Below are 72,089 nucleotides of genomic sequence, written 5' to 3'. Positions count from 1 at the left end.
ATTCAAATATATTACATCAACTGGTTCCCTACATCCTTCCCGCTTGCTATCTCCTCAAAGAATTCTGGCAGGTTTGTCAAACATGTCTTTCCCTTCATGAAGATCTACTTTATCATACAACGTATTTCTTAATTCTCTGCTTTTCCAATTTTCATATTTTCTGAATGACTGATGCTAACTGGTAATAAGTATTTGCTTTTTCTTTAATCTCCCTCATTTTTTCAGTAAAAAATGTGACATTGGCAGTTTCCCCATCTGATAGCAATCAGGTCCTATGTGCAAATTTTGTTACATACCCTCATTATCTCCTGATTTATTCTTTGCCCTACAGTAAGGTTACAGTTCGGGAATCCATAGACTTCTACCACCAATATCTTCTTATCCCTGTTATGTCTTACTTTTACCCAAATAATCTACCTCTTCTCATCCAAGCCCATTTCCTGATATTGTGCTTATTCCCTCACTGACTAACAAACCTACCCTACTTGCCCGTTTTTCCCCCCGTCTGCTTTTCCAAAATGTCACATGCCCTGAATATTTATTTATTAGCTTTGACCTCTTTGTAACCATTTTTTTCCATAATAGCTTTGAGACTTTACACAACGACATCTGTGTGTGCCATTAAATAATGTAGTTTGTTCTGAATGCTGCATGCATTTGTGTAAAGGGCCATTCATTTTGCACTTGCCACTTCCCTCCCTTTGACCATGTTTGCTTCTGCTGGGTTATGCTTGTGCATTGTGTTCCTTACTGTCCCATTATGTAAATTACTGCCCTGCAATGCCACCGTGTCCTTTTGCTTTCCTGCCTTACATTTCCCCTCACTCTATAGCACTCTTTATATACTTTACACGTATTGCATTGAAAGCACCATGTCATAACAAGGCTAAAACCATCAGCAGAAAAGAGTTTGATTCCATCAAAGTCCAAGTCATATGTCATTATTGGTACCATATCCTAGAAATCTTCACCGGGAAGTTGCCATGATGCCTATATATCATTGAAATCTCTTATGCTTCTGGTTTGTTTTAAGGGCTGGATCCCTTCCAATGGAAGGCTACTGGGAGACAAGGGCCACACTTTATCATAGCTACTGGTGACACCACTACACAACCTCCTGACTGACGTAGAGAATCGATACAATGCAGCCCATTCCTAACCATCATAGGGCTCCCGAAGATGTGGTTCTGAAGCTTAGATTAGTCTGGGAGGTGCCTTACAGTTCCCCCCAGTCTGAGTATACCGCATAATCCTGGCATCCTGTGCTCTGCACAACGACAGCTGGCAAACTGGCCATGTGAGGGACTTTGAGGAGCTGAGAAAAGGGGAGCAGTTTTCTGAGGAGACAGATAAGGACGTACAGCAGGAAGAACATCATCTTGAGCGTGACAAAGCGCTACAGTGTCAGGTCCACAAAGTCAGACGAGAATTAGTTGACACTGGGTTCCAGGAGATGAGAGCTGAGTGCAGTGATCACTTGTGGACCGTAAATTTATTGCTGCTTAAAAGAGAAAATGTCCCTGCCACTTGTTCCAAAACAAATGCGGCTCCTTTTGCTCCAGGTAGTTTTTTTGCTGTTATTCAATGAAAGTGACCATTTACATTGTTTGAAGGCTCTCTGGCATGCGATGTTCACATATGAACAATAAGCTGTTAAACTCCATTGGGCTTGTTAAAGCTAATACACTCGAGCCAAGGCAACATCCTGATAACCTGAGATAACAAGGTGTAGAGCTGGATGAACACAGCAGGCCAAGCAGCTTCTTAGGAGCACAAAAGCTGATGTTTTTCTAAAGAAGGGTCCAGACCCAAGGGTCCAGGCCTGAAACGTCAGCTTTTGTGCTCCTGAGATGCCAGCTTTCCTGCTCTTTTAATGCTGCCTGGCTGCAGTGTTCATCTATCTCTATACCTTGTTATCTCAGATTCTCCAGCATCAGTAGCTCCTACTGTCCTGATAACCTTCTTCTGCACCGTCTCCAAAGCTGCCACATCCTATTGAGAGTATGGTGACAAGAACCTCACACAGTACCCAAAATATAGCCTAACTTTATCTTGTATTAACAGCTTATACAGCTGCAACACAACTTGCTGACATTTATACTCAATACCCTGACTAATGAGGGTGAGCATGCTATACATGTTCTTTACCACCTTATTCACTTGTGTCGCCCCCTTTCATGGCACAATGGACTTGCACCCCAAGACCCCTCTGAATATCAATGCTCCTCAGGACCCTGCCATTTACAGCATACTTTCCTCTTGCATTTGACTTCCCAAAATGCATCACTTCACACTTGGTCAGATTAAACTCCATCTGTCATTTCACTGCCCAACTTTCCAACTGATCTATATCCCTCTGTATTCTTTGATATCTTTCCTCGCTGTCCATTGATTTTCATCTCATCTGCAAACTTACTAGCCAGACCACTTACATTTTCATCCAAATCCTCTGGAGGCCTGTGACCAGTTGTATCTGCAAGGATTAGTGCTGGGACCTCTGTTGTTTGTTCTATTTGTGTATGGTATATATACTATTTATATAAGACTAGTCCTCAGGTGAAAGTGCTAAGCTGGGGTAAAGCTAATTACAGCAGTATTAGACAAGAATGAGAGAAAGTAGATTGGGGACAGCTGTTTGAGGGTAAAGCAACGTGGAGTAGTAGGAACTGCTGATGCTGGAGCCTGAGATAACACAGTGTAGAGTTGGAGGAATATAGCAGGCCAGGCAGCATCAGAGGAGCAGGAAAGCTGATGTTTCAGGTCTGGACCCTTCTTCTGCGATGTGGGAATCTTTTAAAATCTGGTTGACAAGAGTTTAGGACCAGTATTACCCACAAGCTATCTTAAAACTTACTGAATTATGTTCACTTTCCCCAAAACGCTCCCCCACTGAAACTTTGATCACCTGGCCTAGCTCATTCCCCAGTACAAGGTCTTATATAGCTACTTCCCTAGTTGGACTATCTGCATATTGTTTAAAGAAACCCCCTAGGTGCACCTAAGATCTCCTGCCCCATCTAAGCTGCTGGAACTAAGGGACATCCAGTCTATACTGGGGAATTTTAAATTACCCACTACAACTCTGTTGTTTTTACATCTTTCCATGATCTGCTTATGTATCTATTCCACTATCTCCTACTAGCTTTTGGGAGGCCTAAGCTATAACCCTATCTTCCTTATTCCTGATTTCTACTCATATAGCCTCACTGGATGAACCCTCCAAGTGCTGCTGTGACAATCTTCTTAATCAATCATGCAACTCCCCAACTCCTTTTACATCCCTCTGTATCTCACCTGAAACATCTAAACGCTGGAACACCGAGCCACCAGTCCTGCCTTTCTGTCAACTAAGCTTCTGTAATGGCTATATTATTACTGAATCCCACCTCATTATGCAGCAGGTTGCCATTATCCCTCCTCCTGCATAGAAACTAGACGCTGAAAATTTCCAGCATGAAAGTCAGAGATGAGTACATGTTGACCCCAGCTCACCGCTTTCTCCTCCAGATCTCCATCTTGGATGCGTGGTACCAACCTCTCAGGGCACAGTCCTTGGGCAGTGGCTACACATGCTGTACATTCACTGATGCTGGCATCTGACACATGCCAACCTCTCTGCATCATTATGGCACATCTCCAATCCACTGGCAACTCACATCTACCCCATCGTGCTGTCCTTTGGAGCAGAGCAGCACCTTCCATTGGAATGCTGTAGTGAGGACACTGTGTGCACAGGGATGGGGCTCCCAGCTTACGTACTGCACCAGGCTGTGTCCCCACACCGTTTGCTCAATCTCCTGTTGCTCACTCACTTAGTTACTGTCTGGATACTCGCAGCATCTCTGCTTGACATTCCCCTGCCTCACTCATTCATGCTTTGTCCCCTCAGACAAAACTATCGGGCACAACAGGTCCTGCCTTGCCTTGTAGCGCAGACACAAAGTATGAAAGCGTATCATTGTTGTCTCACTCAGAGGAGTGGATAGGGGACATCACTATGATTTGTTGATCTCACATCTACTTCATTTCTGAAGCTGTGCTTCAAACAAACAGTATCATCTTGAACTCAATGGAAACTATTTCTGAGTCAGGTGGCCCTGGCACCTTAAGTTAAGGGGCAGCCTCTGTTATCAATTCAGGAGACCCTTGACATCATCCCATTCAGCAGGACTTCCAATACCCTCTGGCCTCCAATCTCCTCTTCTCTGCCATGTCCAGGGCAAATGTGCTGAACTTTGTTGGGGTGCTCCTGATGCCCAGCACTTTTCTGAGTGAGCAACGGCCTTTAAAATCTGGTGTGGCACCAGCGATGATGGTCTGGAATATCTGGCAGTGTGAGTTCTTCCTGCTACAGTGTGGTGTTACATTGTCTGACATCAGAGAAGCATGGTACCATAGGGGCACAGTAGATAATTAATGAGATAATGGGAACTGCAGATGCTGGAGAATCCAAGATAACAAAGTGTGCAGCTGGATGAACACAGCAGGCCAAGCAGCATCTCAGGAGCACAAAAGCTGACATTTCGGGCCTAGACCCTTCATCAGAGAGGGGGTTGGTGAGAGGGCTCTGGAATAAATAAGGAGAGAGGGGGAAGCGGACTGAAGATGGAAAGAAAAGAAGACAGGTGGAGAGGGGAGTATAGGTGGGGAGGTAGGGAGGGGATAGGTCAGTCCAGGGAAGACGGACAGCTCAAGGAGGTGGGATGAGGTTAGTAAATAGGAAATGGAGGTGCGGCTTGAGGTGGGAGGAAGGGATGGGTGAGAGGAAGAACAGGATAGGGAGGCAGAGACAGGCTGGGCTGGTTTTGGGTTGCAGTGGGAGGAGGGGATGAGCTGGGCTGGTTGTGCGAAGCAGTGGGGGGAGGGGATGAACTGGGCTGGTTTTGGGATGCGGCGGGGGAAGGGGAGGTTTTGAAGCTGGTGAAGTCTACATTGATACCATTGGGCTTCAGGGTTCCCACGCGGAATGTGAGTTGCTATTCCTGCAACCTAGTGGCATCACTGTGGCACTGCTGGAGGCCCATGATGGACATGTCGTCTGGAGATTGGGAGGGGGAGTTAAAATGGTTCGCGACTGGGAGGTGCGGTTGTTTATTGCGAACCGAGAGGAGGTGTTCTGCAAAGCGGTCCCCAAGCCTCCGCTTGGTTTCCCCAATGTAGAGGAAGCCACACCGGGCACAATGGATACAGTATACCACATTGGCAGATGTGCAGGTGAACCTCTGTTTGATATGGAAAGTCATCTTGGTGCCTGGAATGGGGGTGAGGGAGGAGGTGTGGGGGCGAGTGTAGCACTTCCTGCGGTTGCAGGGGAAGGTACCAGGTGTGGTGGGGTTGGAGGGGAGTGTAAGGTGCATTTGTGATGATAGTACGAGAAAACTCATTCAGATAGAGAACTCTTCCATGAAACTGAATAGAAATTCCACTTTGACAAAATATCACACGATACATCCATGTTGCTTCTGCTGCAATATTTATTTCTTTTCCCATTTGATTTCAGTAGTTCATGTCAACTGTCTGCTACATTTTGTGTTGGTGTCTCTATGTTGTAATGTGACACATTACTCTGTACTGAATTCCACAAATCTACTCCATTATCAATGTTACACATATTTTTATTCTGGCAAGGTTAGGGGTCATCACATATGCTTTCAGTAAACTCATGTATCTACCACCCCTAAAATGATTAATGATTTCACAAACGACAGGATAATGAAACAAAGCTAAAAACTACGTTTTAATTGCCTGAGCTGTCAACAGCTGCTTTGTGCCCACATGTCCAAAAATAGGTAAAACTGGGTTGAGACTAGACATTGGATTCTTCAACGGATGAACATGCACTTAATATCTGACACAATTGCAAATTGGAGAGAGGATGTTTGATGAGAATTGGTAAGGAGATGTCTCGTGTGAAGCAAGGAACTGTTACAGAACACATGCGTCAGAAGATAACAAAAGTGTGGAGCTGGATGAACAAAGCAGGCCAAGCAGCATCTTAGAAGGGTCTAGGCCCGAAACGTCAGCTTTTGTGCTCCTGAGATGCTGCTTGGCTTGCTGTGTTCACCCAGCTTCACGCTTTGTTATCTCAGATTCTCCAGCATCTGCAGCTCCCATTATCTCTCTCACATGCATCTGAAGAATTGTTTATTTATTTCTCTTCTTTATAATGTTGCCTTTGGGAGGTGCCTTTTGGCAAGCCTGCAATTGGGAGGTTTGCACAATGTACCCCAATTAACACAGGAGTTATTGCTAATGTTAGCTCGAAAGCAAATCAGTTTCTACTTTTGTGCTACAGATTCATTTTCACCTCCATCTTCTTTGCTCACTGCGAAGCCTAAGTCAGAACTTCATTACTGTTATCATGCTTTTCCCACATTCCAACAGTGAACACAGTTACAAAGTGCTTCACTGGCTACGTATTGTATAAGGGTCTATAAAAATGCAAATTCTTTATTTAGCAACCTGATAGCACCTCTCAATAGAATCACCTGACAGAATCTTGCTATCAAATAATTTGTTTCAACCCTGCCTTATTTGCAACCACTAACCTTTCTCTTGTTCACAGCTCTCTCTTTTTTCTGCATTCTTTAATTGTTTTGATCAGTTCACCTCTGAAGTTTTTTCTCTTTGCTACATTCAACCGTGCTGTCCTACACATTCCCCATTCTCCCTTGATTTTTATCATGTTAAGACAACCCTCATTACACTGTGATAACAAGGTGTAGAGCTGGATGAACACAGCAGGTCCGGCAACATCAGAAGAGCAGGAAAGCTGACGTTTCAGGTCTGGACCCTTCTGAACATTTCTGAAGAAGGGTCCAGACCCAAAACATCAGCATTCCTGCTCCTCTCACCCAGCTCTACACATTGTTATCTCAAACTCCTGCATCAACAGTTCCTACTACCCCTCATTACATTGTACTTTTACACTTTTGGGCTACTACAATTGCTTATTTCCTTTATTCACTCTTCATCTCAGAAAAAGTTTCAGATGTTTAAAGCTCAGCCTTTGGGTAAACTAATCATTACTTCATAATTTAGCATCATCGACAAGATCACATAACTCCCTATTGTATCAGAGATAATGGGAACTGCAGATGCTGGAGAATCCAAGATAATAAAGTGTGAAGCTAGATGAACACAGCAGGCCAAGCAGCACCTCAAGAGCACAAAAGCTGACGTTTCGGGCCTAGACCCTTCATCAGAAGGTCTAGGCCTGAAACGTCAGCTTTTGTGCTCCTGAGATGCTGCTTGGTCTGCTGTGTTCATCCAGCTTCACACTTTATTAACTCCCTTTTGTGCTGCGTACAGATTATTTTAGTATGATGACTGTAAAGTTTGTCATGCTTTCATGTGTTTCCTCTAAATGTTATCTTTAAATGCAACAATGAATAAGAGCTTACTTTACTGCCTCCAAACTCAATCTTACTTCTCAAATTCAAAGCTGATTGGTCCATTTGAATTGATTATCACATCCCAGGTCACCTTCATTCGTGGCAAATCATGACCAATGTCAATGCCAACTCAATAGAAAGCATTTACTAAGGGAAAGGGCTGTCTTTGCAAAGTGAAATAACTGGACAGAAGCCAGTATCCCATCACCAAGTCACGCTTTATTTACTTATGCACAGTACACAGGCTGTGGCCGGCCAGCTTGGAGTCAGCCAAACTGAGGAGAGATTCTGAATCAGTGATAATGGGAACTGCAGATGCTGGAGCACAATTTTAACCTCACTGCGAAGCCTCTTCCAGGGATAGCTTTTGTGCTCCTAAGGTGCTGCTTGGCCTGCTGTGTTCATCCAGCTTCACACTTTGTTATCAGAGATTCTGAATCCCCTGTTTATATCTGTCAGCCAGGGCTCCCTGACTGGCCCAGGTTAACGACCCCAATCAAGGGTCTCATAGTCAATAAGATCCACTGGCTCCAATCACTATGCAATGTTAATTCCTTCTCAAATTTGGGATTGACAAATTGGTCCTTCCACATGTAGAAATTTAAGAATAATTTTTTTTGTGTACATCTTAAGGATGTATGATGAATTTTGAACACCTCTTCACTTTGCTCAAAGACTTTCCGTTAATAGTACTGCTAATTTCTTGTTAACTCAAAATGCAAATTCTAATTCCTAGAGCTCCTACTGTGCAGAAAAACACAGCCTTTTCAGCTCCATTCTTGATGCAAAACTATATTTCAATGCAAATTTCTTAGAACTCACATTGTTTGATCACATGCAAGCTTTGATTATAAGCCATATTTGACAGTAGCAACGTAGTTTGTGCTAGTTCCTTCTCATAGATCGTTAATCCCAAATAAATATTTTCTCCAAAATATATACTTTTTCATAAGATAAAGATATATTGATTGACATTCCCACATTATCCTTGACGAATTGTTGAGAAGTGTGTACTTGAATACATCTGAGTATAGGTGGACAGTTTAGTGCTGCTATGGATGTAGAGTCACATATCAGATAAACTGTGTAAGAATGCTAGATTCACTTCCCTAGTAGAGCTTGGTGAACCAGGTGAGTTTTTCTGACAATTCAAAAAGTCACGTCCACCATGAATGATAATGGCCTTTACTCCTGGTTGCATTTAACCTAATGCAAAATTTCGGATTTGGTTTGATTTATGATTGTCACGTACTGAGATACAGTGAAAAGTATTGTTTTGCGTGCCAACCAGACATGTCAGACCATCCATAAGTATGTCTGGGTAATAGAACAGAATGCAGAATCTAAAGTTATGTCACTAGCTTATTAGCCCCGTCTTCTGGAATACTTGGCCAGCAACATAACCAGAATGCCGCCAACATGGCTTAACAATAATTGCCATTTACCATTGTGAAAAAGATGAAAGATTTTAACAGTGAGAGCTTTTTATATTGCTATTAAAAAATGTAATCCCATTTCACCCTGTGGTTTTGAAAGGTTCTTTAGGTGAATCACATTGTATATTTTGCAAATATTTATACTCCTGTTCATTTGATGTATTTCAGCATTGTTTGTTCATTTGAATAACTGTTGCTTCCAAGGGTAGAAAAAGTTTAACTCAGTTCATAAGTTCTCTTTGTTTTTACCATCTGTACTGTTGTAAATTTCCCTTTCAAAGAAGTGGTATTTCCATCTAGTTATCAACTGGTGAAACAGGAAGGATATGAGATTGAAATTATAAAAGAAACACTATGTCACATTAACACACTTTTCATCACCTTTGCCTCAGTCAGGCGAATATTTCACTCTGACTAAATGACAACACAACAACAGCAACTTGCAATAACAAGGTGTAGAGCTGAAGGTGGAAAGCTGACGTTTCGGGCCTAGACCCTTCTTCAGAAATTGTGGGGGGGGGGGGGGGGGCGCGGAAAGGGGATTCTGAAATAAACGGGGAGAGAGGGGGAGGCGAATAGAAGATGGATAGAGGAGATGATAGGTGGAGAGGAGACAGACCGGTCAAAGAGGCGGCGATGGAGCCAGTAAAGGTGAGCGTAGGTGGGGAATTAGGGAGGGGATAGGTCAGTCCGGGGAGGACGGACAGGTCAAGGGGACGGGATGAGGTTAGTAGGTAGGAAATGGGGGTGGGGCTTGAGGTGAGAGGAGGGGATAGGTGGGAAGAAGGACAGGTTAGGGATACGGGGACAAGCTGGGCTTTCCTGCTCCTCTGATGCTGCTTGGCCTGCTGTGTTCATCCAGCTCTACACTTTGTTATCTCAGATTCTCCAATATCTGCAGAGCCTGATCTCTCTCAACAACAACTTGCATTTCTGTCTCGCCTTCAATGTGATAACACTTGAAGGTGCTTCACAAGAATAGTATCTCATAAAACTTGAGAGTGAAGAGGAAAAAGCCAAGAAGAGGGAATTCATATGAACACAAAAAAAGGAGTAAATGTAGACCATTCAGCCCCTCAAGTCTGCTATGCCATTCAATAAAATCATGTGATATTTTGAATTATGCACTTCCAACTTACCTCAAAAGCAACAACACACTATCTCTGCCTGGAAAATATTAACAACCCACTACCACTCTTTTATGAGGCAGAGTTCTAAAGCTGCACATCTCTCTGTGAGAAAATGTTTCTCCTCATCACTGTCCTGACAGAGTGATCCCTGACTTTAAAACACTGTCCCCTCGTCCTGAGCTGACCTACATAAAGTTATGCACTTTCCACATTTAACTCATCAAGACCATTCAGGATCTTATACAGATCAATCATGTCACTCCTCATGCTTCTGAACTCCAGTGGAAGTAAACCCAATTGGAATCAAAGAGAGTACAACATGGAAACAAACCCTCCAATCCAACTTGCCCATGCCTATCACATATCCTAAATTAAACTAGTCCCATTTACCAGCATTTTCCCATACCCCTCTAAACCCTTCGTATTCATATAGCTATCCAAATATCTTTTAAGTGTTGTAATTGTATCAGCCTCCACCACTTCCTCTGGCAGCTCATTTCATACACGCACCACCCTCTGTGTGAAAAAGTTGCCCCTTAGGACCCTTTTCAATCTTACTCCTCTTACCAGAAACCTATGTTCCCTAGTTTTGGATCCTCTACTTTGGCGGGAAAAGACTTTGGCTATTCATCCTAACCATGACCCTCCTGATTTTAAAATTCCTATGAGGTCACCCCTCAGACTCTGATTCTCCAGGGAAAATAGCCCCAACCTATTCAGCTTCTTCCTGTAGCACAAACCCTTCAATCCTGGCAACATTCTTGTTAATCATTCCTGAACCCTTTCAAGTTTCATAACATCTTGAGCTTTCTGAAGCAGAATCCTACTGAACTCAAAATATTAAATCTGTTCACTTCTCCACGAATGCTGCCAGATCTGCTGAGTTTCTCCAACGGTTTCTATGATTGTTTCTGAGGCTTCTGCCCAGGCAGCTATAGGTGTTGTCGGCAACGAAGTGGTGATGAAAATCGGAGATGCTGGAAAAGCTAGTTTTGAAGAAACACACTGGCCTTAGAGGGTGATATGGGTGGAAAAGTTTAACGAGATAGGGAGGTGTGAAACTGAACGGATTTTGGAATGAGAATGGTTAAATCAAGGTAACTCCACGTTGTAGAAAAAAGACACAGAATGTTACTACATTGAAGTTTTTTTTAGTATTTGAGAATCACTGCATGTTATGTAAGTGACAAAAGAAAACCAAGCAATATACCTTTTGCCATTGGTTAATTTTTATTTCTATCATTCTGTTAATTATGAACAATAATCTGTGTGTTTGAAAAGCAACACAATGAAACAATATAAATGAAACAACAATGGCCAAGAATTTGTGAGGGATTTACTGATGTACTATCAGCAGTTGGTGTCATTACCTCGCTGAAGCTGACCACACCTCAAGAGTGAATACATGGGCAGACAAAATCAGCAATCTCTGGTTGTAGGTTGTCACTCATAATTATTTGACAGGTTAAATTGTGGACCACTTTCTCCACATCCCTAAGGGAGCAATCAACAGCATCAGTTGTTGCTGTGAGAACATCCCTTTTTCAACTTGCTGTTAGAATTCGGATAAAAAGTTACAGCTTACAACGTTAATGCTCAGGTATAGCCTATTGCTAAACAACATGCCGGGAAGTGGAAAAAAAATCACCTTCACGAAAGCCTTGAATAATAATGTATTGATTATAATTAATTGCTAGATCTTTGAATTTTTCTTTAAAGTAATTATTTTTAGAGATTGTTTTTATGACATTTCAAATGTTCAACTGTCACTATTTGTATATTCTAATAATTAATTTTCCCTTATTTATTTATCTGTCTAACTATCTATCTATACATCTTCAATCTCTTTAACCATGCACAAAAACATATTAATTTTGTGTAATGTTTTCAAAAGTGATTTGATTTTGGTTTTATTTACTTTCCTGCATTGACTGTCTGTGAAAATTCTTCGATAACAAGGTGTAGAGCTGGATGAACACAACAGGCCAAGCAGCATCAGAGGAGTAGGAAAGCTGACATTTTGGGCCCAGGCTCTTCTTCAGAAATGGGCATTTCTGGAAGTCCATTCAGCTCTACACTTTGTTATCGAAGAATTTTCACAGCCAGTCAATGCAGGAAAGTAAATAAAAACAAAATCAAATCACTTTTTAAAACATTACACAAAATTAATATGTTTTTGTGCATGGTTAAAGAGATTGAGAGATGTATAGATAGATAGTTAGACAGATAAATAAATAAGGGCATTTCTGAAGAAGGGTCTAGGTCTGAAACATCAACTTTTCTGCTCCTCTGATGCTGCTTGGCCTGCTGTGTTCATCCAGCTCTACGCCTTGTTATCTCAGATTCTCCAACATCAGCAGTTCCTATTATCTGTGAAAGTTCTTTCATGGGATTGGCTGCTTGATAACATTGCCCATGGTTACGCATTGGGAATCCTCATTAAGGACCATTGGAATTCATTTCTTCATTGGGAGGTGGTAAAGATCTCCCTGCAGGGATCACTGGAACCCTCAGTGAAAACTTAATTATTCAAGGGCAACAATGAGTGTCCCTGCTATGTCAACTGACTGGAAAATCCAGGCCTATTATTCTGGGTGGCAGAACTTGGAAGGCTGTGCTATTTAGGAAAATACAAAGTAAGTTTCTCAAACTCAAGTATACTCGTTTAAACAGAACTTTTGGTAGCAGTTACAGGACCATTTGGCAAATTATTCTAATCTTTTAAGTTTTATATTTCTTGGCCTGACTATAAAAATCTATATCCCAAACAGATGGGATGCAGCCATCATTTGATATCCTTGTAAAAAGTAGTTTCCTCCCAAGAAACATTCTCAGACTTATTTGCTTCTCTAACTGTAGCATGTCTACAGAGCAAATTTCTTTACATATTTCAGCAACAACAAATTGAATTTATGTAGCACCTCCAACGTACTAAAATACTCCAAGGCTGTTTCACAGGAGCAATGTCAAACCTAGTTTGATACCCAGTCACAGAGGGAGATAAATGTGTCTGAGGTGACCAGAACCCGTAATGTGGAGGTGTTAGTGCTTGACTGGGATGGACAAGGCCAGAAATCACATGACACCAGATTATAATCCAACAGGTTTATTTGGAATCACAAGGTATCAGAGCATAGCTCACTCCAAAAGCTTGTGATTTCAAATAAACCAGTTGGACTATAACCTGATGCCATGTGATTTCTGACTGTGACCAGAATCATATCAGAACAGGTGACCAAAAACTTGGTCAGGTATATCACCAGTCGTGGAGTTATAGAGTAGCATAGCATGGAAACGGGCCCTTCAGCCCACACTAGTCCATGCTGACCAAGGTGCTCACTCAGCTCATTCCAATTGCTTGCATTTGGCCCATATCTCTCTAAACCTTTCCCATCCATGTACCTATCCAAATTTTTTTAAATGTTTCTTCACTGCTATAAGGTCAACATTACAGAATTCCCTTTGGATTTATCTCCATCACATGGACAACAACAATTGAAGCAGGCAGCTCACCATCACCTTCTCAAGGACAATTTGAGATGGGAAATAAACAATTTTGAAGAAAAGTCATATCAGTCTTGGAACATTAACTGTGTTTCTCTCACCACAGACGCTGTGAGACCTGCTGAGTTTCTGCAATATGCTCTATGTTGTAGCCAAACCGCCACAGTTCCCATCAATACTTAAGGAGAAGATGACAACCTTCCAAAAGCCAACAAGAAAGCAGTTATCCTCTTGAAAGACAAACTTTCAAATTGTTCCAGTGGAGGTGCAGATCATTCCCCATTCCCGACTTATTCCAATGGATTCAACCTGTGTAATGTTATTGGCTGATCTCCTCAGACACATTTATCTGTTGTTGGCCAGTTTGACTTCAGAATTCACATTTCATAAAGCCCAAGCATGAAAAAGAAGATAGCAAGACAATAATTTCTTGCTGCATTTTGGGACTGCATCTGAGATACAGTCTAACTAAGCTGTGTATAGCTCTTAAGTTCAAGGAGCATCTGGTGAAATGTAGAGACAATTAGGAAATATTTCCATGCGTAAAGTTGAGTCGTATCTGAGGAGTCTCCGCTGCAAGCTGCAGTTGCTGTTAGCTCAAGCATTAATTTGAAGTTTGAGATTGACAAATTTTTGAAGGTAGGCATAGGGCAAAGTCAGGGACAGGGGTGGTGGATAGTTTAAGGAGGTAGTTCATAGATCATCCATGATTCTTCTGAAAAGTAGAACAGGCTTGTGAGGGCAAATGATCTCCTGTTTCTAAGTGCCAGTGCATCTATCTCAGTGGCAGATCATTCACTGCGCCGTACTTGCTAGACTGCTCATGTCCTTATGAAACAATGTGTTCTCCAACCTATTATTGAACCACATATGGAATCCATTTACGCATTAAATATCAAATGATTGCCTTTAAGGGTCAAGACATGTGAAGTTGGGATAATCTCCTGTGGAATTCTGGATGTATTGTGAAATTCAAAAGCATTGACGAAGCATATGCTCCCTTTGTGTGCAGAAGGTAAGTAGTGATCTAATTGAGATTTTTAAGATGCTTCATTGATTGGATAATGCTGACAGGAACTATTGCTTTGGCTCGAGGGAAGTCAAGAGACAGCAGCATTACCTGAAATTGGAGTCAGTCCATTCACAGCTTATGGCAGAGAGTATTTCTTCAATAAGTTACCAGAAAGCAATCAGATATAGGAGCCGAATTAGGCCATTCAGCCCAACGAGTCTGTTCTACCCTTCGACCATGGCTGATGTGTTCCTTAACCCCATTCACCTGCTTTCTCCCTGTAATTTTTGATCCCCTTATAATCAAGAATCCCTATCCCAAAGTCAGTCAATGACTTGGCCTCCAGAGCGTTTTGCAGCAATGAGTTCCACAGATTCATTACCCTCCAGGGTCAGAGTCATACAGCACAGAAACAAACCGTTTGGTCCAACTTGTGCATTTGACCAGGCTTCCTAAACCAGAAGTGTCCCGACCTGTGAAACGTCAGCTTTCCTGCTCCTCTGATGCTGCTTGGCCTGCTGTGTTCATCCAGCTCCAGTGTTATCTCTCGTCCCACTTGACTGTGTTTAGCCCATATCTTTCAAAATTTTTTCTATCTATGTATGTGTACAAATGTCTTTTAAAATTGTAACTGTACCTGCCTCTACCACTTTAAAAAACCCAAAAGAGCTGCGGATGCTGGAAATCCGAAATGGAAACAGAACTTGCCAGAAAAGCTCAGCAGGTCTGGCAGCATCTGTAGAGGGAAATCAGAGTTAATGTTTCAGGTTCAGTGACCCTTCCTGAGAACTGATGGTAACGAGAAAGGTGTTGGTTGATGTGTAGAAGATAGGGAGGGGGAGGGGGTAAGGAGTAAACGATAGGTGAGGATAGAGGCCAAAGAGCAAGAAGAACAGTTGAACAAACAAAGGAGTGGATAGTGGTCAGCACAGGAGAATGAATAAAACAGAGAACATGGAACATAGAACAGTACAGCAGAGTACAGGCCCTTTGGCCCACGATGTTGTGCTGAAATTTTACCCTAAACCTAAGGTCTAACTAACCTCCACTCCTACCTTATACTATCATCCATATGCCTATCTAATAGCCGCTTAAATGCCCCCAATGAGGCCGACTCCACTACCCTCTCCAGAAATGCATTCCACACCCCTATCACTCTCTGAGTAAAGAACCTACCTCTGATGTCTCCCCTGAATCTACCTCCACTCACTTTAAAACTATGTCCCCTCATAATAGCTACCTCCACACTAGGAAAAAACCTCTGAATGTCCACTCTATCTATACCTCTGATCATTTTAAACACCTCTATCAAGTCACCTCTCATCCTTTATCGTTCTAAAGAGAAAAGCCCTAGCTCTCTCAACCTTTCCTCATAAGACCTTCCCTCCATTCCAGGCAACATCCTGGTAAATCTCCTCTGCACCTTTTCCAACGTTTCCACATCTTTCCTGTAATGAGGCGACCAGAGCTGGACACAATACTCCAGATGTGGCTAAACCAGGCTTTTGTACAGCTGGAGCATAACTTCACGGCTCTTGAACTCAATCCCTCTATTAATGAAAGCTAACACACCAAAAACCTTCTTAACAACTTTATTCACGGGATTGGCAGCTTTCAGGGAACTGTGGACATGAACCCCAAGATCCCTCTGCTCCTCCATCTAGCCAAGAATCTTTCCATTAACCCTGTATTCTGCTTTCAAGTTTGTCCTTCCAAAATAAATCACCTCGCACTTTTCAGGGTTAAATTCCATCTGCCACTTCTCAAGCCAGCTCTGCATCCTATCAATGTCTCTTTGTAACCTAGAACAGCCCTCTGCACTGTCCACATCGTGACCCACCTTCGTATCATCCGCGAACTTACTAATCCACCCTTCCACTCCTTCATCCAAATCATTTACAAAAATCACAAATAGAAGAGGACCCAGAACAGATCCTTGCGGTACACCACTCGTAACTGAGCACCATGTTGAATGTTTTCCATCCACTCCCACCCTTTGTCTTCTAAGGGTCAGCCAATTCTGAATCCAATCTGCCACATTTCCTCCTATCCCATGCCTCCTTACCTTCTGCATGAACGTACCATGGGGAGCCATATCAAATGCCTTACCTAAATGCATGTCTACCTTATCCACTGCTCTACCTTCATCCATGTGTTTGGTCACCTCTTCAAAGAATTCAATAAGGTTTCTGAGGCATGATCTACCCCTCACAAATCCATGCTGACTGTCACAAATCTAACTGTGCCTTTCCAAGTGATCATAAATCCTGTCACTCAGAGCCCTTTCCAATAATTTTCCCACCACTGACATAAAACTACCTGGCCTATAATTTCTGGGGTTATCCCTGTTCCCTTTTTTGAACAAGGGAATGACATTTGCCTCTCTCCAATCTCCTGGCACTGTAGACGGTGTGGATGAAAAGATCATTGCCAATGGCCCAGTGATCTCTTTCCTCACTTCCCATAGAATCCTTGGATAAATCCCATCAGGCCCGGAGTCTTAGCAATTGCAAAGTTCCTCAAAATTCCTAGTACATCTTCCTTACTAACATCCACCTCCTCTAGCCTACCACGCTGTTTCACACTGTCCTTCTCTACAACTAGGTCCCTCTCAGTTGTGAATACTGAAGAAAAGTATTCATTTAGGACCTCTCCTATCTCTTTAGGCTCCATACACAAATTCCCTTTACAATCTTTGTTCGGCCCTACCCTTTCTCTGGTCATTCCCTTATTCCTCACGGACGTGTAAAAAGCCTTGGGGTTTTCCTTGATCCTATCTGCCAAGGTTTTCTCATGTCTCCTTATAGCTCTCCGAAGCCCTTTCTTCAGCTCCTTCCTGGCTAACTTATGTCCCTGTCGAGCCTTTTCCAATCCTTGTTTCCTGAACCTTATATAAGCTTCCTTCTTCCTCTTAACCAATCGTTCGACCCCTCTTGAGAACCAAGTCTCCCTCAGTCAATCGCATCTTTCCTGCCTGCGAGGGACAAACATATTGGGCACACGCAGTATGCATTCCTTAAACAATCTCCACATTTCAATAGTGCTATTCCCTGACAACATTTGTTCCCATTTCATGTTACTCAGTTCTTACCTAACATAATTAAAGGATTATTAGTGTATAGTAATGGGTTAAATAACAGGCCACGTGATAACAAGGCCTGGATGTGAGTTTGCTCGCTGAGCTGGAAGGTAAGTTTTCAGACGTTTCGTCACCATTCTAGGTAACATCATCAGTGAGCCTCCAACAAAGCGCAGGTGCTATGTCCCTCTTTCTATTTATCTGGTTAGGTTTCCTTGGGTTGGTGATATCATTTCCTGCATTGGTAATGTCATTTCCTGTTTTTTTTTCAGGGGATGGTAGATTGGCTCCAAATCAATGTGGTTGTTGATGGAATTCCACCAACACACTAAAACAGCAGCTAATGAACTTAAAAGACCCTATACAGACAACAAATAAAACAAACGTCATCTACAAAATACCTTGCAAGAACTGTGACAAACACTACATTGGACAAACTGGCAGAAAGCTAGCCACCAGGATACATGAACATCAACTAGCCACAAAACGACATGACCCACTATCACTCGTATCCTTACATACAGATGAGGAAGGACACCACTTTGATTGGGACAACACATCCATCCTAGGACAAGCCAAACAGAGACACGCACGAGAATTCCTAGAAGCATGGCATTCCAACCGGAACTCCATCAACAAACACATTGCTTTGGAGCCAATCTACCATCCCCTGAGAAAAAGAACAGGAAATGACATCACCAATACAGGAAATGACATCACCAACCCAAGGAAACCTAACCAGATGAACAGAAAGCAGGACAAAACACCAGCGCTTCATCGGAGGCTCACTGATGATGTTACCTAGAATGGTGACTGATTATCTGGGAACAAACCTTCCAGCTCAGTGAACCAGCTTACATCTGGAACAAAATAAAGACCCACTCTCTTGTAGACCGAGAGGAGGAGAGTGCTGTGTTGGAGGTGAAAGGAAGACGTCGGGTTGGCTGTGCACCCTTGCAACTGATGGATCTTAATGCTGGCTTCGGCCTAACGCTGGTTCAGGGGAGCAGCCAACCTGCAACGATGGCTGCGGCAAGTGCTCGTGCCCCGGGTCAGCTGGTCCGGAACACCATCCGCGTTTCCATGAAGAAGGTGGATGAAGGTGCACCTGTGGACCGCAACTTCTTCGTGAAGAGGGTCCTGTGGGACTGTTGTGGGTTCGCTGCTGCGGACATTTACTGCCTGCAGGATTTCCCCGGAGGAGGTTTTTACGATGTGACCTTCAGGAGTGCCAAGCTTTGTGAGCGCTTCCTGGAGGTTTTCAAGGAGAAAGGAGGTGAGATCCCCCTCTCTGTACTGACTGCTGTCCCGCTGTTTGTGATGCCAGCGCAGAGGAGCCGTATGGTGACTGTACGTATGTACAACCCGCATGTGCCAGCAGTTGATGTCCTGACCTTCCTTGGAAGGTACGTGAAGGTGGAAGGGGACCTAACTGACATCATGGACCCCTTTGGCATCTGGACCAGTCAGAGGCAGGTCAAGGTGACGCTGAGGATGGGTGTGGATGGGAACATTGTACACCCACCGTCCAGCTTCGCGATCGGCGGGAGCAAGGGCTACTTGACCTACGCAGGGCAACCTAAAGTCTGCCATGCCTGTGGTAGGTCAGGTCACGTGGCAGCTGACTGCAAAGCCACCATCTGCAGGAACTGCAGGGAGGAGGGACACCTTGCAAAGGATTGCCCACAAGAGAAAAGCTGCAACCTTTGCGGGGAGGCGGGCCACCTCGATAGGGCATGCCCGCAGCGGGGGACCACCTATGCCCAGGTCGCTGGCAGGGGCAATGCGGGGCGAGCACCCCCGGAGGAGAGGATGGCACCAGGGCCCCCCTAATGTGCAGGAGGGCCAGGCCGTGCGGGAGGGCCCAGCCCCGCAGGATGGGCCCGAGGTCAGCAAAGCACCCCTGCAGGCTCCGCTCTCCCCCGACAACCCGGAGTCGATGGAGGCGGCGACAGGCGACCCAGGGGAGTGGACGACGGTCCGGAAAGCGAGGAGGAAGGTGCGTCGACGGGCCCAGGAACCTCAACCATCAGGCGGGAAGAGGCAGTTACAGGGGGGCTATAAGACCTCCTCTGACGAGGGAGATTCGGAGAGGGCCCGCCCAAAGCAGAAGCTAAAGATCTCAAGGGAGAAGGAAAGCAGCACCCCGCTTCCAGGTGACAGGAGGCGTCCTGAGGCTCCCTCCGACACCCAGCCACGTGACGCTGGGGCACTGGAGGGACCCCCAGAACTTCCAGGCAGGAGGGGGGAAACAGCGCGTCTCCAGCCTGACCCGGAGCCAGACTCTCCTGCCTCTGCACCCCTGACGGGGGATGCCACCCGGAAGGCAGCACGGACGGTTTCCTGAGCCCGGAGAGTGTCCAGCAGTTAGCCCGGGGCAATGGGCATGAAGGGACAGATGGAGGGGCTGGACCTTGGACTTGGGGAGGGTACTGCAGTCACTGCCCACAATGGGGGTATGAGTTGCGAGCATTAATGTGCACAGTGTCAAGTCAACCGCGAGATGTGTGTCCCCGTTGGCCTACCTGACCACCGTCAAGGCAGACCTCCTGTTTCTGCAGGAGTGCGGGATACCGCACCTCGGCAGGTACGGGAAATGGTCGGGCGCCTGGACCTGTGGGCCTTCAATCTGGTCGGGGGGCAACGACTGTCGCTCCTCGGGCCTGGCTATTCTGCTGCGGGGCGCAACTTCACCATCTCTCAAGTTCAGGAGGTGGTGGGGGGGGCGCCTCCTAGTGGCTGACGTCACCTACAAGAACGCTCCCCTGAGGCTGATCAACGTGTACGCCCCAGCAGTACGGAGTGAGCGGTTGGCCGTCCTGCAGCGGCTTCCACCTCTGCTGGCTACGTCCAGGCCAGTCACCCTAGGCGGAGACTTCAACTGCATCATTGATGCAGATGGAAGATCCGGCGTGGGGACAGCGGGTGGGGGGAGTCAACTGAATGTCACGTCCAGATTCCTGACGGGCACGGTGAAGGACGCCAAGCTGCTCGACGTCTTCAGCACCCCTGCAGATGGAGTGCAGCAGTGGTACACCTGGTTGCGGTCAGACGGGTCTATTCGCTCAAGGATAGACTTCCTGTTTGTGTCACGGGCGTTCTCGGTCAGGTCCACCGGCGTCGAGCCGGTGTTCTTCTCTGACCACTGCCTCCTGCTGGCCGACTGTCACTTACAGGACGACCAGCTGGCCGGCAAGGGGACGTGGAAGCTCAACATGACTCTGTTGACCCCAGAGAACATCGAGGAGCTTAAGAGAGAGCACGCCGGTTGGAGAACCGTGAAACCCCTCTTTGAGTCTCCAGGCGACTGGTGGGAGACGGTGAAGGAGAAAATCAAGAGGTTCTTCATCCTCAAGGGTGTTCGGAAGACGAGAGAGGGGCGGGGAAATCTGTCGCGACTCCAGAAAAGGGTGCAGAACCTGCTCCTTCTGCAGTTGATGGGGGTCGATGTCACGGAGAACCTCCGCGAGGTGAGGGGCCAGCAAGCCTCGCTCTTTGCCGCGGAGGCCTCCAGGATAATCTTCCGGTCCAGGGTCTGCTCTGTGGAGCAGGACGAGATGTGCTCGCGTTTCTTCTTTCAGAAGGTGCACAAAGAGAGCTCTGTGCTTAGCCGGCTGAAGGAGGACGACGGCTCAGTGACGTCGTCTCGGCCCGACATTTTGAGGATCAGCAGATCCTTCTATGCCAGACTGTACGACACGAAGCCCACGGACGGCACAGCCTTCGAGTCGTTCCTGTCGTCTATCACGGAGGTCTTAGACGATGACACGAGGAAGTGGCTGGACCGGCCGATATCCCTGGATGAGCTGACCAGAGCCCTCAAGTCCTTGGAGAGGAATAAGACTCCCGGGAGCGATGGCTTACCGGTCGAGCTGTGTTCCGCTCTTTGGGACCTGGTCGGCCTGTACCTGCTGGAGGTGTACGATAGTGCTTCGGGCAGGGGAAATGTGCAAGTCCATGAGGATGGGTATCATCACCCTCATTTACAAGAGGAAAGGGGAGAGGGAAGAAATTAAGAATTGGCGTCCCATTTCACTATTGAACGTGGACGACAAAATCCTGGCCAAGGTCATAGCCAACCGTGTCAGGTCTGTCCTGGAGTCGGCAATTCACCCTGACCAAACCTGTGCTGTGCCGGGCAGGAAGATCGCTGGGAGCCTCGCGCTCATCAGGGATACGATTGCCTATGTGCAGGACAGGCGAGTGGACACCTGCCTCGTCAGCCTGGACCAGGAGAAGGCCTTCGACAGGGTCTCTCATGCTTAAATGAGGGATGTCCTCTCCAAACTGGGGTTTGGGGAGGGCATCCACAATTGGATCCGGCTGCTCTACACCAACATCGTTAGCGCAGTCTCGATCAACGGGTGGGAATCGGACAGTTTTCCCGTGAGATCTGGAGTCAGGCAGGGCTGCCCACTCTCTCCTGCCTTGTTCGTGTGCTGTGTGGAGCCCTTCACCGCATCCATCAGGAAGGACATGAGCCTGAAGGACGTGACTATCCCAGGCCGTGGAGGCGTTCAGGTCAAGACCTCCCTGTACATGGACGGCGTCGCCGTGTTCTGCACCAATCGTCGGTCGGTGAGTAGGCTGTTGGACATCTGGGGCCAGGTTGAACTGGCCTCGGGTGCCAAAATCAATAGGGGTAAGAGCGAGGTCATGTTCTTCAGGAACTGGGACGACCGCTCCTTCATCCCCTTCACTGTCAGGACAGACTACCTGAAGGTGCTGGGTGTTTGGTTCGGTGGAGCTGGGGCGTGCACTAAGACTTGGGAGGAGTGTATCACCAAACTGAAGCAGAAGCTGGACAGGTGGACGCTCCGGTCCCTCTCCATCGCGGGCAAGAACCTGGTTGTCAGGTGCAAGGGGCTTTCGGTACTGTTGTATGTGACGCAGGCCTGGCCTATTCCCTGGACCTGAGCCGCTGCGGTCACCCGGGCCATCTCCCACTTCATTTGGGGGTTGAGGATGGACCGGGTCCGCAGAGACACCATGTACAAAGACCTGGAAAATGGGGGAAAGGGTGTACCGAACGCCACCCTCGCCCTGAAGGCTACCTTTGTGTGCGGCTGCATCAAGCTGTGCGTAGATCCTCAGTACGCAAACACCAAGTGTCACTACTTACTGAGGTTCTACCTGTCCCCGGTGTTGCGAAGGATGGGCCTGGCCTCGTTGCCGCGGAACGCTCCGAGTAGTTGGACCGTTCCGTATCACCTGTCCTTCGTGGAGAAATTTTTGAAGGGAAACACCTTTGACCACCAGGCCATCAGGCAGTGGTCAGCACGTAGTATCCTCGAGACCCTTCGGGAAAAGGAGAGGGTCAATCCCGTCGTGTGGTTCCCCACGGAGACTGCCAAAGTTGTTTGGCAGAATGCCTCATCGCCAGAACTTTCAAACAAGCACAAGGACATTGCTTGGCTGGCAGTGAGAGGGGGTCTGCCAGTGAGATCCTTTATGCATGCCCGGAATCTCTGCACCACCGCACGCTGCCCTCGAGGTGGCTGCGGGGGGGGACGAGACTGTCGATCACCTCCTTCTGGAGTGTGCCTCTGCGCAGGAGGTCTGGAGGGGGATGCAGTGGTGTTTGTCGAGGTTCGTCCCGAGCAGCTCCGTGACGCGGGACTCCGTGCTCTACGGGCTGTTTCCGGGGACGCACACCGAGACCAACATCAACTGCGCGTGGAGGATCATCAATGCGGTGAAAGACGCTCTTTGGTCTGCCTGCAACTTGCTGGTCTGCCAGCTGAAAGAACTGACCCCGACCGAGTGTTGCAGACTGGCGCACTCCAAGGTCCAGGATTACATGCAGAGGGATGCGCTAAAGCTTGGGGCAGCCGCTGCCAAGGCGCGGTGGGGAAAGACCACGGTACGGAAGCCCCTCGTCCAGAATAGAAAAAAGGGCCCTATATGGTAACTGGGCCCAGCTGGCGCCTTCCCCAACTGGTCAGGGGGCCAACGGGGACTGTGCGGGGTGATGACTGCCGGGGTATTATCTTTGCTTTTGTTTTTCTTCTTTTTTTTCCCTTTAGTTGGTGTACGTACCCCCTGGGTAACCCGGAGCGGCTTGCATGACTGGGTAGGTGTATAAATATGTTTTATTTTTTGTACATCTTATGAATAAAGTGTATTTTTTCAAATAAAAAAATGTGATGAAACATCTGAAAGCTAACCTTCCAGCTCAGCGAGCAAACTCACATCCAGAACCTCAACCTGAGCTTCAAATCTTCTCAAAACTCAATAACAAGGCCTGGTGTGTGTGGTTGGGTAAGGCCATGGAACAAGGTGTCTCAAGCTATAAAATTATTGAACCCGATATTGCGTCCGTAGGGCTGTAGGGTCCCCAAGCAGAGAATGAGTTGTTGTTCTTCCAGCTTGCGCTGAGGTTCATTGGAACACTGGCAGCAAGCCAGAGACAGAGATGTTGGTGTAGGAACACGGCAGTGTTTTGAAGTGGCAGGCAACTGGAAACTCAGATTTTTTTGCAGACGGAACATAGATGTTCTGCGAAGTGGTCACCCAGTTTATGCTTTGCTTCTCCAATGCAGAGGGCACCACATTGTGAGCAGCAAAGTGCAGGTATGGTGCTGCTTCACGTGGAAAGTATGTTTGGGCCCTTGGACAGTTGGGAGGGGGGAGGTAAATGGGCAGGTGTTGCACCTTTGGCAGCAGCGGGGGAAGGTGCCATGGGGCTGGGGGCTGAGATAGAGGTGACTGTTGGAAGGTGAAGGAGGTTTAGACCAGGGTGCCCTGGAGGGAATTGTTCCTGTGGGAGGCTGACAGAGAGGGGGATGGGAATATCTGGGTGTTTGCATCTCTCTGGAAGTAGCAGAAATAGCTTCTAATGATCTTCTGATGTGGATGCTGGTGGGATGGCAGGTGAGGACAAAGGGGACACTGTCACTGTTGCAGAATGGAACGGGGTTTGAGGGCAGAAGTGCAAGAGATGTGTCAGACCCGGTTGAAGGCCCTGTCAACTTGGTGCTTTGGAATCCTCGGGTGAGGAAGGAGCTAGATATTTTGTTGAAGTTGACATCATTAGAACAGATGCAATAGAGATGGAGAAACTGGGAGAATGGAATAAAGACTTTACAGGAAGCAGGGTGTGAGGATGTATAGCCCAGGTAGCCGTGGGAGTCAGCAGGTTTGTAGTGGATATTAACAGCCAGTCTATCACCAAAAATGGAAACAGAGATGTCCAGGAAGGGAAGGGAGGGGCCAGAGATAGACCAGGTGAGAGTGAGGTCAGGGTGAAAATTGGAAACGAAATTGATGAACTTTTCCAATTCTGGATGAAAGAGGGAAGCAACATCGGTGATGCCATCAATATCTCAGAGAAAGAGTGTACAAGGAGGTAGATGCAGTCTGTGCAGGGTTGGGGGACTATCACCTGGGAGGCAGAAAGGGGAAGATCACCGAATGAAATGAGGTCAGTTACCATAGTGGATACAATGACCCGATGTGCCATGGTGGGGCCATGGTTCAGGGGAAGGTAGGAGGAGGCATCTGAGAGCTGGCGCTCAGCCTCTGCAGTGTTGATGTCAGTAGGAGGGTGAAGGAGGTTTAGACCAGGGTGCCCTGGAGAGAATTGTTCCTGTGGGAAGCTGACAGAGAAGGGGATGGGAATATCTGGGTGTTTGCATCTCTGTGGAAGTAAGTTGGTGTAGGAACATGGCAGCGTTTTGAAGTGGCAGACAACTGGAAACTCAGATTTTTTTGCCGACAGAACATAGATGTTCTGCGAAGTGGTCACCCAGTTTATGCTTTGCTTTTCCAATGCAGAGGGCACCACATTGTGAGCAGCAAAGTGCAGATATGGTGCTGCTTCACTGTAGACTGTCACAACGCCACCCTGATCGGCAGGCTTAGTGACAAAGCCAGGGTTGGATCTGAGAGCATGGAGTGCAGTCTGTTCAAAGGGAGATGGGTTGGAATAAGTAAGTGGGGGACAGCATGGAGAAATTGACGTGACCAACGTCACATTGTCAGCTCTTGATGAACAGGCCGAGTGCAGGTAGAAGGCCAGAGGGAGGGGTTCAGCTGGAGGGAGAACGTTGGAGGTGGGTGAAGGAGTCCGTGAGATGGGGAGTGGATTTTTGTCCAAGAAGTGCGTACAGATGTGAAGGTGACAGAAGATGTGAAGTTGGAGGCCACTACATTTCTTGATATCAAGAACATCAGAAGATAAGGGGATAGTGCAGAAAAAGGTTGTTGTTGTAAAACATCAGCCAAGATTTCATTGAAAGATAGAAGTTTGAAAATTTGAAAGACCTGCCCCTGCAACTCTTTCTGAAATTAACAGTTGTGAGAACTTTGTGCAGAATTTAAATTTTGACACAATTTGTATCACAAGTGTCTCACAGCTGAGTATTGTCTGACTGGCATGCCTTTCCTGTTACTTACAACAAAAGCTAATGTGAATGCCCAAAACCATGAACTATCTGTATTGGAAAAGAAAGTGATCACATTGTATCACTTAAGATAAAAGTGTGATGTTGCACATCCTAGAAGTCTAAAATAAAAAGAGCATTTTCTGTTATCATTTTATATGATGTAGTTGTGAAAGATTAATTTCTACCAGCTGATTTGCAAGTCTGTGATATTATTCAGTGTTCCTGATGAATTCAATAACCATAATTGCCTTACTGCTTTGTTCACTCTTCATCATTTCACTGTGGTTTCCAAAATCAGTGCTTGTATGAAATTTTCACAAAACCTGGATTTTCATTCAATGCACTGTGTGTTATATTCAGGAGCAGGTCTCTAAGACTTTGAAGAAAGAGATGGCCTCTTTATTGATTAAATTATAGTCTACTGATAATAATAGTTGTTGGAGCAGGAAGTGCCTAGGTTCAACTGTCACAGAGTCATGCACATAATCTCAGCTGCCAGCGTAGTACTGTACTGAAGGGGTGCCACACTATCGGAGGTGACGTATTTGGATGCGATATTTAACCAACGGCACATTTGTCCTGTCAGATAATTCTAAAAGATTCCATGATACTTCACAAAGAAGATCAGAGGGATTGTCAACTTGTCCTGGCAATGATTTATTCCCCAACTGACAGTGAACACATGAAATTCCCAAAATGAACTGACTAACTGTTTGCCATCAAATTAAATGTGTATAATAGCATCGTATTTATAATATTAATAACTCTGAGATCTGAGTTAGTGATCTGGAGTGATAAATTCAACATTGCAACACAACAGCTAGGAAATTTAAAATCAGTTAATTAAATAAATCCAGAATTTTTTAATAAAAGGTATCAGTACTGATGATGATGTAATTGTTGGAGTGTTGTAAAAACATCAGCTCACAGATGTCTTACTCTGTCTAGCCTCTATGTCACTCCAGTACCATAATAATGTCTTTGAGGACCATATGGCCCAAGCTTAGGAGCAGGAGTAGGCCATTCAGCCCATTGACATAGTTCCACTATTCAATGAAAACATGGCTGATCTGTTATTCCTCAATGACAAGGCATGGGACTATTCAAACTGTTCACAAAATGGATAGGATAAGGCAGGAGGAAATGGAAGCCTGACATCTTTCACCATCAAAAACTGAAAGTGTTGGAGAAACTCAGCAGGTTTGGCAGCATCTGAGGAGAAAATTGCCAGTTAACAGCTCAGATCTAGTGACCTTTCTTCAGCACTGAAAGCAGCTGGGAAGTGTTTGCTTCTGTGTGTGTGTGTGTGTGTGTGTGTGTGTGTGTGTGTGTGTGTGTGTGTGTGTGTGTGTGTGTGTGTATGTGTGTGGACTGAAATACCACCCTAGAAAATGGGAACAAGCATCGACCATTCAGTCCTTCATAATCATGTTGAATGTTGGAGCAGATTTGACTAACTCACTACCCAGTTCCTGCTTTCTCCCCATACTCTTTAGTCCCTCTTGCAGCAATAATGACATTGAATGTTTTGGTTTCAACCATTTTCTGTGGCAGTGAATTCTGCAGCACCGCCCCACCCGCCCCCCACCCCGCCACTCCCAGTCTCTATAGGAAGAACTTTTTCCTTATCTAATTTCTCCTCCTGATTTAGTTGAAGAACATGATGTGGAGGTGCCGGTATCAGACTGGGGTGGTCAAGGTCGGAAATCACATGGTACCATGTTGCAGCCCAACAGATTTATTTGAAATCACAAGCTTTCGCAGTGCTGCTCCTTCGTCAAATTGGACTATAACCTGCTATCATGTGACCAGTTGAAGAGCAGGCTGAAGGAACTGAATGGCCAACCTTGTTCCTGATGTTTTTCAATTAATTATTCGGAGAGCACTATTTTGGAAAGGCATAGCCTGTGTCTTGCTCTCAGTAGACAATACCTTCATCCTTACTTTTACTATGTGTCGAGATCCATTTAGCCATAATCATTGTTATTGACATTCTATTATGTGACATATTCAGGCGAAGCACTTTTGCACAAATACGGCATTTTCTTTCAGGCCATATCTTAATGATTTTAAAAAGAGGCTTTGCAATATGTTACAAGAGCAGCTGCTCACTGCCTTGTCTCATTATCAGATCACAGTGAAATAAATCAGACTAAAGTTGACAAGGCGAAAAACGTACCACTTAATGATGATCTTTGTGGGACAAAAGTGACATACACAGCTGTTGTTGTTCTCTGAGTTGCCTGCACTTTTCGTACAATGTTACCTTTTACTTGAAGAGTGTACATATTGTGTCCTTTTGGCTCTGAGGAATCACCCACGAATTATATCGATAATAAAGAGATTCCTCTAGAATATAAACTTTCGCAGCTCTCAAATGATGAGAACATGCTCCTGAATAGTGAACCCTACAGCCCAGAAACTCAGGAGAGGTCAGCTTCGGGGCAGACTTGTTAGGAGGTTGGAGAAGTCAAGGAAAACACTTATTCATGGGATGTGAGTGTCAATGGCTGGGCCAATATTTGTTGCCCATCTCTAGTTGCTGTTGAATGGACTGCATTGCGAAGCAATTTCTTTGGGCATTTGAAAGATAACTACAGCACTGTGGGCCTGGAGCCATGTGTAGGCCAGGCTAGGTAAGGATGGCAGATTTCTTTCCATAAAAGAACATTAATGAACCAGAGGAGGTTTTTTCTCCAACAATGGTTTATGGTGACAGTTAGATTTTCTTTTCCCAATTTTTATTGAATGTAAATTCCTCCATCCGTGTGGTTGGATCCACGCCTGTGTCCCCAGCACATTCGTTGGCCAGCAACAATTCTCTTGAGTGAATAAAAAAAAGTCTCCCAAATCTAAACATGAGTGCATTGCTCCAACCACCAGGCACCTATCCATTGTAAATGTTTCTCACATATGATAACCACCTCTAGCTTATGGCCTTACTCTTGAGGTGATTCCCATGCCCGACCAGGGTTTGGTGCTTCCTGTTGCAGGTATCTGCTGCACTTCCTGGAGAGCAGGGGCTTTGAAATTTCAGGGTCATGATTGTTTAATCTTTTTGAAAAGGAAATAAAAAGATTGAAAAATAGATTCCAAAGAATGGTATTTTAATATAAAAAAACTTATCTCCACATCAAATGTTTTCTCCTATGTAATTATGTTCCTGAGATGCTCTGATTTTGTAGTTTGTTGTAATTTATGTTATTTTCTGCTTCTGGAGCCCCATTTGGGCTGAATTGGGACTTCAGTGAGGAAGATCTTAAATCTGTGAGCTATACAGCCTCGAAGGACAACGCCCATCATGGAAATATGACTGACCAACAAAATATTGGTGATGGATGTTGTATGAGCCAATTCAAACCTCAAAGAGTTAACTTACATCAGGCATTCAGCTCCATCTATTAGAATATTATGGACTGCTTCTGGGAGGAGGAACCAGTTGGTAATCCTAAGTTCAGAGTTGCTAAACGTGAATGTATGCTTACTCTTAATTCTGACCTGAGCTCTCACATGATATAGTCATTTAGCTCAGACATAATGTAAGGTAAAGTCACTATAGTCCTACCAGACCATCGCACTGCCCTCTCATTAGAGGCCAGTGATGGTTTAACCTAAGGGTCGCCATGCCTCAGGCAAAGGGGGAGATTGAGAAGGAGAGTACTTCATTGTAACCACAGCTGAGGCAGAAGTGAACTGTCCAGCCAACTGAGCTAACTGGCCATGAAAGTGTTTCGCTCTTAACTGCAATGAAATAAACCTATTCTGTTTATCCAAACTGGGACTCCCTTCTGCTGTAGACATTGTGTGGTCATCCTTCCCTATTTGTATCAGTAACTTAGATTAATACAAATAGAAGGCATTAGAGCTGTTTAATTGACAATAGCATGGGTACTACCAAATACCTAGCATAACTTTAGCAGGAGATCACTTCTGTGGCTGATGTGTTTTATCAAGAATCAACATCATTTCTTTAGAGATTTAATTATCTCCCTCAACAGTTATAGCAGTAGGAGCTCAGAAAAGGATTCACTGTAGCGTTGACAGCAAAGAACTCTTCGCAAGTTCCCCAGCAGACCTTAATTTAACATTTCTTATAACTATTCTCTTTATTCATTCACAGGATGATGGTGTCGTGGCTAAGCAGCATTTATTGCCCATTCCTATTTATCCAGAGGGCATTTGAGAGTCAACCACATTGCTGTGGGGGTGGAGTCAAATGTAGGCCAGCCCAGGTAAGGATAACAGTTTCCTTCCCTCAAGGAACTTAGTGAACTAGATGGGTTTTTCCAACAATTGACAGTGGATTCATGGTCATCATTAGATTGTTAATTCCAGATTTTTTATTGAATCTGTGGCAGGATTCAAACCTGGGTCACCAGAATGTTATCCAGGCCTCTGGATTAACAGTCCAGCGTTAATACCACTAGGCCATCACCTCCCTGCACTTTTAAACCTAATTTCTAAATGTGAGTTTGCTCGCTGAGCTGGAAGGTTAGTTTTCAGACGTTTCGTCACCATTCTAGGTAACATCATCAGTGAGCCTCCGATGAAGCGCTGGTGTTATGTCCTGCTTTCTATTTATCTGTTTGTCACAGTTCTTGCAAGGTATTTTGTAGATGACGTTTGTTCAGCTAATGAACTTAAAAGACCCTATACAGACAGCAAGCAAAACGAACGTCATTTACAAAATACCTTGCAAGAACTGTGACAAACACTACATTGGACAAACTGGCAGAAAACTAGCCACCAGGATACGTGAACATCAACTAGCCACAAAACGACATGACCCACTATCACTCGTATCCTTACATACAGATGAGGAAGGACACCACATTGATTGGGACAACACATCCATCCTAGGACAAGCCAAACAGAGACACGCACGAGAATTCCTAGAAGCACGCCATTCCAACTGGAACTCCATCAACAAACACATTGATTTGGAGCCAATCTACCATCCTCTGAGGAAAAGAACAGGAAATGACATCACCAACCCAAGGAAACCTAAACAGATAAATAGAAAGCGGGACATAACACCAGCGCTTCATCGGAGGCTCACTGATGATGTTACCTAGAATGGTGACGAAACGTCTGAAAACTAACCTTCCAGCTCAGCGAGCAAACTCACATCCAGAACCTCAACCTGAGCTACAAATCTTCTCAAAACTCACTACCTAAATTCTAAGTCTGTAAAATTACTAGTAATGTTCTTTTACCTTGCCAATGTTGAGCTTGCTTTGTGCACCTCCTGTGCATTGTAATCTTGAATGCCTCGCTCTGTCTAAACACCCTATGATCTGTATGTCCTTGTTTGCTATGATCTGCCTGTACCACTTGCAAAACAAAGCTTTTCACTTTACTTAGGTACATGTGATTACAATATATCAAATCAAACCAAATTGGTATTACAAAATTTCAAGGCCAACTTTTTTGGTCCTTGCTCATCAGTAAAGCCGTTGATTATTAATATAGTAAATGCTCATTGTGTGAAAAATCTCAAGACTGAGTTAGACCGAGCCACAGAGAAGCTCAGTGTTTTTATCACTGTCAATGCTCACTGGATCGCTTTTTGCCTGGGACATTGAACAGTCTGAGGATTTTCACTCGTGGCCGAAACATTGATTTTTAAAAATTATGCGATAAGTGTTGGCCATTAAGTGAATCCAGGCTGCCTTTGCAGATATGTCTTGTTCATTGATTGGCGTTTCGCATCATTTCAAACAGAGATTATTCAATTCCATCATACAATGTCATACAATGTCACTAAATTCTGCTACTACATCAAATACTCAAATTCTTCTCGTAACTTAAATTACCGTGGACGTTAATAAAGTAAGAGGTGATTCGGCTTGCAGGCCTAAATTTCAATAAAGTTGCACTCAACAGCTGTTTGTGCATTTTCTTTAAGAGCATATAAAATTTGACATTGAGCCACATATCGTCAGCAGTTGAATAAAAGTTTGATCAAAAAAGTTGATTTTAAGAATGAATTTGTAGGAGAAGTGAGGCACAAAGAATTACAGAAGTTTCAGGAGATAATTAGAGATCTGTTAGAGCTTTGGAAACAGAAGGCATGCCAGCTAGTGGTGAAGTGATTAAATGAGAAGATGCCCAGTAGGCCACAGTAAGAGGGCTCCAGATAAAGAGAGAATTGTGAATTGGAGGGGTTTGTATGGATAGGAAGGAATGTGGGATCTAGAGCAAGTGACAGAGATAGGGACGAGAGTAAAGGATGGAGACGTTTGCAGGAATAGGAATAATTTTGGGGATTGAGGAGGTTACAGATATAGGGAAGGGGGTCGAGGATGGAGGAGTTTACAGAGATATGGAGGCCTGTAGATGCTGGAGGAGGCTAACAGTAGGTAACGGAAGTTGTAGAAAAGATGAGCTGGATGTCATCAGAGTACATGTGGAATTGAAAGCGAAAATGGAAATATTAGAAGCTTTTCTATTTGATGTGAACACTTACTTTCTATAAAGTATTCCTGATTGTGTATTGCTTAAGTCAGTGCCCAGCACTTCTAAAACCATCTTCATGGCCTCCAACCCAGAGGAAAATGAACAGAATCATGAGCCTTTACTTTTAATTCCTCATGAATATTTAATGATGTGCAAAATTTTACAATCTATAGATGAGATGAACACACATAGTTAGAGATTACAACATGTTTTCTCTTGTCTAGTCTTTTATCTTTCTGTAGAGACCCCAACATTTAGAAACAGTTCGTCCTCACACGCTGGCCTTTATCACAATAGTCTTTGGTACCTTTCTTTTCTTTTCAAATACTCTCCACCAATTTCCTCTGTTTTACACTTTTTAATATTCCAAAGTATGCAAATCAAAGGGAAGCAAAATACTACAGATGCTGGAAATCTGAATCTAACACAGTGAATGCTGGAGAAACTCGGTAAATGTGACAGTATCTGAGGGAAGAGACCAGAGTTAACACTTTGAGACCAGTCACTCTTCATCAGAATGTTAGCATCTTGGGAAACCTGGCATTTTGTCATAGACTCATAGATTCATAGAGATGTACAGCAGGGAAACAGACCCTTCGGTCCAAGTGGTCCATGTTGACCACATATTATAAATTAATCTGGTCTCATTTGCCATCATTTGGCCTATGTTCCTTAAACTCTTCCTACTCATGCATCCATCCAGATGACTTTTAAACGTTGCCTCCACCAGTTCCTCTGGCAGCCCGACATTAAAAAATTGCCCGTGCTGAAGCCAATGTTGGGGTCTGTGATAATGGGAACTGCCGATGCTGGAGAATCCGAGATAACAAAGTGTAGAGCTGGATGAACACAGCAGGCCAGGGTCTAGGCCCGAAATGCCAGATTTGTGCTCCTAAGATGGTGCTCGGCCTGCTGTGTTCATCCAGCCCCACATTCAATGTTGGGGTCGGTGGGTGTGGAGGGGAGAGGTAAGCCGAAGTGTTGAGATGGAGTCCAGACAGAGAGGTATTAAAGGGTGAGGAAGGCACCGTACAGTGGGCAGCAAATAGAGGAAATGAGATTGAGATAAATCGTTGCTTCACCTGGAAAGTGTATTTGAGGCCTTGAATAGTTAGCAGGGAGGAGGTAAACAGGTAGGTCTTCCACCTTCTGTCATTGCATGGGAAGCCGTGCTGGGAATGGGCCGGAGTTTCCCAGAGGGAACGGTGCCTGCAGCAGGATCTGTGGATAGGAATAAAGATAATGTACAAGTCCAATTTGATGTTTCTTCATTCATGCACCATAAAGATGCTCCCCAATTGTTATTGACATGGGAAAATTTCTATGCATTCACAAGATGTGGGTATTGCTGACCACACCATAGTGTGTTGCCTACACTTAATTGGCCTTGAGAAAGTGGCGGTCTTCTTGTACTACTGCAGTTCATGTGCTTCAGGTGCAGAGGCTGCAGAGGTATCGGAGTCAGCTGACGCTAGCCCAGAAATGAGGCACACGAGTAAAAGGGCTGCAAACCTGCCAATCACCCATCTTGCAGAGAAACTTCCCACTCACATTGATGGTCTGAAGAGTTGTTGACCATCCTGAATTTTAACATTTACTCAGGCACCTCAGAGCATCTCAATTTGGAGGTCCCCTGCACTCTCCTAGTGCACGTGCCTATTCAATACTGAGGTCTGTCTCATTGGAGGGGCCCTATCCATCTTCATCAAATACCATCCTCCTACATTCACAAATATAATGCACACAATTAGCTGCACACTCACACAAACACATACAAATGCAATTCCTTCACACAAATACACACGGTGCACACCACCACACACAAATACACACGGTGCACACTGCCACACACAAATACAAACAGTGCACCCTGTCACACATAAATACACACAGGGCACACCACCACACACAAATACACACAGTGCACACTGCCACACACAAATACACACAGTGAAAACCGCCACACACAAATACACACGGTGCACACTGCCACACACAAGTACACACGGTGCACACCACCACACACAAATACACACGGTGCACACCGCCACACACAAATACACACAGTGCACACTGCCACACACAAATACACAAAGTGCACACCGCCACACACAAATACACACGGTGCACACTGCCACACACAAATACACACAGTGCACACCACCACACACAAATATACACGGTGCACACCGCCACACACAGATACACACAGTGCACACCACCACACACAAATACACACAGTGCACACCGCCACACACAAATACACACGGTGCACACCACCACACACAAATACACACAGTGCACACCGCCACACACAAATACACACGGTGCACACCACCACACACAAATACACACAGTGCACACCACCACACACAAATACACACGGTGCACACCGCCACACACAAATACACACAGTGCACACCACCACACACAAATACACACAGTGCACACCGCCACACACAAATACACACGGTGCACACCGCCACACATAAATACACATGGTGCACACCGCCACACACAGATACACACAGTGCACACTGCCACACACAAATATACTCCGTGCACACTGCCACACACAACAGACACAAAAACGCATATTCCAGCATCCCCTATGTATGAAAAATTAGATCATCCCATCCTGACTCATTCTTCAGCCCCATTTTGTCATATTGTCTTCAAAAATACATCCAAATATTTATTGAATTTTTTTTGCCAATTTCAGATGTCTGCCTGGGGTTTCCTCATACCTCTGTTTTTTGAGCGGGGGAGGTTGAGTGAATATACCTGACTTTATTGTTTTTCTGCAAAGTTCCTGAAGCTTGTGTTCTTTGGAATTTGAACTCTTCACCAGTGTCAACAATTTATCAATTCCATTTCTATCCCTTGCAAGGTTTTGATTAGGTCACCTTGGTCGCATGTTGAAAACAAGCCTGGCTTCCTTAATCTTTCCTCATAACTGAAATTCCAGATACCAGCGCAGTGAAATATTCAATGTTGGTGGATGAATGAAATTCCACAGTCCAAGCACTTTAATCAAGTTATTAATGTGATTAAAATAAAGTAGATAATATCTTCACAAAGATATTGAACAAAGGGTGCATTTTGACACATTATCACGAATATCACTGAAAGCAATGTTACATTATCAATATAACCAATTGTTCATAATTGGATATCTTAAATAATTGTAACTGATTTCTAAATATAACGTTTGTTTGCTCCTTCCAACTAACAAATCAGCTGATTCTTGGGATATAAATGCCTGAATAGATCCATCCTGATTAGCTGTAAGAGAGAAGGCTACACTAAATATGTCTTAAGTAAATCATTGTTTAGTCACCTGTGTGGTCAAAACAAACAGAAGTAACCTGGTAAATACCTTGAAACTGCTAGAATGTTCTTTAACCTTATCAATGATTCAGCAAAGAGACAAAAAAAATTTTTCAATGGGCAAAGGTGACCTTATGGACTGCCACAAAATCCCAATGGATAACCATTTCACAATTTATGGAACAATCTGATAGAATACATCACCTGCAGAGGTTTTGGAAGTGAGGACACTCTAGCCACTTTCTGATGAACAGTCTGTAGCCCATCAATAGAAGTGAATTCATCAAAAAAAAGCGTATTTTTATTTATGCATTTCACCACCAAATTTGCTCCCCTCCCCTCGGGCCATTGTCTCCTTTCCAGGTGCTGTCCTTCAGCCAAACAGTCAGTGTCCTTGTATCAGCAGGATACTGCACCACCAGGTCTCCCAGTGCCAAGGCCTGCTGCCATTCAGACACAGATACTGACCAGAATATAGAGCATAGAACATTACAGGACAGTACAGGCCCTTCAGCCCTCCATGTTGTGCCGACCTGTCATACCAATCTGAAGCCCATCTAACCTACACTATTCCATGTACGTCTATATGCTTATCCAATGACGACTTAAATGTACCTAAAGTTGGCGAATCTACCACCGTTGCAGGCAAAGCGTTCCATTCCCTTACTACTTTCAGAGTAAAGAAACTACCTCTGACATCTGTCCTATATCTTTCACCCCTCAATTTAAAGCTATGCCCCCTCGTGCTCGCCGTCACCATCCTAGGAAAAAGGCTCTCCCTATCCACCCTATCTAACCCTCTGATTATTTTAGATGTCTCAATTAAGTCACCTCTCAACCTTCTTCTCTCTAATGAAAACAGCCTCAATTCCCTCAGACTTTCCTCATAAGACCTTCCCTCCATACCAGGCAACATCCTAGTAAATCTTCCCTTTCCAAAGCTTCCACATCCTTCTTATAATGCGGTGGCCAGAACTGCACACAATACCCCAAGTGCGGCCGCACCAGAGTTTTGTACAGCTGCAGCATAACCTCTTGGTTCTGGAACTCGATCCCTTTATTAATAAAAGCTAATACACTGTATGCCTTCTTAACAGCCCTGTCAACCTGGGTGGCAACTTTAAAGGATCTGTGTACATGGACACCGAGATCTCTCTGCTCATCTACATGACCAAGAATCTTACCATGAGCCCAGTACTTTGCATTCTGGTTACTCCTACCAAAGTGCATCATCTCAGGGTTGTTAAGAAAGCATATGGTGTTTTGGCTTTCATTAACACGGGGATTGAGTTTAAGAGTCGTGAGATCTTGTTGCAGCTCTATAAAACTTTGGTTAGACCGCACTTGGAATACTGCGTCCAGTTCTGGGCGCCCTATTATAGGAAAGATGTGGATGCTTTGGAGAGGGTTCAGAGGAGGTTTACCAGGATGCTGCCTGGACTGGAGGGCTTATCTTATGAAGAGAGGTTGACTGAGCTCGGTCTCTTTTCATTGGAGAAAAGGAGGAGGAGAGGGGACCTAATTGAGGTATACAAGATAATGAGAGGCATAGATAGAGTTGATAGCCAGAGACTATTTCCCAGGGCAGAAATGGCTAGCACGAGGGGTCATAGTTTTAAGCTGGTTGGTGGAAAGTATAGAGGGGATGTCAGAGGCAGGTTCTTTACGCAGAGAGTTGTGAGAGCATGGAATGCGTTGCCAGCAGCAGTTGTGGAAGCAAGGTCATTGGGGTCATTTAAGAGACTGCTGGACATGTATATGGTCACAGAAATTTGAGGGTGCATACATGAGGATCAATGGTCGGCACAACATTGTGGGCTGAAGGGCCTGTTCTGTGCTGTACTGTTCTATGTTCTATGTACTGTTCTATGTTCTATCTCACACTTGTCTGCATTAAACTCCATTTGCCACCTCTCAGCCCAGCTCTGCAGCTTATCTATGTCTCTCTGCAACCTACAGCATCCTTCGTCACTATCCACAACTCCACCGACCTTAGTGTCGTCTGCAAATTTACTAAACCATCCTTCTACGCCCTCATCCAGGTCATTTATAAAAATGACAAACAGCAGTGGACCCAACACCGACCCTTGTGGTACACCACTAGTAACTGGTCTTCAGGATGAACATTTTCCATCAACTACCACCCTCTGTCTTCTTCCAGCAAGCCAATTTCCAATCCAAACTGCTACATCTCCTGTAATCCCATTCCTCCGCATTTTGTACAAGAGCCTATTGTGGGGAACCTTATCGAACGCCTTGCTGAAATCCATATACACCACATCAACCAATTTACTCTCATCTACCTGTTTGGTCACCTTCTCAAAGAACTCAATAAGGTTTGTGAGGCACGACCTTCCCTTCACAAAACCGTGCTGACTATCCCTAATCAATTTATTCTTTTCTAGATGATTATAAATCCTATCTCTTATAACCTTTTCCAACATTTTTCCAACAACTGAGGTAAGGTTCACTGGTCTATAATTACCAGGGTTGTCTCTACTCCCCTTCTTGAACAGGGGAACCACATTTGCTGTCCTCCAGTCATCTGGCACTATTCCTGTAGACAATGATGAGTTAAGATCAATGCCAAAGGCTCGGCAATCTCCTCCCTGGTTTCCCAGAGGATCCTAGGATAAATCCCATCCGGCCCCGGGGACTTATCTATCTTCACACTCTGTAGGATTTCTAATACCTCTTCCTTGTGAACCTCTACCCCACCTAGTCTAGTAGCCTGTATCTCAGTGTTCTCCCCGACAATATTTGTTGTTTTCTAGAGTGAATACTGTCGAAAAATATTCATTTAGTGCTTCCCCATCTCCTCTGACTCCACACACAGCTTCCCACTACTATCCTTGACTGGCCCTAATCTTACTCTCGTCATTCTTTTATTCCTTATATACCTATAGAACCCGAGGCTGAATTCCCCCTCATAGACCCAGTGGTATCAAAGAGATGTATTTGACCCTGGGATAAACTTCCATCCTCATGCCCAAAGCTGTCACAAAGACACCACCTACTCTCACTTCCACAGCTTTGCCTCAGTTCATCCTGAAACACTCACCTGTTCCTCCTTTACCTGTAAACATAACTCTTTCAAACACTCCTGGCATATCTTCCAGCCTCCACAATATTGAGCTCATCCAAAATTCCAAAGGCTGATCACAACTTGCACCAAGTTCCATTCACTCACCATAGACATAAAAAAATCAGGAGCACACATAAAGTAATGAATGCTTTCAGCCTGCTGCACCAATCAATAAGATTAGGGCTGATCTGCCTGTTATTTGAGTTCCACATTCCTTCCTCATTCTGATAACTTTTGATCCTCCTGACTAACACTCCCCTGCCTTAAAGAGATTATTGACCCTGCCTCTACTGTCTCCTGAGGCAGAGTCCCAAAGTCCCACAGCCCTCTGACAGAAATTGTTTCTCCTCCTTTGTGTTCTGAAAGAGTAACTCCAAAATTTAAAACCGAGCCCCTAGTTCTGGACCGACCCATTATTCCTGAAATATATCAATGCTCATCACAGCAAATAATTGATTTAAAAATTCTCATTCATTAAATCTGTCTACAGCCTTGACACTGTAATCTTCTCCATCTGAATCTGAGGCTGATCAAGAAAGAATTGCAGCTGACAAAGCAACGGTTCTGAAGGAGGGGCACTGGGTGGGAAACATTAACTCTGTTTCTCAGTCCACAGATGCTGCCAGACCTGCTGAGTTTCTCCAGCATTCTCTATTTTTATTTCAGATTTTCCACATCTGCAGTCCTTGTGTTTATTGCATTGAGACTGACTCCAAGCGATTTTTCCCATTTTCCTTAAGCCACAATTAACAACTACAAAATCATGTTACTTTGGTTTTAATGACATCATCAGGATGTGACATAGAAACAAGGGAAATGAACACACATCACTGACAGGCTGTTGAGAGCACTACTTACTGTGAAGAAAAGAGAGAATGCTATCATAGTGTGTGACACCCCACAGATATGACATGAACCAGCATATCATCATGCTCTGAAAATCCTCAACCCATCAGAAACAAATTGAATAGACAAAACCATTGTCAAATCAAGTGAACTACCCAACAGCATGGAATTGTTCAGGTGCTGCAAAAAGCAATGATGGAAGGAGGATATAAAGCATCCAGCGCGTTCCTGTGGTCACAGAAGTGTTTTGGACATGCAGAGATGAATTTACAATTTGGGATTGCAGAGAAAATCAAGTCATTGTCTAAAAGGGCATTGTCTCAAGAATCAAGGGCTACGAGGAGAGTGCAGGGAAGTGGAGTTGAAATGCCCATCAGCCGTGATTAAATGGCAGAGTGGACTTGATGGACCGAACAACCTTACTTCCGCTCCTATGTCTTGTGGTCTTATAGTCTTAAAGAAGTTAAAACATTTCCATGCAAGCCATCTAAAAATTGAAAGAGGTCTGAGGAAGGCAAGTGAAGTTTTCTACTGACAAAAGATGAGCAATGAAAGGAAATATCAGGTCAGTGAGTGCAGTGCTTGTAATGGATACCAGGCTAAGCAAGTGAGAGAGCTGCTGATGACAAATGACATCTCAGGCAGACCATGGATGAAGCTAGGAGCAGATCTCTTCAATATCACAAGAGCTGATTGTCTTGTAACTATTGATTACCAGCTGGACAAACAGGCTTCAACCATTCTTCAGAGACTGAGATTGCCAAATTTCTGAAAGCATTCCCGATATCATGCTGAACAAAAATGACCATCATTTGAAGTGAAGAATTCATTCACATTACAATCTATTGGGAAATTCTATTCTGAAGTTGAAATGTCTGAAGTGGCAGTGAAAATCACCAGAGGAATCCTAAAAAAAGCTGAGAAAATCCAGAACAGGGCACAAGGTTGTTTTTGAATGGAGAAGCATATGTAATTCAGGCAAAGTGGGGCGGCACGGTGGCTCAGTGATTAACACTGCAGCCTCACAGCACCAGGGACCCGGGTTCGATTCCTGCCTCAGGCGACTGTCTGTGTGGAGTTTGCACATCCTCCGCATGTCTACGTGGGTTTCCTCCGGATGCTCCGGTTTCCTCCCACGGCCCAAAGATGTGCAGGTTCGGTGGATTAGCCATGCTAAATTGCCCGTAGTGTTCAGGGGTGTGTGGGTTATAGGGGGATGGGTCTGGGTGGGATGCTTCAAGGGGGAGGTGTGGACTTGTTGGGCACACTGTAGGGAATCTAATCTAATGAGATGTAGTCCACTACAAAAGAATAATGTAGCCATTCTTACAATAGAAATAATGTGACTGAGATAGAGCTGGCAACAAATGTGACTGAGAAAATCAAAGTGAAACTGAAGAAATCCAAAATTTATTTTGACAAAGCTGTCAAATCATTGCTAGAGCTAAGTATCAGAGAGCCAGGCAGTACAGAAATTTTCGACATTCACAACAAACATCAGCCTAAGTAGCAACTTGGGATCGGTGTGGAGCAGTTTTCATCTTGATCATACACAGTGGAAGTGAAGGACCTGACATACTGTCATCAACTGCAGGCATATGCTCACAACTGGAGAAGCCAGCCAGGAAGATGTGAACTCACTGTTTATACACACCATGGATAAACCAATGCTCCCAGAGACCAATAGCACCTTAACTACTGTCACTGTGTGAAATAACTCCAAAGAGGCTGGTATCTCATATCACCAAGTGTCCCTTTACTTATACATGAGCTATCTTTGATTTTAATACTACCTCATTCAGGACCATGTTCCAAAGAGTCAGCATCACTGAAACTCATCATTTTCCCCCTTCAGCCAGAGACTATTTCCCAGGGCAGAAATGGCTAGCACGAGGGGTCATAGTTTTAAGCTGTTTGGAGGAAAGTATAGAGGGGATGTCAGAGGCAGGTTCTTTACGCAGAGAGTTGTGGGAGCATGGAATGCGTTGCCAGCAGCAGTTGTGGAAGCAAGGTCATTGGGGTCATTTAAGAGACTGCTGGACATGTATATGGTCACAGAAATTTGAGGGTGCATACATGAGGATCAATGGTCGGCACAACATTGTGGGCTGAAGGGCCTGTTCTGTGCTGTACTGTTCTATGTTCTATGTTCTATGTTCTATGACTTCCTGATTGGACCAGATTAACAGCCCCAATCAAGGAACTCATCTTCTATGAGGTGCAGCTGGCTAACCTCATTACAATCACTACACTGTGACTGTTCACTTTGAAGCTGAGATGGATAGATTTTGTTAAGCAAAGTTATAAAGAATACAGGGATACAGAGTTAGGCCAGAGATCAACCAATGAGATCTGGAACAGGGTAAATGGTCTGCTACCGTTCCTGTATTGCGGTGTGAAAACAAGCATCATAGAAATGACATTCCTTAGGGAAGGAACCACAGTCAGGCAAGCAATGAATGACAGTATTCACATTTACCATGAAGAAATGGAACTTTCTAAGGACTATATGTGTGAAATGCATATACGGGGACTTACGAGTATAGTGAATATGTGAATAGATGGGATCATAAAATACAAATTAGAATGCATGTAAATCTGGTTTTGTTCACTATTTGTGAGAAAGTGAGATGTTTGGGATAGAATTGCAATTCTATATTAATGTCCCTTCTCTGCCATAAAGTAATCATTATAGACAGCTGAATAAAGACATAGTATACTGTTATCCTGTGAGATTTCTACATGCAAGATATTCAGTTAACAGTTCTGTCTTTGTTTTATTATCCATTATAGTATTGTCTACAGTTATACATTCCCCTATTACCACTCTACTCCAGACAAGTCAAAATGGCTTCACTAAAAACAAAATTCTTGATGCAACAAGGCAAATAACACAAACAGTACTCATGACAGTGGGGATTCAGCACTTGCAGCATGTAATCAGAGAAAAAAAAATATAAATTTACCTCAATCGATAACAAAAGGTTTTTGCTATCATGGTCAAATCCTGAAGTCAACTGAACTGTATCAAGAAAATGGATTGGCTTCAAACTGCAACATTGATTATTTTTATCTCGGTGTTATTGATCAAATAATTGATCTGTGCAGAATTATTTCATAAAACAATGGCAGTTGAATCAGTTTGACAATTGTATTCTTTAATAGAACATGAGATACAGACATGCTTCACAAAGCAGTAAATTATTCACGTGATTAATTTATAGTGAATGTAGGTGTTCAGTCAGTTTGTATTACTTACCCTCTACATTCTACAACTTATAGTTAAAACAAAGAAATCCATGAGATTTTAGCTGAATTAGTAGTTTGGAATTGTCAAGATTTTATAAATTAGTTAAATGTGGAGAAGAGAGCAACTGAATGGAAATGAAGAAAAAGCAACATGAACAAATATCAGGAATCAAAAACAAAGTTGCTGGAAAAGCTCAGCAAGTCTGGCAGCATCTGTGAAGGAAAAAAACAGAGTTAATGTTTTGGGTCCAGTAACCCTTCCTCAGAACAAATACCAGGCTTACTTTGACTTATTTTCATGCTTGAAGAGTATGCTTGAAGAGTATTAATTATGTACAGAGAAAAAATGTATGAAAATACCAGCATTGAGGACATAATACAAAAGGTTGAATTTAGTTTTGTCACCATGAAATGACATTAAGCTCATGATGCAGTTGTAGGTATAAATTTCACTGAGTCACTGAAATGATGTAGATAGGTCTTGAAACAATGGCCTCATTATGAATACTTGGCTGAATTTCAACAATGGTTAATGCACTGAACCCAGCAGGCAATATTGACATTGTCTGCAAGAAAATAATTGCTTTCTTTTCAATTGATATGTTTGTTATCCAGAACCAGGGATCTCAGTGTAAGGAAATGGGGTAGACCATTTAGGATTGAGATTAGGAGAGATATTTTCACCCAGAGTGTGGTGAGCCTGTGGAATCGTATGCCATAGAAAGCAGCCGAGGCTAAAACGTATGATTTCATGGACTGTTGGGCACAGCACTTAGGGCTAAAGGGATCAAAGCATATTGTAGAAAAGTTGGAACAGGAATGATAAGCAATGGTCACAGTGATTGGCAGAGCAGGCTCAAGGATTGAATGACATCTTTCACAGGGTTAGGAATAACAAGACTGGAGGGCATAAGTTTAAGGTGAGATGGGAGATACAAAAAGGACCTAACGGGCACCTTTTTCATGCAGAGAGAGGTGCGTGTATAGAATGAGCTGCCAGAGGAAATGGGTGAGTCGGGTACAATAACAACATTTAAAATGCATTTTGATGGGCATAAGATTGGGACATCTTTTGAGGGATATGGACCAAATATTGGAAGATGGGACTAGATTAATTAGGACATCTGGTCGGCATGGACAAGTGGACCGAAATGTCCATTTCTGTGCTGTATGACTCTATGATCCTGTACTCTTGCTCTTATTTTCTATGTTTACTTTGTAATTTTAAGTATCCCGGCTGATGGTTTTACTGGTCATATTAGATTCCACAGGTAAACCTGGCTTGACAGAGCCTAGATTTTAATTTTGCAGTTGTTTCCCATGTTATTCAGGCACTGAACATATTCACAAGAGGCTGCCAATATACTTTTAACAAATAACACAAAAAGTTATTGTACTCAAAGGAAAAAATAGTAAACTAATTTGCACCATATAAGACTGACTTAAAACAGTCTTATTGCAAATATCAGAAATAAATGTTTGACCTTTTTACCCTCAACAACAGATATTCACAATCGCAATGAAGGCTCACCCTGTCACCTACACCAAATAGTCCTTAGACTAGCATCAGGATGATGGCTGGTGGCAGCATCTCATTCTGACAACAAGTCTCCAGTGGTTGGAACCCTGGTAACAACACTCAAGAAGCTTGACACCGTCCAGGACAAAGCAGCCCATTTAATTGGCACCACATCCACAAGCATCCACTCCCTCCACCACCAACGCTCAGTAACAACAGTGTGTGCTGTCTACAAGATGCACTGCAGAAATTCACCAAAGATCCTCATACAGCATCTTCCAGCCACACAAATACTTCCATCTAGAAGGACAAGGACAGCAGATGCATGGGAATGCTGTCCCCTGCAGGTTCCCTCCCAAGCCACTCATTATCCCAACTTTGCAATATATCATCATTCTTTCAGTTTCGCTGGTCAAAATCCTGGAAGTCCTTCTCTGACAGTATTGTGGGTGTACATATACCACATGGACTGCAGCAGTACAAAAAGGCAGCTTACCTCTACCTTCTTAAGGACACTTAGGGGCAGGCAATAAATGCAGGCCTGACCAGGAAAGCCCGTGAATAGAAAAAAGAGCTCTACATCATATTACAATGAGGAGTATTCCTGTACCTATCATGGACAGCAATGACACATGAGGTAAGGTAATGTGTCAATAACTCATCTATCTCAAGCCTGGATTCTTGTTTAACTCCTCAATGCACTAAATATCAGTGAGACAGTAGCCACCTATGGTTCAGGCACTGAGGAAATGTTATTAGTCTGTTCATAAATAATCTAAACATTTTTATGAAGGTCTTGATAAGTCTACAAGTTTGAGATAGGTTTTGTTACATACTTGTCAATAAATATTGAGGTTGTCCTCATGATATTGATACTGCAACATTTCAGAATCTCAAAATTAACACAACCCCTCAGTAGAGAATTCAGCTTTTTTTTGGGGAGGGGTGTGTGGGTGGTGTTGTTACAGTATTCAAATATTTCCAATACTAATTTTAATTCATAAACTTCCAAGAAATAAATTCTCTTTAACAACCTTATTATCTGCCAAGGTAAACTAACTCAAACCAAAACCTACAGCAAAAACGATGAAATGCAGTCAGCCCAATAGCAACATGAAAGATTACAATGAGACTGCAATGCTACAAGATACCCTCCTGCGGTGCAGTGTTGGCATCCCTATCACTAGGACACGAGGTAAGGGTTACAGCCTGACCTGCATCAAAGTGGTGTAATAGTACCTAAGAATGTGTTGATTAAAAAAAAATCAACATTAAGTTGAAATAAAAAGGTGGAGAGCTGGAGGAACACAGCAGGCCAAGCAGCATCAGAGGAGCAGGAAAGCTGACGTTTCGGTCCTGGACCCTTCTTCAGAAATGGAAGAGGGGAAGGGGATTCTTAAATAAATAGAGAGAGAGAGGGAGGCGATGATGTAAGGTGGATAAAGGAGCAGATAGTTGGAGAGTAGTCAGACAGGTCAAAGAAGCAGGGATGAGCTGCGCTAGTTTTGGGATGCAGTCAGGGGAGGGGAGATTTTGAAGCTTCAAATGCAGTCTCCTGTATGGCAGTTCCTACTATCCCTGAATAGACATTAAGTTGAAGCTGTTTCTGGATGGACTCTCTCAGTTACCGGTGCCCTGTGACTGCAATGATTGGTAACTACACGATGTATTGCAATAGCTCAACAAAATACCTTTGACAGTGACTCCAAAATATTCAATCTCTCCTACTTGGAAGGGTAGGACAGCAGCTGCAATGGAGACAGGACAGTCCCCAGTTTTGTCTCTAAACTCTTTACCATTCTGGCTTTTGTATTGCTCTTGAGAGGGGTATAGATAGGGTTAACAGTGGGTGTCCTTTCCCTAGGGGAATTTCAAGACTAAGGGGCATATTTTCAAGGTGAGAGGAGAGAGATTTAAACAAGATGTGAAAGTCAAATGCTTTACATAGAGAGTGGCTCATGTGTAGAATAAACTTCCTGAGGTAGTGGTGGTTATGGACACAGGTCACAATGTTTAAAAGAACTTAGATAAGTACATGAATAGGAAAGGTTTGGAGGGGTATGGGCCAGGAGCAGGCAGGTGGGACCAGTTTTGTTTGTTCAGCATGGACTGGTTGGACTGAGGTGTCTGCTTCCATGCTATATGACTCTGTGCCTCTATGAACATCAGTGAGGATATCAGCATCTGTTGTCTATTCTAATTGTTTTGAGAATGTTGAAGACTAAGATCCTTCTTTCACAGCAATCCATGAAATGTCAGCTGTCCCACGCTGCTAGTAGGAAGGGACAGTGATAGTACCTGTGATAGTGAAGGAATGGTGACTAAAGGATGAATCTTATAATTTTTATTGGTGAGTACAGGTTGCATCATATTTTTTGGAAGTTCTCGCCATAAGACCTAACCTCATCCTAGTGCATTTAACAAAGAACTTTGCAGCACAGGAACAGACCATTCTGCCCATTATATCTGTACTGACCATGGTGCCACTCTAAACTAATCTCATCCTGCCTGCACATGGTCTGTATCCCTCTACTTCTTGCTTGATCATGTGTTCTTCAAACTCACCTCATTACTGAACTACCCTGCCACCATGGCATTTGTCTAAGCTGATTCTAGACTCATCTTACTACATACTATTCACAGAACAATTCACCACTCAGCAGATATCCACCAAAAGGCAAACATCCCCTTACTGACTGCGGTTGTGGGTCAGCAAGTTGTGACATTGGAGGTTGCCCTTCACTAACTGCTGGGATCCCCTGGCTGAAGGTACCTTCATGGGCTTCCATGAGATCTCCACTGAGATGTGAGCCCCGCAGGCTCCCTGTTTACTGCCCATGCAGTGTACTTGCTGTGTGAGCTGCTAGTACATGGACCAAGTGGGAGATTGGTGTAACTGACACCCTCTCACACCAATCCCCAAGATTGAGGACTGTTGCCCAACACGGCAAGCTGCTGGTAAGATGCACAAAATGCTACAAGACTGTACAAAATGCTAGTGCGGCCTCATTTGGGATACTGCGTGCAGTCCTGGTCATCCCATTACAGGAAGGATGTGGAAGCATTGGAAAAGGTGCAGAGGAGATTTACCAGGATGTTGCCTGGTCTGGAGCGCAGACCCTATGAAGAAAGGCTGAGGGACTTGGGTCTGTTCTCATTGGAGAGAAGGAGGCTAAGAGGGGATTTAATAGAGACATACAAGGTGATCAGAGGATTAGATAGGGTGGACAGTGAGAGTCTTTTTCCGAGGTTGATGACTTCAGCTTGTACGAGGGGGCATTGCTACAAATTGAGGGGTGATAGATTTAAGACAGATGTCAGAGGCAGGTTCTTTACTCAGAGAGTGGTAAGGGTGTGGAACGCCCTGCCTGCCAATGTAGTTAACTCAGCCACATTAGGGGCATTTAAACAGTCCTTGGATAAGCATATGAATAATGATGGGATAGTGTAGAGGGAGGGGCTTAAATTAGCTCACAGGTCTGCACAACATCAAGGGCCAAAGGGCCTGTTCTGCGCTGTATTGTTCTATGTTCTATGTTCTATGTTCTAAGTCAAGGCAAGAATAATGTAAGCCTCAGTGAGGCAGCATTAAGATAGCTAGGGAGCAGCTCAGAGACACAGTCAGTGAGCTGGGGCCCTGTCCCTGAGTACTCAATGTCCTCACTGCAACTTCTCATTGTTAGCTGTTGATGCTCCCTGTGATACAGATGCTCAGGGTCCTACAAGTGGATCAGGAAGGATCATGAAGACCCTAAGGTGTTGGCAATTATTGGGTGCCAATGTCTGTGGATAAGGGGTGCCTATGGCTAGTGCCCGTGGTCAGTGCCCTGAGATGGTGTTGAGCAACATTGAAACTGCTCACAGCGGAGAGCTGACATCACCAGGAACACACTCAGATTGCCATAGCGAGAATTATTAGGATCAGACTTGTTCTGTGCATTCAGTAAGATAGGAAGCTGAATAATAATGAGGTGTGTGCCTTTATTAAGGGGGTAACAAGCTCTAATGGTCTTTAATTGCTCATGACTGCCACATGAGAAACTCATCTCACTGTCAGCAGATGCAGGAAAGACACAATGACTCTCTCCTGACAATGAGATGAACCTCTCTGGACCTCTCACATCATTCTACCACAATGTCTGGAATAGCCCCTGTCATTTAGGCCCCTGTAAGTTTCTATCCACTATTCCAAGTCTAAATGGTGTATACGTTGGTGGGAGCTCAGATTGGTAGATGGTCCCCTGCATCTGCTGCCTTTGTTACTCTTTAGAGTTTAACCTGTGGAAAGGTGATGAACTCATGTTATTATCACTTAATCACTAATGTAGAATTTCAGCTAATATTCTGGGGATCGAGGTTCAAATCCTGCTGTGGCAGATGGTGGAACTAGAATTCAATAAAGAATCTGGGATTAACAATCTAATGATGGCCATGACAATATTGTTGGAAATACCCATCTGACTCACTAATGCCCTTTCGGGAAACAAATCTACTGTCTTTATCTGATCTGGTCTACATGTGAGCGCAGATCCACAGCAATAGGGTTGATTCCTGCCCTCTGGGTAATTAGGGATGTGCAATAAATGTTGGCACCGCCAGCAACACCCTCATCCCATGAGGTAAATAAACAAAAAGACGTATTTTATCATAAAGACTGGACAAAGCCATGAAGCTTCCTATTGTACAGTGAGACTGCAGCAGGTTCAAGAGAAAGCTGCCCCAGCACATTCTCAAATGTAATTAAAGATGGACAGCTGACACTGGTCTCACTGGCAATAGCCCAACCCCTAGTGGATGAGCCTCCCCTGTCTGAGGAACATATCCAGAGAATTGACCATTATTTTTCAGATCCCAAAGGGCAAGTGCCAAGATTTCTGCAATGAATCATGAGAAATTGTATCACTCAGGAAATGCCTGTGTTAACTGAGGATGATGGTAACAACTGGAAAACAAAAATAAGACACATATTTTTGAAAGCTATCAAGCCACATGCATGAAACAGAATGGCCAAAACACAGGATTTAGCTGCATTCATTTGAGAAAAGATGGCACTTTGGAGACTTCCTGTGGTTGTGGAGTTGGAACAGAACTGAGTGTCGGAATCAGCTTTGGCAGTTGAGCCAAAGATGCAATGCATGAGGGACAGAGAGAGAGAGAGAGAGAGAGAGCAAGAGAGAGAAAACACTGCACAAATTAATGAACAGAACTGAAAGGTTGAAAGGTAAATCTGGAAAACTGCAAATTCAAAGTAAGTAACTGAAAATGCTGAAATTGCACAGCAAGTCAATTCAAGACTGAAAGAGGAAGACAATCCAACAGGATTCCTTCCAAAGAATGTTGTGTTCTTGTCAAAATGCCATCCACATGTGGATGACATGGCATTGATCTGGTAACTTTGAAACAACAACTTGCATTGATATGGCGCTTTCAGTTTAATAAAATGGACCAAAGCTTTGTTGAATTGGGAGCTAATGCAAGCCATTCAGCGCGGGGAATGACAGGTCATGTGGACTTGATTGGTGGTGGAAAATGGGCAGCTGATGTGTTTGTGATGGTGGAGATTTCAAGGTGAGAGGCAGCCAGGAAAATAGTCAAATAGTTACATTTAGGGGTGGCAGAAATACTGGTGACGGTCTCTGAAGTAGATGAGCTGAGACTGGGATGGAGGTGGGCAATGGCAGAGGAGTAAAATCAGAAGTTCTTGGTGATGAATTGAACTCCTGAGTGCTAGTGAGGTCGTCAGAAGCTCACCTGAAGGTTAAGTAGGGTGCCAATATTCAAGCAAAGGCTGGTTAGCCTTAGATATTGCCAGGGAGGAGGATGGATCCATGTTACTAGTGACAGGATAGCTGCTTATTGTCATAATCCGGAACTTTACAGAGGTTTATAAAATCATGAGGGCATGCATAGGGTGAATAGCCAAGGTCTTTCCCCAGGGATTGGATATTCCAAAATTAGAAGGCTTGGCTTTAAGGTGAGAGGGGAAAGATTTAAAAGGGACAAATGCTTCCCACAGAGGGAGGTGTGCGTATGGAATGAGCTGTCAGAGGAAGTGGTGGAAGCTGGTACAATTACAACATTTAAAAGGCATCTGGATGGATCTATGAATAGGAGGTGATTGGAGGGATATGGGCCAAAGGATGGTAAATGTGATTAGATTAGTTTAGGATATGTGGTTGGCATGGATGAGTTACACCAAAGGATCTGTGTCCGTGCTGTATATCTCTATGACACTATGAAGCAGAGATGAAATGGGACAGTGATGATTTAGTGGTATTATAGCAGTAGTGTTAATCCAGAGATTCTAGGTCACTTTTTGAGGATCTTGGCAGGTTTCAATGATTCGAAAAAATCTGGAATTAATAGTTTATTGTTGACCATGACTCTATTAAAACGCAAAAGAGCTGCAGATCCTGTAAATCAGGAACAAAAACAGAAATTGTTGGAAAAGCTCAGCAGGTCTGGCGGCATCTGTGGAGAAACGGAGTTCAGAGGAAGAGTCACCGAACTCAAAACGTTAGCTCTGATTTTTCTTCACAGATGCTGCCAGACGTGCTGAGCTTTTCCAGCAACTTTGTTTTTGTTGTTGTTGACCATGAATCTATTGTTAATTGCCAGAAAAACCCATCTGGTTCACTAACACCCTTTAGGGAAGGAAACTGCTCTCCTTACCTCGTCTGGCCTACATGTAACTGCAGACCCACAGCAAAGTGGTTGGCTCTTAACTGCCCTCTGGGCAATTAGGAATGGGTAATAAATGATGGCCTAGCCAGTGACATCTTCATCCCATGAATAAATAAAAAAATGAAAGTAACTAGGGGGAGGCAGTAATCCCAGGTTAATGTCCTAGGAACATGGATTCAAATCCTACCATGACAGATTGCAAATTTTGAATCAGCAAATCTGGAATTAAAAAGCTAGGCTAATGGAGTCTGAAAAAAAACCCCACCTGGCTCACCAATGTCCTTCAAGGAAAGAAATCTGCCATTCTTACCAGGTCTGCACTACATGTGATTCCAGGCCCACAGCAACGTGGTTGACTATTAACCAGCTTCTGAAATGGCCTGCAGAGCCTATTATTTCAAGGTCCACAAATGGCAGCCAAGGGTGTGACACCCATATCCTGTGATAGCATATTCACAAAAAGTTCAGCTTCTGTGATATCACTCAATGTGAGGAGAAAAGCACAGTTCAGAGTGGAGGTCCAGTTGAAACATGGAAATATCTCTGAAACCAGATATTCCCAAACCTATGTGTCTTGCACTTTTCAGGACCAATGTCAGAGTGGCTAATTCAAACTATGACTAGAATTTCTACTACAGGAAAAGAGAGTGCTAGCTGGTTTGTAATTTGCCTCTGATTGACTGAGACATTGCCTTAGAGAATTCATCACAAAACTTTATGCTCTGCAAGCTTCAGAGTAATTCAAGTAATTACACTGGCTAGGAGGCACATACCTTCACACCCAGCGACCTAGTCAGTGCAAACAACACGAAAAGGCTCAAGGACTGTTTCTTTTTTTTGAAACACGTGGCATCTTTGGAAGCCTATAATATCTGCTGTTTACCAATTGCTTTCGCATTACAGGCTACAAGAGCAGGTCAGACACTAAGAATGCTGCAGCGAGTAACTCAGTTCCTTACTCCCCAAAGCCTGTCCACCATCTACAAGGCATCAGTCAGGATTGTGATGGAATACTCCCCACTTGCTTGCATGAGTGCAGCTCTAATAACATTCAAGAAGTTTGACATCATCCAGGACAAAGTAGCCTACTTTATTGGCACCACATCCACAAACATTCACTTCCCTCCACCAGCGACATTCAGTAGCAGCAGTGTGAAATAACTACAAAATACACCTTAGACAACACCTTCCAAACCCATGACCACTTCCATCTAGAAGGACAAGGGCAACAGATACGTGGGAACACCACTGCCTACATTTCCACTCCAAGCTACTCACCATTCTGACTTGGAAACATATCACTGTTCCTTCAGTGTCTCTGGGTCAAAAGCCTGGAATTCCCTCCCAAAGGGCATTGTGTGTCAACGTACAGCACATGGACTGTGGCAATTCAAGAAGGCAGCTCACCCCCACCTTCTCAAGGGATAACTTGGGATGTGTAACAAGTGCTGGGCCAGCCAGAGACATTCATGTCCATTGTTCCAAGAGTGAATAAAAGAAAATCAGGTCACTGTGTATTTACATGCAGACCATGAGGAGAGGAGAGGTTTTCCTCAGTGACTCCATTTCCATGGGGTCCAAGGATTAATTTGGGGTCTGCTTTAATTTTCAAATTTGCTCCTCACTGTGAAATGATTGCAAAGTGACTCAAATCACATTGTCCTCACTAATGTCTTGATGAAAAACATTGACAGTAGGAAAGCAAGATGTGAAATTGCTCAATTATTTGGTGAACTGGCTGTGTACCCACCGTTTGTCATCTTTTTCCAAATGCGTGGGAGCCTCTTGGGAACCCACAAAACTTTAATAGATCAATTTCAAAGATTTCCTGGGTAAAAAAATCATAGGATATATTTGATCCTTTAAGTACTAAATTTCTTTTGCATGTTTTCTGCCCACATGAGTTTAAGATTATATTTCTGAAATTACTGGAATATTTCTCCCAAAATAGTGAAATCGAGGTCTGATAGTGCATTGAAAACACCTGCAGGATGTTATTGAGAAGGTACAACTGGATTTCTTTAACACTGACAATAGCACCAAAACAAAAGCTGGAAAACATTACTGAGAATGCTCTTTTCATTCCCCAGCACTCAGAGGGAACTGTGGCTTGCGAATGGTTTGGATTTCCATGTGTTTTACTAATTCACAGTTTGCTGATACTCAGCAACAGAAACTTAGGAATGGAGGAACAGGAGTAGGCCATTCAGCCCCTCGAGTCTGTTCCACCATTCAAAGAGATCATGGCTGATCTGTGACCTAACTCCATGTACAAAAGATGACAAGAGCAGGTCAGATCCCTTAATACCTTTGCCTAACAAATATCTATCTATCTTGGATTTATAATTAACAATTGAGCCAGGATCCACTGCCATTTGAGGAAGAGATTTCTAAAGATCAAGCAACCTTTGTGTGTAGAAGTGCTTCCCAACATCTCTCCTGAATGGTCTGGCCCTAATTCTCAGATTATGCTCTCTTGTTCTAGAATCACCAAGCAGTTTATCTTTATTGATCCTGTCTTTTCATGTTAATACCTTGAAGACTTGATCAGATCACCCTTAACCTTCTAAATTCTAGAGGAAACAGACCTAATTTATATAATTTCTCTTCATAACCTAACCCTAACCCAGGTTACATACTTGTAAACCTACATTGGTCTCTGTCCAAGGCCAATAGATTCTCCCTCAGGTATGGTGCCCACATTTGCTCACAGCTGTCCAAGTGGTAACCAAGCAACCATGGTTTTGTAAAACTGCAGCAGAACGTCTACACCCTTGTACTCCACGGTCCTAGATATAAAGGCCAGCATTCTATTAGCGTTCTTGATTATTTTCTGCACTTGTTTGTGACATTTTCAAAATCTATGCAGCTGAAAATTCAAGCCTCTTTTAACATCCACTGTATCTAACCATCAACAATATTTCCTTGATCTATCCTTGTTCAGTCCAAAATGGATAACTTCACATTGAACTTCATCTGCCACAGCTTTGCCCATTCACCTAGGCTAAAAATATCCCTTTGTAATGCTATTATCTACACTGTCAACAATACTGCCTAACTTTGTATCATCAATAAACATCGGTTCTATGACATTCTACACCATTACCCAAGTCCATGAATTACCAAGATGTTGCCTAGGCTAGCATGATTCAGCTACAAGGAGAGTCGAGATAGCTATGGTGTTTTCCTTTGAGCAGAGAAGGCTGAGGGGATCTGATTGAGGTGGACAAAGTTCTGATGGGCATGGACAGGGTAGAGAGGGAAAAATGAAAGTTTTCCCTTTATTAGAGAGGTCAATAACAAAGGGACACAGTTTTAGGCCATGAGCAAGAGACCCCAAGAAGGGACTTGAGGAATACTTTTTCACCCAGGCAGTAGTGGGAACCTGGAACTCACTGCCTCAAAGACTGGTAGAGACAGAAACCATCAAGACACTAACAAAGTGTTCAGGTGAACATTTGAAATATGATAGCATATAAGTTAAGAGTCAAGGGCTGGAAATGGGGATTAGAATATGGAGATATCTGTTGGCTAGCAAGGACATAATGGACTGAAGTGCCTTTTTCTAGACTGTAAAAATCTATGTGAGTTAATGGCCAGGTCTACTCTATCATCGAAATAACCAGCCTAAACTAGAGCCACTGAAATAACTGTGTAATGGAAATGGCTAAGAATTTCTCTGAAGATGGTGACTTCAAGGAGCCTCAATTAAAGTGCCTATCTATTAAGAGTTATCGCTGGTCAGGTAACCATTGGAATATTTACCTTCATAAAATATTTATTGATTACAAGTAAGATCCATTATACATCTCAACTGTAAGAAAGGAAAAACTTGCAATTCAATAGTTCCTTTCATGACATCATGATCAGCCAAATCATTATTCTTTGTAAATGTAGTCAGTTTTGTAATAAAGAAATTCAGGAGTCAATTTTAACACAGAAAGGTTCAAAATCAGCAATGAAATAAATGACAGATTAATCTGGTTTCTTTGATTTGGTAATAAATCCATCAGTCAGAAAGCATTGTCACGGTGAGCTGATGATTGAATCAAGATGATATCTACCCAGGGTCACAGTAATATGCAGTGGCTTGTCATGGGAACTGAACTGGCCAATTCTCAACCTGCAAACCTTCATGCAGATGCAGCAGGTTGTGTTATGTGGTATTGAAATGCTGAGGGCAGGATAAGCTTCCTTTGTTATCTTGTTGTACCATTCTGCCTTCTCATTAACGTATTTGAACTCAAAGCTTTATCAGATTGATGGATAAGTTGTCATCATTTTGAACAATTGGGAGTAAGTTCCTCTAGGTATTAGAACATAGAACATAGACATAGAATATAGAAAAGTACAGGCCCTTCAGCACTGTTGTTTCGCACTTTTAGCCTAAACCTAACGTCTATCTAACCTCCACCCCTATCTTATACTACCATCCACATGCCTATCTAATAGCCGCTTAAATGTCCCTAATGAGGCCAACTCCACTACCCACTCCGGCAATGCATTTCACGCCCCAACCACTCTCTGAGTAAAGAACCTACCTCTGATGTCTCCCTTATATCTACCTCCACTGACTTTAAATCTATGCCCCCTCATAATAGTTACCTCCACTCCAGGAAAAAGTCTCTGGTTGTCCATTCTATCTATACCTCTGATTATTCTGTGCACCTCTACAAAGTCACCCCTTAGCCGTTCTAAAGAGAAAAGCCCTAGCTCTCTCAACCTTTCCTCGTTAGACCTTCCCTCCATTCCAGGCAACATCCTGGTAAATCTCCTCTGCACCTTTTCCAATGCTTCCACATCTTTCTGACAATGACGCAACCAGAACTGGGCACAATACTCCAGATGTGGCTGAACCAGGGTTTTGTATAGCTGGAACATAATTTCCTAGCTTTTGAACTCAATCCCTCTATTAATGAAAGCTAAATTAATACCAATTAATACCAATGTTGCCATGCTTCATGGAAACCTTCAGAGGGCCCTTAAATAAAAACAGCTTTTTTCTCCTCAGGTAACACGGTGTCTCAGTGGTTAGCACTGCTGCCTCACACCGCCAGGGACCCTGGTTTGATTCCAGCCTCGGGACACTGCCTGTGTGGAGTTTGCACATTCTCCCTGTGTCTGTGTGGATTTCCTCCGGGTGCTCCGGTTTCCTCCCTCAGTCCAAAGGTGAGCAGGTTCGATGGATTGGTCACACTAAATTGCCTGTAGTGTTCAGGGGTGTGTGGGTTATAGGGGGAATGGGTTTGGGTGGGATGCTCCAAAGGGCGGTGTGGACTTGTTGGGCTGAAGGGACCTGTTTCCACGCTGTAGGGAATCTAAATAAAACTTGCCCATCGTGTTCAGGGATGTGTAGATTAGATGGGTTTGAAATGGGGAAATCGGGGGAGGGGAATGGGTCTGTGTGGGATGCTCTTTGGGGGGGGTGGTGTGGACTTGTTGGTCCGAATGGCCTGTTTCCTCCACTGTCGGGATTCTATGAGCACTGGCCAGTTGAGAATGTGGAATCTGGTAGAGCAAACAGTTTATGGCCATCGGGATATGGTACCCAGACATTTGTAGTTGATTTTGCAGTAGCTTTGCCTGAATGCTTGTGGAACTGAGTTGAGGAAGAATAGCAATTTTTGTTGAGAGTCCTTCCTTTGAATCTGGAGGATGCAGAGATGACAATGATACTCTCCAGTAGGACTTCCATTGACTTGTGGAAGTCTCAGTTTCAAACACTTGCAGCTATAGATTGTAGGAGGCTGAGCAGATACTGTTGATCTTTTGCAGTGAAGCAGCTGCCAAGTAATGGGAAGTGCTCAACATACTCCAGCTTCTCTCCTTATATGGGAAGTGGAACATTTGGCTGACCAGGTCTGGGTTGATCTAAGAATTTTGTTTTGGCAATATTCAAGGATATCCAAATCCCTAGTTTGTAGAATTGGAGAGATTGAGAGGGTTGCACAAATATGGTGCAGTGTGGGCAACAATATTGCAGTTCACTGGTATTCCTTCAGTCATGCATGCCTGCAGTGCTCAGCTTAGCTTTGGCACAGAAGTGACTGAGGTTAAAAAGTTCTTCACATCAGTGGTGTTTAATTGTCACACAACAGTGTGGTTGATATTTGATGAGGTGAACAGCCACAGTCGGGTAGATCGTACTCAGCACAGGGCGGTACCCAGCCTTTCTTGACATCAGTCGGGCACAGGTTTCAAAATCTCCCCTCCGCCGACAGCATCCCAAAACCAGCCCAGCTCGTCCCCGCCTCCCTAACCTGTCCTTCCTCCCACCTATCCCCTACTCCCACCTCAAGCCCCACCCCCACCTGCTACCTACTAACCTCATCTCGCCCCCTTGATCTGTCCATCCTCCCTGGACTGACCTATCCCCTCCCTACCTCCCCACCTACACTCACCTTTACTGGCTCCACCCCTGCCTCTTTGATCTCTCCACCCATCTTCTCCTCTATCAATCTTCTACCCGCCTCCCCCTCTCTCCCTGGTTATTTCAGGACCCGCTTTCCCTCCCCCATTTCTGAAGAAGGGTCTAGGCCCAAAACGCCAGCTTTCCTGCTCCTCTGATGCTGCTTGGCCTGCTGCGTTCATCCAGTTCTACACCTTGTTATCTTGGACTTTGAAGATAGCTGTTTCTGATCTTGTGCTCCAGACAGCTGCAATCATATCATCAAGTTGCAGGATAGTGAAATATTGCGCTGGGCTCCGACTTGTCTGTGGCTCTGGCCAGCAGCACTCATCAGGTGAGTTTCTCCACTCACATTTGGAAAAGGGAGGGGAAGGCCCAAGGATATTCAAGTTCTTTGAGCAACAAAACTCACAATTGAGATCCAGGACAACCAGATTATATAGAAGCTGCTACCTTTATTAATCATTGGTGACACAAATGGGTGAAGGGGAAATAAAAACCCTATATCTACCAAAAAACAACATAGAGAAGAGATTTTTTTTTCAGTTCTTTCACAGGATGAGGCCAGGCAGCATTTATTGCCCATCCTTAATTGCCCAGAGGGCAGTAAAGAGTTGACCGCATTGCTGTGGGTCTGGAGTCATGGAAACCAGGCTGGGATGGCAGATTTCCTTCCCTAAAGGACATTTGTGAACCAGATTTTTTCTTTTCTTGATGATTGAGAATGGTTTCATGGTCATCATTAGACTCTTAATTCCAGAATTTTCATATTATTAATTTAAATCCCACCATCTGCCTCGGTGGAATTCAAACCCTGGTCCCTAGAACATTACCAGAGTATCTGGAGTAACAATCCAGCAATAATTTCACAAGGTCATTTGCGTCCCTGAGGTAACAGAGTAACAAATAGATTAGCACAGAAGGAGAAGCCCAGAGAGAAGCGCATCATTATAACTCTGGTCGGACTGAAAAAAGCTAAACAGAGAGGGTAATAATTACTAATGAAGGGATTTTTTAATGAAAAGTGCACAAAAAACATTTTCACCACTGATAATAGGAACTTCAGATGCTGGGGAATCCGAGATAACATAGTCTAGAGCTGGGTGAACACAAAAGGGTCTAGGCCTGGAACGTCAGCTTTTGTGCTCCTAAAATGCTGCTTGGCCTGCTGTGTTCATCCAGCTCCACACTTTGTTATTTTGTTTTCACCACTGGTAGTTTAGTACAACCACCTGGAATTAATATAAATGTTAAAATCACTGTTAATGATATCAATGCATCATGAATGCATGGGCTATTTATGAAGCTGATGCATTTAATCACCGAAAATAAATAGCTCTATTCCAGTAACACGTAGAGTGAGGCCAGATCAGCATGTTTAACATTCACGTGGGTTATAAAGTGACTAAGAGAGGTGATAGCCTAGTGGCATTGTCGCTAAACAATTCATCCAGTGATGCAGATAATGTCTCAGGGACCCAGGTTCAAATCGTGCCATAGCAGATCGTGGAATTTGAATTCAATAAAAATCTGAAATTAAGAGTCTAATGATCATCATGAAATTGTTGTTGATTAAAATTCCATCTGCTTCACTAATGACTTTTGAGGAAGGAAATCTGCTGTCTTTACCTGGCCTGGCCTACATGTGGCTCCACACCCACAGCAATGTGATTGACTCTCAAATGCCCTCTGAACTGGATATTTAATTCAAGCGTGACAAGGGATGCGCAATAAATGCTGGCCTAGCCGGAAATGCCCTGCTTCTGCGAATGAATCAAAAATGAAAGCAAGGATTAAATGTGAGTGACATGTCTTCTCATGCCTCAAGAAGGTCATGACGTGAACTTTCTCCTCCCTCGGCCTTCTAAACATGAATCCCTCCTTCAAAAACTATTCACTGTCCAATCAAGGGCTTTGGTAGAGGAGCGGCCACAGAAATCTGTTCCCCTTGCCTGTACTAGCCTCAGTGTCACTTGTCTGTGACCTTCTCCCTGTGAGGCCTTGTTCACCTGTGGCCTGGATCCCTTGGTTTCCCTTGACCTGTCGCTGGGAAGTGTTACTGGGAGCATGCACCCTATCCAGTGACATTGCCTGTTGCCATGATGGACAGCTGCCAGCCTCTGATTTTTCCAGTGGCTCCTATGTAGCTGGATATCTCTGTCCTGGGGCTGGAAACACAGATTAAGGCCCAAGACTGAGAAGACCGCCATTCAATCCAGCTAGGCTGCCACTGAGACACAATGCAGATTAACCCAGTAGGTTTACAAAATGCCGGGTTCAAACTGTGAAGCTCCATTAGATATCACATCAGAGCGAAATGTTGATTTAAGGAATTTTTTTGCATTAAAACAGCCTTGTGCTTTCTGTTTTTCATTACGCAACTTGAAATAATACGCTAGTAAAAGTTCTTTTCCAGTTACAATTACTGTCCACAAACCAGCAGCAATTTTTCTTTTCTCTGTAGCACCATGTAATCATGTTCTCACTGACTGCTGCCCTGTGGAATGGACTGATGATTCCACCCAGAGCTGTTTTCCTTTATAACTCAGAGCCACTTCTAGAGAAGGACCCATCATGTTATTTTGTATTTAAATATTGCAAGAAGGAAACGGAGACATAAGGTCCACTTTTGAAGCTTTACTTGTCAAATTTCTCACATGACAGATCATAATGAATTCAAAGCAGTATATGCTTGTTTCTTTATTTAATTAAAGACAGGATCATACATCACGGGAGAAATAACTTGCCATTATATAACACCCGTCACAATCTTTTATACCTCACAGTGATTCACAGCCACTGACTTACTTTTTACGCATTCTTCAGTGATGTTATTGGGAGACTACAGTAGCCAACTGACATACATCAAAGTCTTACAAACAGTAATGAGATCAACAATCAGCCAATCTGTGTGAGATAAGGGATAAATGTGGATCATGACATTGAAAGTCCTCCCTGTGCAAAGCAAAGTGAGGCAGAACAGATTGCGCTAGTTCTGGAAACCAAGTGGATTTAGGACAATTTCAAATATATTTTTACCATTGGAAGCAAGTTCAATAAACTGTCTGCACATTGATGACTGGGTTATTACGAAGAGTTAACACTCTCTGGTTGGGTAGTTCAAAACTAAAGTGAGAGGGTAAATATTTAAAAGTGTCCAGAAGGGCAACATTTTCACATTGAGAGTGGTTTGTATGTGAATGAACTGCCAGAAGAAATGATGCGCTAACCACATGTTTAAGAGTCAAAGCAGCAAGATGTAATTGAATGCCATTAGACATTGTGGGGCTGAATGGCCTCCCATTTCTTTTCAGAGAATTATACAGCGACATACCTATGCTGGGTCTGGGAAGGAGCTATACATTTGAACCTACTTCTCCTGCCCTTTCTACAATGATACTGATGCTTTCAAACTTTCCATTGGAAAGTTTACTAAACTGCTTCCATTTATACACCTACTTCTTTTTGGATAACACAGTTAAAATTATAACAACATTCTGCACAAGAAAATCCTATATATTGCTGGAACCAGTGTCTTAAAGTCTTTGTCATTCCATAGTTATGTATGCCACTTCCTCCATTATGGAACAGAAGAAAATGGTTATCTCTTGAATTAGACATTCAAGTTTTTTTTTACCATTTACAAAAATGGCTATGGACAGCTAAATATTGCCAAAAAAAGTGGGAGGACTATCTAATCCAAATAACAAAGCACAAATTCTTTGTGCCTTAATTTGCACTAACCATTGGCGACACTGTTCAAAATCCAATGAGATTATTTCATGCAGCAATCAGTAGAAACCAATTTAAACCAAACAATAATGACTTCACCTGCAAAAAATTTATGGTTTATGTTTCTCTTAACTAAAAATGGTGAACTTTGCAATGATACAAGATGCTCAAAATATCTAGTTTTTCGATGATTCATGCAAAGCGCAGAGTCTGGTCTATGAAAGGGATCAGAGGAAATGGCTTCAGTTGAGGTTTGCCACAATGCTTCTGATATGTCAGCACAAGGAAACTGAAGCTATAAATGCAAATCATAAAGTTGTATAAACTGTAAAATTTCATTAATGAAGTTGATGCAAGTGATTATGCAAATAGCGTACAACAAAAGAATCCTCCAAGCACTGAGTGAGCTATCTTCCCAGGGCTGATCAAAATGAGCCAAAGTGAGAAATTCAGGATAATTATGTGGTCCATCCAGGGAGGCCTTTCCCAACATCAGGAGCAACACGAAATTCTGAATACGGTCATGAGATTCTCACGACTGATTGGTGAGAATCTGACTGATGGGGGTTGCTGCTCATTATCACATCCCTGATCATTCCTTAACCTCACCTTATTAATATGTACATACCCACTGTCCCATCTGCCAGAGAGAAAATAGACACCAAGAATTCTGGACATGGAATCTGAGTGGGTACTCAGTGACTCTAGCTCACCCGTTGCTACCTCAGAACTCCATCTTGGACACCTGGCAACAATGTCTCTGGGCACACTCCATAGGCCACTTGGATCTGACATCCATGATGGCTGACACATACCAGCCTTTCTGTATCATCCTGGCACAGTGAGCTTCTACAATTTAAAACTAAACTTTGGGCTGCACTGGCACTGCACCTGAACTGGAGGGGGCACCAATATCCTGGGCGGGAGGTTTGCTAGAGTTCTTCAGCTGAGTTTAAACTAGTTTGGCAGGGGGATTGGAACTGGAGCCACAGATCAGAGGATGGGGTAGCCAGTGTACCAGCAGATACAGCACGTAGAGAGTCTGTGAGGAAGGATAGGCAGTTGATAGGACAAAGTGGCAGTCAGTGTGATGGATTGAAGCGTGTCTATTTTGACGTAAGTGTCAGAAGTAAGGGTGTCGAACTTAGAGCATGGATCAGTACTTGGAGCGACGATATTGTGGCCATTACGGAACTTGGATAACACAAGGGCAGGAATGGTTGTTGGATGTTCCGGGATTTAGATGTTTAAAAAAAGGGACGGAGGCAAAAGAGGTGGGGCAGTGGCATTGCTAATCAAGGTTGGTATCACAGGTGCAGATAGGGAGGTCATGGAGGAGGGTTTTTCTACTGAGTCAGTGTGGGTGGAGATCAGGAACAGGAAAGGAGCAGTCACTTTATTGGGAGTTTTCTACAGAACACCACCCCCACCCCAATAGCAGAGACACAGAGGAACAGATTGGGAGGCAGATCTTGGAAAGATGTGGAAGTAATAGGGTGTGGACATGGATGAATTCAACTTCCTTAAAATCGACTGGAACCTCCTTACTACAGATAGTGTGGATGGAGCAGAGCTTGTCAGGTGCATCCAGGAAGGATTTCTGACTCTATATGTAGATAGGCCGACTAGAGGGGAGGCCACATTGGATTTGGTGCTTGGCAACAAACCGGGCCTGGTGTCAGATCTCTCGGTGGGAAAGCATTTCGGTGATAGTGATCACAACTCCCTGGTGTTTACGAAAGCCACAGAAAGGGACAGGAGCAGACAGTGTGGGAAAGTATTTAATTGGGGGAGGGGGAATTACGATGTTATTCGGCAAGAACTGCGGGGCATAAATTGGGGTCAGATGTTCTCAGAAAAATTCATGATAGAAATGTAGAAGTTGTTTAGGGAGCACTTACTGTGAGTACTGGATAGGTTTGTCCCACTGAGGCCAGGAAGGGATGGTAAGGTGAAGGAACCTTGGACGAGAAGACATGTGGGACATCGAGTCAGGAGGAAGAAGGAAGCTTACTTAAGGTTGAAGAAGCAAGGATCAAATAGGGCACTAGAGGGCTACTAGAAATTGAAGAATGGACTTAGGAAAGCTAGAAGTGGGTACGAAATAGCCAGCATGGTTTTGTGAGGGACAGGTCATGCCTCACACGCCTTATTGAATTCTTTGAGGATGTGGCAAAACACATTGATGAAGGTAGAGCAGTGGATGTGGTGTATATGGATTTTAGCAAGGCATTTGATAAGGTGACCCATGGTTGGCTCATTGAGAAAGTAAGGAGGCATGGGATTCAGGGAAATTTGGCTGTCTGGATACAGAATTGGCTGTCCAACAGAAGACAGAGGGTGGTAGTAGATAGAAAGTATTCAGCCTGGAGCTTGGTGAACAGTGGTACATTGAACATAAACCATAGAACAGTACAGTGCAGGCCCTTCAGTCCACTATGTTGTGCTGACTTATTATTCTACTAAGGTCAATCTACCCTGCATACCCAACATGATACTATCATCCACGTGCCTATACAAGGGTCACTACAATTCTCCAAAGTGTTCCACAGGGATCTGCTCTGGGGCTTCTGCTCTTTGTGATGGTTATAAATTAGTTGGATGAGGAAGTAGAAGGGTGGGTTAGTAAGTTTGCCAATGACACGTGTTGTGGACAGTGTGGAGGGCTGTTGTAGGTTGCAATGGGACATTAACAGGATGCAGAGCTGGGCAAAGAAGTAGCAGATGGAATTCAACACAGAAAAATGTAAAGAGATTCATCTGAATGCAAAATACAGGGGTAATGGCAGGATCTTTGGCAGTGTGGATGAACAGAGGGATTTAGGGCTTTTCCAAATAATCATAAATACTATCTCTCAGAATCCTCTATGTCCATAGATCCTCAAAGCTGCTATCCAAGTTGATAGGATTGTAAAGAAGGCATATGGTCTGTTGGCTTTCATTGGCAGGGTAATTGAGTTTAAGAGCTGTGAGGTTATGCTGCAGCTCTATAAAACCCTGGCTAGACCACACTTGGAATATAATGTTCAGTCACCTCATTATAGGAAGGATATGGAAGCTTTACAGAGGGTGCAGAGCAGACTTACCACGATGCTGCCTAGACTGGAGAACAGGCCTAATGAGGAAAGGTGAGGGGGCTAGGGCTTTTCTCAATGAAGTGAAGAAGAATGAGAGGTGACTTGATAGATGTTTACCAGGTGGTGAGAGGCATAGATAGAGTGGACAGTCAGAGAGTTTGTCCCAGGGCGGAAATGACTATTACGAGGGGGCATAAATGTAAGGTGACTGGAGGAAGATATGGGGGGATATCAGAGGAAGGTTATTTACCCGGAGAGTGCTAGGTATGTGGGATGCGCTGCTGGCAGTGGTAGTGGAGTCAGATACTTTAGGGACTTTAAACAACTCTTGGATAGGCACATGGATAATAGTAAAATGTAGAATATACAGTCTAGTTTGATCTTAGAGTAGGCTCAAGATCATGGGCCAAAGGCCCTGTACTGTGGTGTACTGTTCTATCTTTTCTATGTTCTATCATGTTGCAATGTTACTGTAAAAACACTTTGTGCACCGGGACGGGCCCCAGCTCATGGACTAGACCGAGATGCACTGAACCTGGATCCTGCCAGGAAGCCACTGAGGAACTGTATGGGATCTCTCAAGCCTCAACCCATAAATGTATCAAAGCTGTTATTGATACCATGTTTGCAGATGATATGCTTCAATCCTTGTGATGAGCTCAGTTCTATTTCCAGCCCAGGCAGTAAGATTCAGCAGCATTGTTGGTTTTCCTTGGTTGCAGAGTGACAGTGTATTCATTGCACATTGCCCTGAGAGCACCATGTCATAAATTGACTGATTTCATTACTAAAAAAAGGATTCTATTCCATCAATTTGCAAGCAATCTGTGATATCTGATTCCACATCTTAGATGTTTGTGCATGGTACCCTGGGAACTGCCATCGTATTTATATCATTGATACCTTTTGTATTCTTCTTGAATTTGAGGATCCAGGTGCCTCTCAAGACCAGAGATAACAGTGTGTAGAGCTGGATGAACACAGCAGGCCAGGCAGCATTATAGGAGCAGGAAAGCTGACGTTTCCAGCCTAGACCCTTCTTCAGACCTTCTTGCAAGACTAACTGTGATGTGGCTGATGACTGCATTGTGCAGCCCCCCTGACCAAGGCTGGGATTCTATACAATTCATTCCATTTTTCAACCAAGGCCATGGGGCAGATGATTGGCTTCCTGAAGATGAGGTTCCACTGCTTGGATCTGTTTGACAGGACCTTGCAGCACAGTGTAGACAGAGTGGGTCATGTCATCCTAACACCCTCCCTAATGCACAACTGCAGCAGGCAAAGAAAGAATATGATTATGAACTGGGAAAGTGGGAGCAAACTTCTGAGGAACATTGAGCACAAGGAACACCCTACATGATAGAATGCAGCTGCGATGTGCACTAAAGCCAGATAATGAACAACAGTCTGAACCAGTTGAGAGCTGAGTGCAGTGATTACAACATTGACTGTAACATTGTTGGCTCTCAATATGCACTCAGTTCTTTTGTGTTCTGAGAAGCAAATACAGTTTTCTGGTTTTCTTTTATTCAATTCTGTTTGACTTTGGTGTTTGCAGATAAAAGCAAATTATTTGAGAGAACTGAAGGTTTCCTTGTTTGTGATGGTCCCACATTGATCAATAATTAGGTGCCGGGCAGCAAATGGGTTTGGAAGAGTTGCATTTACTTAGAGAATCCATAACAAATTGGAACAGGAATAGGCTGTTCAGCTTCTCAAGCCTGCTCTGCCATTCAGTAGGGTCATGGTTGATCTGACTTTCCTCACACTCACTTTCCTGCCCTTTCCCCCAAAACCATTGATCACCCCGACTAATCAGCAATCTACCTGTCTCAGCCTTAAGTATATACAAGGACTCTGTCCTTACAGTTCTCAGTAACAAGGAGGTCAAAAGATTCTCAACGCCTTGAGAATAAGAAATCCTTCCTCCTCATATCAGTCTTAAATTGGTGCTCCTTAATTCTGAGACTGTGCCCTCTGGTCCTTGACTCTCCTGTGAGGAGAAACATCCTCTCAGCATTTCCACTGTCAAGCCTTTTAAGAATTTGATGTGTTTCAATGAGGTCACCCCGCATTCTTCTAAACTCCAGTGAGTAGGCTCTCAATCTGTTTGTCCTTTGCTCAGAACACAATCCATCCATCGCAGGGATCATCCAAGTGAACTTTCTCTGAACTGCCTCCAATGAAATGATAGAATTTCTTAAATGTAAAACTGCATACAGGGAGGGATGTAAGAATGGGTGTGACTAAGAACGGGTGAGGGGTATATCACGTTGCTTGAACAGTGATAAGTATAGGAGGGTACAGTTTCATGCACAAAAAAGTGCTAGCTGTACAATCTCTGTACAATGAGAAGCATTGGGTTGTGGCTGTGGTGCCAATACACTGATGGTGATGGGCAGCTCCAAGCTGCCAATACTTGACTGTGTATGTGGCTGGAGTTCTAACATGGTACTGGTCAATCTATCACAAGGTATCTCAGTCACAGAAATAATGTCCAACTACGGGAGATTCAGGTTAGTATCAGGCGAGAGGAGCAGCATAGGGGCACCGTTGTTTGTTAATGAGATAATGATATGGGTTTATGATGAATGCACACAAGGACTCACTCGGCCTTGCAAAGAAAAACCTCCTTTTGACACTTTGCCAAAACATGGTAAGATTCAGTCCTATGTCTGTGTTACATCTGTACATTTGTTCAGCTGATATTGATTTTACTGTCTTAATATTTCATTAGTAATTGCTAAACAGCAAAAAAAGTGCCAGTGGCTGCTTTACTTCCTCCCTTGGTGCCTATAACTCACTAGTGATTGGTTGAGTTGTCTTTCATCTTGCTACAGTTCTAATCAGCATTCCTACCATTGGGGATGTGCCTGTTCAATGTGCACATGGGAGAGTCCAGTATGTGGCTTGTTGAAGTTGCTGGCAACATCTACCGATATCAGATGAAGGCATTGAGGCATGATAATGTTGAGAAGGACAAGGGAACAGCTAGAACAGCTGGTTTACAAGGAAGGTCTACAAGAAAAGACAACAAATTTACTCTAGTTGAAGTGAATTTGTTTTACAGATCAGAGCTCCATATGGTTTCTATTTCCATCTGGTTTTTCTGCGATGTTAATCATTTCACTGATGAAGATTGCAGGGAGCCTAGAGGAACTCAAGCATTTCCTTAAGGCCACCTTCACTCTACAAGCATCCTGGGAGTTAGCTCGGCACATTTCTGGATTTTAAGTCAATTACGTTTTAAAATCAATCAATTGCTATTTTTGCAGTCAATGAAGGAGATATTAGGAAATGTAATCAAAAACTAGGTCAAATGGGTTGATTTTATGGAGTGTCTTAAGAACTGAGCGACAGGTGAATGGATGTTGGAAGGCAGCCCGGAACGTAGGGCTTAGATGGTCAAAGACATGGCCACCAATAGTGACGTGAAGAAAATGAGATTGCACAGGGCCAGGCATGAAGGTAGCATTGTTCGAGGGCTATAACGCTGGAGGGTTTCACAGAGACTGCAAGAAGTGAGTCAATGGAAGTTCTTGGACATGAGGGTCAGAATTTGAAAATTAAAGTGATACTGAGCCCTCATTCACCCATAGCTTAAATCCACAAAAGAGCAAATTCAGTTCTTAAGAAATATCACTGGACTTGAAATGTCAACTTTATTTCCTCTCCATAGATGCTGCCAGACCTGCTGAGTTTCTCCAGGAATTTCTGTTCTTGTTTGTTACCTTTGACTGCATACTTCTTTGTAAATTTTCTCCTAATTCTTTTCAATGAAATGTTGAGTCATTGAGTGGACTGAAAACGAAACCAGAGTGCATGTGTAGGACATCCTTGATGACCACAAATATTGCTAGGGAATTATGGTAGAGAAGATGGCCAGGATGTTGTAATTAGTGGAGCATTCTTTTAGCTCCAGTTCCCAAAATGCATTGATTCACTGCTGTTAGCTTTCAATTAACATCATTGACCTTTCCCCTACGTGGAGACAGATCCAAAACAAGCTCATTCTTAAACAATGATCTTAATGAGCAGACTCCATTCTGTTAAAGACTATCTTCAGCAAACATTGGTTTGTGTGAAACCAAATCACAAACTGGCCAGTGAGATTTAAATTCACATCAACAAGGAAAGAGTTAGCTTGGAACACTGGGGTTGGTGAGGTAGAGATAATTGGAACTGCAGATGCTGGAGAATCCAAGATAACAAAGTGTGGGGCTGGATGAACACAGCAGGCCAAGCAGCATCTCAGGAGCACAAAAGTTGATGTTCTGGGCCTAGACCCTTCATCATTGGCCAGCTGTGTTCATCCAGCCCCACACTTTGTTATCTGGATTGGTGAGGTATTTGGTTGCAGTTAGTCATCTTGACACAATGCTTTTGTTTCCTGTTTGGTGTATGTTGTTTGTGCATTGAAATTTCCCCTTTATGATGGTGAATCAGAGATATTACTTTCAAAATGCTAATCATCATGTTCAAACAATCCTGCTCATACAAACTGTTCCAACTATTTTGAATGAAGGACTTCAGGAAAGCTTGCTCCATAACGTCTGCTTTGGTTATTCAAAAAAAGGCTTCTGCCTGAATGACTGTTTATATCAACCTGAGGCCCAAGATCTAAGCAAGCTTTATCTCACCAGAGAGAAACAAATTACACTATAAACGGTTATATCATAGATTTCTGCCGTCCATTCCACAATTATTTTCTGTTTTATTATCCCCACGTGTAGAACCTTGATACAGCAGCACGTAGATGGCATTTAAAGCTTTGCTTGTAATCTGCGACAAATGAAAATATAAATTTTTATAATCTACCAATTCTATGTCAGTGAAATGTTGAAATAATTTCTGGCAGCTTTACTTCTACGTGGCAGTCCACAGATTGTGAATGCTCTCCGTTCTTGCGTACATTTGTAAATTGATCTGAATACAAGTCGGAACACGATGCTGGATAATATAAAATAGCTGTACATAAGTGCAAGGGAATGTTCACACGTCGGATCTTCAAAATTAATATTTTATGGGATCACATTTGTTAAATACCAGCATTCGTGAGACGGAATCCCCTGTATAGATCGCCAAACTCCTAAAGAGAAGCAAATCTAGAGATTTTGGAAAAAAATTCTTCAAAGTGGCATGAAAAGATAACAAAAACAGAAGTTGTTGGAAAAGCTCAGCAGTTCTGGCATCATCTGTGGAGGGAAATCAGAGTTAATGTTTCAGGTCCAGTTAGCCTTCCTCAGAACTCAATGCCCTGCGAAAGGGTCACAGGACCCAGAATGTTAACTCTGATTTTCTTTTCACAGATGTTGCCAGTCCTGCTGTCATTGTTTCTGCTTTACAACACCTGCAGTTCTTTTGCTTTTTATTTTGCATGAATAAATGTCTTTTGGTTTTAATAGCAGAAAAATCACCACTTGCTTATTCAGTTATGTTCACAAAATATTGGAATTGAGATAGCCTTTTCCGTATAGACTGTTATAGCGTGGAGAAAAGTTTTCGTCCCTATGTTTAATCAGATTCTGTGAGAGAATAATAGCAGGTTAACTTTGTTAAATGAGATAACAAAATCTAAGAAGATCCTTTCATAAATAAATCTTGCTAATTGACAGGTGATTCTTTTACTAATTCAACATGCCTGTTTTAAAGACCCCTGCCATTGCTATGTTGAAAAATCTTAATAAAAGTTTATTTTTTCCAAAAGGAATCCAGTAATTATTTTGCTAAATTTATTTATTTTATTTGATATTCAGAGTGAAATAAAATTTGTTCTTTTATGGATCTAAGCTATAGGTGAAGAAGAGAGAGAAACAGAAATTGCTAGAAAATCTCACCAGCATCTGTAGAGAGAAATCAGAGTTAATGTTTTGGGTCCTCTAACCCTTCCTCAGCAGGAGGCGAAACGTTAACTCTAATTTTCTCTCCACAGAGGCTATCAGACCTGCTGAGGTTTTCCAGCAATTTCTATTTTTGTCTCTGAATTACGGCATCCACCGTTCTTTCAGTTCAGCTCTGAAGAACATATATTGGGCTCAAAATGTTAACTCTCTGAGCACAGATGCTGACAAATCTGCTGAGATTTTCTAATAATTCCTGTTTATTGTTTGTTTCAGATCTCCGGCATCCACGGTTCGTTATATTTCCTTTTGGGAATTTACATCACACTTGTTAGGAACAATTCATAACTTTATATTTTGCATTTTATGGTTCAAGAACTGTGGAGATGGATTCAGTTAATTGTTTTGCATTTGGCTTTGTGGGATTGGTCCTGTTTGTTTGCACGCATTTTAATGAGATTTTGCACACTTGCAATGAAAAAATAGAGGGTTAGCGTTGCAGTGCATGAAGAAAAGAGGAAATGAAGTTGTCCTGTTGCTTAGTGAAAGGGGTCCAAGGATACAAAGAGAGACAGAAACATCTAGAAGTCAGTCAGTGGAGGTGTGCCAGAGAAAAACAGTTGCAATCACTGTTTGGGGAACTCATGTTTGCTCTGAAGTTAAAGTAATAGTGAGTCTAATGTAAAGTTTGTCTTCGGTTTCCTAAAGAGAGGTATCAGTAGAATGAAGAAGAAATTCACTGCAAGGAAACCAGTTACAACTGTGGCAGTCTGAAAAAGAAGCCTCCATGAGGAGATTATGGTAACTGTTCATTGGAATTTGGTATTCAGAGGCATAGAATTGAGAATCCCTACTGTGTGGAAACAGGCCCTTCAGCCCAACATGTCCACGCTGACCCTTGGAGCATCCCACCCAGACCCATCCCTCCATAACTCACACAACCCTGAATACGATGGGCTATTTAGCATGGCCAATCCACCAAGCCCGCATATCTTTGGACTGTGGAGGAAACTGGAGCGCCCAAAGGAAACCCACGCAGACATGGGGAGAATGTGCAAACTCCACACAGACAGTTGCCCGAGGCTGGGATCAAACCTGGGTCCCTGGTGCTGTGAGGCTGCAGTGCTCACCACTGAGCCACCGTGCTGCCCCAAAAGAGCAGTAGCATGGAAACAGACCCTTCATTCCATTTCATCCATGCCCACCAGATTTCATAAATTAATCTAGTCCTATTTTCCAGCATTTGGCCCATTTCCCTCTAAACTCTTTCTATACATATACCCATCCAGATGCCTTTTAACTGTTGTAATTGTAGCAGCCTCCACCACTTCCTCTGGCATCTCATTTCATACACAGACCACCCTCTGTGTGAAAATGTTGCCCCTTAGATCTCTGTTAAATCTTTCCCCTCTCACCGTAATCCCATGCCCTCTAGTTTTGGACTCCCCAGTCCTGGGGAAAAGACCTTGATTATTCCCCCTATCCATGCCCATCATGATTTTATAAACTTCTCCAGGGTTATCCCTCAGACCCCAACGCTCCAGAGAAAATAGCCCAGCCTTTCCAGCCTCACACTATAGTTCAAACATTCCAACCCTGGCAACATCCTTGAAATCTTTTCTGAACCCTTTCAAGGTTCACAACATCTTTCCTATAGCAGGGAGACCAGAACTAAATGCAGTACTGTAGGGGTATTGCCGAGCTAAAGGGAGTGTGGGAACATTTTTTATTATTCATTCATGGGATGTAGGCATTGCTGGCTGGACCAGCATTTATTGCCCATCCCTAACCACCCAGGGGGCAGTTAAGAGTCAACCACATTGCTATGGGTCTGGAGTCACATGTAAACCAGACCAGGTAAGGGTAGCAGGTTTCCTTTCATCAAGGAGATTAGTGAAACAGTTGTGTTTTTCC

Source organism: Stegostoma tigrinum, chromosome 17 (genome assembly GCF_030684315.1).
Source record: "Stegostoma tigrinum isolate sSteTig4 chromosome 17, sSteTig4.hap1, whole genome shotgun sequence".
NCBI lineage: Eukaryota > Metazoa > Chordata > Chondrichthyes > Orectolobiformes > Stegostomatidae > Stegostoma > Stegostoma tigrinum.
Note: the sequence above shows the minus strand (reverse complement) of the source record.